Source organism: Lissotriton vulgaris, chromosome 6 (assembly GCF_964263255.1).
Source record: "Lissotriton vulgaris chromosome 6, aLisVul1.2, whole genome shotgun sequence".
In the NCBI taxonomy this organism is placed as follows: Eukaryota; Metazoa; Chordata; class Amphibia; order Caudata; family Salamandridae; genus Lissotriton; species Lissotriton vulgaris.
Genome location: NC_141694.1, coordinates 159,953,807 through 160,025,895, shown reverse-complemented (window position 1 = coordinate 160,025,895; position 72,089 = coordinate 159,953,807).

Below are 72,089 nucleotides of genomic sequence, written 5' to 3'. Positions count from 1 at the left end.
CACGACTATTGCAACTAGCAAAGTAGCAATACAACATAAATCCAAGGCTGACAGGCTGACAATGATTTCCTTCTAATGTGTAGGGGTGGGAGCTAAGGTGTGCCTCAGTGAGCAAAAGGTTGTGCACATTTCTTTCAAAGCTCATTTGATTTCTGTCTGAAGAAGTAAACTTAGTACTTGAAAGTGAGCAAATAAAGTACTATGGTAACCTCATAAAGATATTGTTTTTTTGCTTTCATCGGATGAATGATATTTATCCACTCTTTAGCTTACACTTGTCATAGAACCTGGACTCAGATTATGACACCTGCCCCATTCCACCGCATCCAAATGAAGCTGGAAGAGCTACTGAAAAAAACATGCACAACTTGGCAGCGACACCTTTTTCCTCAGCAAATGCAAAAGAGAACACTTGGTACCAAGAGGACTAGTAATCGAAAACCCACAAACGTTTCCCTACAACTCAAGATATTGACAACAGTTGTGCATCTGGACCTCTGGCAGTTTAAACAATTACCGAATATGTGTCTGCTGCAATCATAGAAGGTTGATACAAGAAGCAGTCAGCAGAGTTGCAGGCACGGAAGGATGCACACAATGGACCTATGAGAAGGACAACAACCATTTGCAGGTGGAATCCTGAAGTCTCGTACGTGTAGCCGGAGAAAAAAGGCATGCTTCTATGAAAAAAGGCAAGTGGTACTCTGGCATTCCACTGTAAACATCCATTTGGGGAACAGAAAGCCCAAACAATAAAAGGAAAGGACTGCATTGTTACATTTTCAGACCGTCCCCCAACACAGACGGAAGTATAATACTGTCCTAAGCAGTTCCCACATTTTGTTCATCTAAACCAGTGGACAAAACAGACCTGAGGAATGATCTAAATGCCTTTTCAAGACGCCTTTGCTTCAAAGAATGTTTCGAAAACTAACCAGAACATCACTAAATCTGTAGGAGTCAATGAAAGTAAAAAGAAACAAAAATTCACCTGAACCCCAGAAACAGGGTGTTGACTGAAACACGACCCACACATCGAAGGTTTCAGCTACAAGGTCACATCTGTCATTTAGACAAACAAGTCATACAGTGATGTAGCCTAAAAAACAAGGGATAGAAGAACCATCATGTCATGAATAACAACGGCAGGATAAACAAAACAGCAGACAATAAAGGAGCAGTTGTCACAGTGAATATATCCAGAAAGAACACAGCCACAAGAAGATTTGAGATACTATACCATCTTGCAGGAAGACCGACTTAAGCAATACAAAAGAGAACTTAAAAGCAGTATAAAAAGACTGCTGAATGACAGGTTTTACATGCTCCCGAAGAAGACACACATATAAAACAACCCTGGCCACTCAATCATCTCTTGATCCTGTACACCAAGAACACTTCTGTCTAAGTACAAAACATTTTGAATAGATTTGTACTACTGTGGTGTTCTACTTCGAGAACACCACAGATCTACAAAACAAACTCAACTCTATTGGCCCTCTTCCAACTGGAGCATTAAAGGCGACCGTGGATGGAGTCACTGTACACCAATATTCCACAATAGGATGGGACAAAGGTTTGCAAAAATTAATATGTTGCTGATTCATCGTGACCCACAAGAATTTCACTTTTGGAAATTACATTAGCTCCTATCAGTATGGCTAAGAGGGCCAGGTGGATCCTCAATATGCAAACCTGTTCCAGATATAATTGGAGAATGGCTTCCTTGCTACCTATTATTACAGACTGTGAGAAATTGGGTGGTTGGTTCAGGGGGATGTGAGCCCTTCTCAGACAACTGTCACGATTCTTGTCCGGGTGAACCACCAATGTCAGTAAATTAATCTGTGCTTAACCGTCTGGTAGCTTTGCAGAAAAGCAGTCAGACTTAACTTAAAGGCAATGGTCAAAGAATGTATGCAGTATACAAATAGCTTTTAAGTGAAAACACAACACAAGAAATTTCCCACACCAATTTAGGCAAGAATAGAGTAAAATTAAATACATTATTTCACACCAAAACAACAAAAATCTAATCAGTAGAACCAGAGATATGTAATTTCAAAAATGTAAGGTAAGTATAGTACATAAAAGCACAACACGCCACTTGTGATCATCTGTTCATGCGAGACTGGGTGAAAGCCACACGTTGAGGCTGATTGTAATGGAGCAAGGGCTGGATGCAGGGACCAGGTTTGCTCAACTGAAAAAGTTAGCATCTCAAAGTCTGGCATGGAGAGATCCATTTGCGGTGGAGGAGACTGTAAGGTGCAGGGAGAGCATTGCAGATGGACATTGCTGTAGAACAAAGAGCAGGATAGTCATCGTTTTAGTGCGAATGTCCTGTCAGACGTCATGGACGGTCATTGCTAGAGCGTCGCGTTGGCGTTCACTGCGGGCTGTTCATGCTGTAGCATAAATTGCAGATCTTGCATTGCCGGTCATCTCAAGTGGTTGATGTAGTGCAAAGCATGGTTTCACTGGTGCATCGAGTAGGTGGTCAGTGCAGGTTGCAAGATCTTGGTGTTAACAGGGCCGTTTGAGTCTGCAAAGAGGCCAAAACATCAGTATTTCTTCTTTTGTTCCAGTGGGAGCTCTCACCTCTTGAGGATCAGGAACTCACTCCAGCAGAGACCATCATGGCTCAGACAGGTCCAGACAGGTCCAGTAGAGAAGGTCAGATGAGCAGTTGCAGACATGCCTCTGGAGCCTGTTGTGTGCCTGTAGCTCAGAAGAGGAGGCCAGATGGCTAACCCTTGAAGTCACTCATGTGGCCTGGAATAAAGGAAGCAGGTCCAGACTTCCTTCCCAGACAGCTGATGCAAGCCTCAAGCAGCAAGGCAGTCCTCTGACAGCAGAGCAGTCCTTCTTCTGTAGTGTCCACTTAACCAGAAGTGTACTGAAGAGCAGGTGGAATAGTCCTAGTTTTATTCCTGGTGTTTCTGGATTTTCCTGCCTCCCTGCCCTGGTTCCAGGATGTCTGAAGTCACAATGGCCTAGTTAAAGGTATGTGTGTGCTGAGGCAGGTCTCTTTGAAGTGCAAGGGTGACAGGGGCAGCTCCACCCATCTCATCAAGTCAGAATGGCCCATCCAGCCAACACTCAGTCCTTCTATTGTGGGGCTGCCTGGGAAGAATACACAAAAGCCAACTGCCAACTACACCTAGTCATACAACCCAGAAAACATGCTGCAGGCACTAATATAAATCTGACTTTACCACCAAGTAGGTTTTTAAATTATGATTAATTTGAGTGTAAACATCATACTTCTACCTGCTCCCAATCAAAAGTTATCACTTATTAAATGTAATAATGTAACCCAATGTTATCCTATCGGAGACATAGGGCTTACAGGAGTGTAAAACTGTTTTTTCCACTACAAGGACATGTAAAACCTAAAAGTACATGTCCAACTTTTTAAATACATAGCACCATTCCCTATGGGTTGTGTAGGGCCTACCCTAGAGGTGATATATGTATTAAAAAGGAAGGCTTAGGCCTCGCAAGAGGTTTATTTTGCCAGGTTGAAATGACAGGTTAAAAAATGTTAAATGTTATATACTTGTAAAGCGCACAGCTGCCCCAGCAAAGGGGCGTCCCGGCGCTGTATACCGCTGGGGAACCCATCCTGGCTTTCCCTGTGAGATGGTCCCTCCTGGGCATCTCCAAGGTGAAGACAAGCATCCCCGGCGCTGATGGGGCCGTTAGTAGAGATTAAGCAAGCTATTGCCCAGAGTTGCTGAGTAGGAACGAGGCGAGAATTATCGAGTCCGCTGACCATGGCCCAAGACCCTGCCGCGTCGGGAATCGAACCCTGGTCCCGGGCCGACCTCTGCTTCCGGGTCCGCTGCCTCTAACCAGTGAGCCACACCACTCTACAAAACACCACTCTGCATACAGGCTGCAATTGCAGACTTAAGACATATATAAAAAGGGCTAACTAAGTGGATGGAGCAATTAATGCTGCAGGACTACTAGTAGTATCTAATGTACAGGCCCTGGGTACATGCAGTACCACTTTAGTAGGATCATATAAGAGTATTAAATATGCCAATTAAGTTGATTTTACCATAATTTAGGGAGAGTCCACACAAACGTTTGCACTGATTAGCACTGCAAAGAGTCCTACATCCAACAAAAATGAATTCAGAAAGCAGGAGGGGTGAAGACAAAAAGTCTGTTGGTGAGCCTGCATAGAGTGCCACGTTCAACACAGACCATTGAGATACCTGAGCTATATAGATGAATTTCTTTTGATTTGGGCCTTTGGAGATCAGGACCTCTCATAGTAATACAGAAGACTTCATCAATTTCAGACAACCATCAATTTGAACCCTGTTTACACTTCAGAAAGAGGATATTTCTTGGACACCACAATCACAATAAAGACCACTAGCTTCCTAACACAGAATACCACAAACCAACAGAGAGAGACAGCTATCCGAAGTGTGACAGTTTCACCCAAAACATTAAACATGTCACAATATTCATCCAGTTTTATGATACAACTGGATATGCTCTGATACATTACAGTAGAGTGAAACCATAAAGGATCTGAGATCTGACATTCATACACCATGGGTACAACCTGTGAGGAATGAGGCATAATTGGGCTAACATCACAAAAATATATTTTATGAACCATCGTTTGAGAACACAGGTGATTTATGGAAAGAGACATGCCTAAACTACAGCTCCCAGAGACATCTGTACTGAACAGAATAAGGGTCTATATTGTTGACTGGAAGTGGTGAGGAATAGACCATTCTAATAGGAGCAAGAACAAGATCACTAACTTGCTTGTGCACTCAAAGCTACTAGTCCCAGGGCAGGCATGTACAGGTGGTATGGAAAAGTGTCAAATTGGAATGGAAATGGCAGGGAAACAGACAGGCTGGAAAAGACTGGAGTCTGAAGTGCTACACCCTCATCGAAATGGTCTGCATCACATATGATGTTTCTGTTGTTTTGCACAAAATGTGCCATGCATGCATTTGGATGCAGACTTCTGTAAAGGAAATAAAGCAAATTTGACTCAGGCTTAGACAAAAGCCAGTTTGGTCAATGGAAAATGAGTTGGTTTCTTCCATGAAACTGGGATAATTCATGAAGGCTGCTCAGTTCTCCAAAGGAATGACTATTGAATATCATTGGTACTTTGTTATGTTGGGTCAAGGTTTTTTATCTTGATGATCTGATTGATTTATGAGATCTTATCTTGATGATTTGCTTGATTTAATGGGTCTCAGTAGATGTTTAAGGTTATAGACTATATTGAGGTTCATTTTTGCTGGGACTGGAACATATGTGCAAGGCAGAACTTCCATGAAGGCTTCAGGTTGGCAGTGGTTCTTCAGGGAACCTGTTGGGATTCTGGTCCTGACCAATTTAATAATTGGGAATTGTTGATTTGTATAAAGGGGCCACATTCAGCACATATTGTTGTTCATGTTCTGTGGGGAGGGTTTTTGGACATCTTGCTTCTAAGGGAGTGTTCTTGAGTTGTAGCATTAGAGATATGGTGGTTTGTGATAGCATCACAGATTGCCAAAGCATAAGGGATTTTAGTGCTGGTAAGATAACAAATGCAGCACTGCCTAATATAATATAGCTTAGAAAAAGACACAGATCATGTGATAGGACACCATAAAATACATACAACATATGCGTTAGACCTGCCAGGTTTAGGATGGTCTTCCCCCAAACATTTTACCTTCAAACCTACTATTTTGCTGAATTCATTTTTGTTGGCAATAAGACTCTGTGCACTTTACCACAATTAACCAGTGCTAAAGTGCTTGCGCTCATTCCCTAAAACATGATACAATCGGCTTCCACCTGATTGGCATATTTAATTTACTTATGAGACCCTAGTAAAGTGGTATACCATACACCCAGGGCTGATAAATTGAAACCTACTAGTGGGACAGCAACACTTATTGTGCCTCCCACTTAAATAGCCCCTTAAAACATGTCTCGGGCCTGCCATTACAGACTGTTAGCAGTTTTAAACTGCCAATTCGCCTTTGCAAAACAAACCCCTCTGCCAACCCTAAAAGTCCCTTTTTAATGCTTATAAGTGAACCCGAAGGAGCAAAGTGTTGATTTTGGAGAGTGTTCTTGTTCATTATGTCCGGATGATCCAATCAGGTCTATATGCCCAGGTGTTGAAGGTCCTTTGGTTTCAAATGTAGGCCTGTGTTTCCGGTACACAAAGTAAAGCACAATGAGTTTAGAGGTACATCTTCATTTTCCTCCTTTTGGACTATAGCCAGAGAAGCTGTAGAATGTATAAATGATTTCCATCAAAGCTGGATTAGCCATTTCTGCTTCTTTGGTAAATATCAAGAGTCTGCAGCATTTGCTGCTGTTTTAAGCATGCCAAAATTAAATGTAAAGGCTTTGATGCTTTGATAGGTAATAGCGAGAAAGAAAAGTAGGGGTGAGAAAAGGCATTCTTGTCGAGTACCATGTTGTAGCTCAACAAGGTCTGACAGGCTTTCCTTACTTCTGAATATTGCTGTTAGGCAAGCGCATAAATCCATAGTCCACTTAGTATATTGGTGCAGTAGATCATATTGGTGAAGCAGTGCCCAAAGTTAAGGCCATGATACCTTATCAAAGGTCTTCGCAGCATTAAGGACAATGGCCGCTGATGGTGAATCAGAGTGATGTGGCAGAAGTTGTGGGTGTTGTCACTGGCAGGTTTGCCTTTGATAAACTCTAATTGTGAGGTGTGGATTAATTTTGTTATTTTCTCTAATTTCCCAGCATTATTGTATATGTTTTTGCTTCCATATTGATTAACAATATCGGTCTGTAACTTTTTTTAGGTCTTAGTGCTCTTTCCCCTGTTTAGGTATGACAACGATTGTCACTTCTGCGGCAGTACTGGTGACCTTGAAGATGAAATGTTTGAGGGTAGCTTCAAGTGGCTTAATGATCATTTTAGAGAAGCTGATTGGGAATGAGTCTGGACCTAAAACACCACCAGGCAGGGGAAAGGATGAAAGGAGAAAGCTGTCTGTTCCTCTTCTAGACACCCAGCTCTAAAAGTCATTCGATAGCTGCGGAGTCACAAGGGGCATGTTATCTCCTGTGACCTGTGATGCATATAATTCAGTTCCTTCCTTGCCATACTTTGCTTCAGAATCTGTCTCTACTGAGGATGTCCCAGATCTCCCCATGAGGGACACAGCCTCCAACGTTGCAGCTCTCTCCATTACCGTTCTGAATGGTCTCGGCTTCTTGAATTCTGTTTTCTTCCGCCGTTTCTGCAGCCTCCTCCCCGGACTTTCCATTCCAGGCGGCCGCCTCTCCGGTCGAGGCCGTGAAGGATCCCCCGAGTGGTTAGACTCAATTCAGTCCCAGGCTGTTTTCGGGTCCTCGCAGAAGTGGGTTGTCCCATAAAACATGATCTTGAGCCGAGACCGGGAACATCAGGGAGTATTGTATCCCTTCTGTCCACAGAGCTTTTTTAACTTCTAGGGAAGAGGAGCGACGCCTCTGAATCTCCAACGTATAATCGGGGAACAATGTCACTCTACTCTTGTCTACTAGAAAAGGACTAGCTTCCTGGGCTTTCCTGAGAATCAAATCTCGGATATGGAACAGCCTGGCCTCCACAGCACGAGGCGGCTTGCCCAGCGCCGGGGTCGGGCAGGCACACGGTGAGTTCTTTCCAAAGTGTAGAAGGAAGAAAGGCCCTGAGGTGCTACAACGTCCCTCAAACAGGTTTCCAAGAAGCCAACCATGTCCTGCCCCTCCACTTCCTCCGGAAGGCCCACCACCCAGACGTTGTTTTGCGTGTTGCGCCCTTCAGCATCCTCTGCCCGCTTCTCCAAGTGACTGACCTTAGAGGCCAGCTCTCCCACCTGGGCCGATAGCGCCTGTTGGACTGGTTCGAGAGCCTCCAGTGATGATTCCATCCGTTTTACCCTCTCTGACAGCCTAGTATGTTCAGCGCGCAACAATCCAAGGCCAACCGCCACCGTGCTAATGTCCTGGTGTAGGGTCGCCTTGTTATCCGCTATGGCCTCGAGGATTTTGGCCGGTTGTTGATGAACCGGCACCTCCGCCTGTTCCTCCCCAGCATCTATTGAGGCAGAGTACACCTTGCCGTCCTCCAGGTCGGGGGACCGATCTGCTTCCCCCACGGCTTCCCCTTAGCTGAAGTCTCTCCTTCCTCTGCCCCCATCCTGGTGCTGTGGGCCTTAGGTGCGCATCCACTATCCCCTGCCCAGCTGGAACCCACCAGTCCATGGTTGCACACTGTCGGGTAGGACTTGCTAATACCCCTCCGCAGTCCGCTGCCGAGGCCAGAGCCCAGTAAAGTCTGCTCCACACCACAATCAGAGCCAACAACAGCAGGCCACATGCAGATCCTGCTGTGGAGCTCACAGGGGCTCCGCGGCCAGGCCCCTATCTGCTTCCCCGGCACCAAGCTCCAGTAGCCAAGGGGGCGCATCCGCACCAGTCCTGGATCATCCTAGCCGGCACCTCCTATTCAGGCAGTACGGGTAGTACACCGGAGTCCCAGGACCTCCCCGGAGTCCATTGCCTGCGTATTCCGTTCTCTAGGGGGGTGCCCTCCATAAGCCCTTTCACCTCAAGGCCAGGCCACCACAAGGGCCACCATGTCCCGTCCGATGGCGGTGTAGCTCCACAGAGGATCAATCTCTGATCCGCCTGACAACGCACTGACCTTCAGCTCCCGCTTGGCCTCCTCCGGCAGTCACAGAGTCTCGCCACAATGTACGAAGCAGCACAGCCCCACTCATCCAGGTGGGGGGCCACCACAATCAGGCAGCCAAATTATAGTGTGCAAAGGAAACAAACTGCCTCATAAAGTGCGCACCTCATCAAGCCTGTGTGCCCCTATTCACTGCCTGCTACCACCACTCCATTTCTTCCTGTTCTCGGGGCAGGCCTCCATCCAACTACCATGCCTCTGCTCAGGGGTGGGAGGGAGAACCTATCCGATGCACCGCTTCCACTGCTGTGTTGTCAATAGGAGGTTGCGCGGCCGAGCAAGCCAGCGCATACAGGCAGGACTTGGGCGCCCCACCGCACCTACGGTCCTCTCCTATACCACCACCTGCTCACAACCAGTGCAGGGGGCGGCTGCCAGGCTCTGCAGGATCGAATCTCTGCCACAAAGTGCCCCGCGCCACCTGTATGGAACCAAGCGCCCAGACCGCCGTAATTACCCTTCGCGGTAAGACCAAGCAGTGATGGTGGCCATCGCCGTCCGCAGTGGATACGGCCTCTCTTCCACTCAGATATCTTCCAGTAAGCATCTCCCCCAGGCCCACTGCATCCAAGTCCGTCCCCCAAGCCTGCTTCTCAAACCTCCTCCTAAGTTCCCTGCTGCACACTTGAGGGTCTGGCAGCAGCTCTGTTCAGTGTATTGACCAGGAACAGACCCCAGTCCCCGTTGTCCCAGGGAGAGATCTCAAGCCTGCAGTTGGAGGCCGGGTCTCCGGGAGCCCCCTACGTCTGTCTCAGTGCTGCAGATCAGTCGCGCCCCGCCGTGACACAGCTCTCCGCTCCTCCTCCGGCCACCTTTGTCTTACAGCCTCGCCTGGCCGTCTCATCTCCGCCTCAGAACCAGACGTGCAGGCTCCACAAGGGTGTCGTAGACGCTTCAGGCGTTCCCTCAACTGAGGCCCCAGGAGAGCACCCCCGGGTCCGAGCCGAAGCACCTCTTCATCAGGATAAATTACCTGGCTGGCGCGGAGCTCTCGGCTCACCCGTCCGCCATCGGTGGCTTTGTAGCCACGTCCCATGAAAGTATCTATCCATTATAGAGAAGCAAGGGGTGGTTAGGAACTATTCGGGGGAGTTTATGGATCCTGGGTGATATTCTTTGGCTTCATTTCAGTCATAAGCAACCTGGAACACTGGATTACTTTTGTTTTTCAGCTCGTCTTAAAGTGCATGAAGTTCAGACGGGAAACAGTGGGAACACCGTGGCCTCAGCCACATATGTTCCGACATCGCAAGCGTAACCATGCTTGCCTTAACCACGCACATGCCTTACCCACGTATATGCGTGGTTAAGGCATATGTCCGGTCTAGTTGCTGGCTGGCTGGCTGGCAGAAGCAGGGAGAAGAATGTTTTGGGAGAGGACATGACACGATGCTGTGAGGTTCTGGGGGTAGGATTAGTTTGTGTGAGTTGGGTGGCAGTTTTGAGAGATGGGGTTGGGGTCGTTTTTAGGGCTTGGGGGTGGCTGGAGTTTTAGGGCCCAGGATAAGGGATAGGAAAGGTGCACTTTTCAGACTGAGGGGGCAGTTGGACTGGGGCAGGGGGGTAGTGGGGGTAGGTTTAAGGGAGTAGGCCTAGTTTTAGGGCTCAGGGAGGTGGGCTGGGGTCATATTAGTTTTTAAGGGGCTTAGTTTTAGGGCACAGGGCAGGGGACAGGAAAAGGCCAGGTTTAAGGCCTAGGGGGCAGATGGGCAGGGGCAGAGGGGAGGTGGGGTAGGTTTTAGGGGTAGGGCTGCTGGTTTTACAACTCAGGGAGGGGGGCTGGGGTCAGAGTAGTTTGTTTTTTTAGGGCTGGGGGTCAGGATTTAAGGATCAGAATAGAGGTCGGGTAGTTTATAGGGCGGAGGGCCACATTTTAGGGTTCAGGTCAGACCGGCAGGAGTGTGATCTTTACCACACATGTCCCTTTACCAATCATGTCTAAACAGGAACAGCCCCAGTGCTATGCACCAAACACATATAGATTAGAGTGAAAACCCCTACATACACTTGGGTACACTATTGGTTAGGGTACTCCAATGATTGGCCTGACCTCCCCTATAAGGCCGTAGTACATAATAGGACAGGGGAGAAAAACTACCTTTAAGTTCCTAGAATATTCTAGGGCACGTCAGTTTAGAGGCCAGCAGTCCTTTCTGCACTTGTACATGCGTGCACTGCTGAGGCCTGAGGTCAGTTTAAAGGGTTCTGCTACATAGGAATGCCGGAGCAGGGCGTAGGGGGTGGTAAACCATGAGCTTCAAAGGGCCAGGGGGACAGACAGATAAAGCCAGGTCCATCTATACCACCCCCTCTGAACCTAGCTCGATGGCAGGTGTAAGGAAGGAATGTGCAGATGCCAAGTGGAGGGAGACTATGGAGATGAGCCATCCTGGAGGTTAGTTTCACCAGTTCTTGCCTCTCTGTTAAGACTTCAGCTGTATTGACTTTTGGAGAAACAGTGCTTTCAGGGAGACCATTGTGCCATACTTTGGAGGAAAATGTCATGCTCTGGGGTATTGTCATGCTCTGGGGTGTTGCCCTGCACCTCATTGGACAGGAGTGCCCTCCTGTGTGACTCAGAGAACATTGAATAAGTATCTGAGAGGGGCAGCACCTCTAAGATCTGCTGCTTGAGACTACAGAGGAAGAAGGGTCCATTGGTAGTTTGATTTGCCCCAACGAGGCCCTGCACTCTGACGGACTGCGCCTGATGCACAATCTGGAACTACAGCCCTGTAGATCACACCTGCTTCAAATGGACTAAAGTGTAAAGTGCCTGTAAGCTACAGGCTAACAGAGCTCACCTGGACCATCACCACCAGGAATCCCCAGCCTAGAGTGACTTCAGTGGATTTGTATGGGTTTTGTTAAAGTGCATTGTGGGAATTGAAGTCCCAAACTTTCAAGGACCATATTGGAGCTTCCAGACCCATGTAGTAAGTTTTGAACACTTTGGGACCCTCGAAGGAACTTCAGGAAGATGATCCAGAATTTTTGAGAACGTTGGAGCAACTTTGAAAAAAAGCTCCATAAGTGGACCTACTCAACCAGGCCAGCCAAGTCGCCGATCCTCAACCGTGACCCAGCCTACCGTCCAGGTTTGTCCCAGTAAAAAGCTCCTGAGGTCCAACTTCCAGAGTTTGAGCAGGAGCTGGTAGAAACCCAAGCCGATGAACCCTCACCAAATCTGGCCAGGTGAAGAACATCAAGGGATCCCAGGAGAAAAAGCTCCATAAAAGTTTCTAAATCCAAATGTAGAAATGGTGACCGGGGCAAACCATGAGAATCAAGCCGCCCACCTTCAACCACGAGCCAGCCTGGATCTCTGGTTCATCATGCTGGAAAGCTCCAGAGGTCTGACTTCCACAGGTTTGACCGGCAGCTCGTCACAAGGCAAGCCAGCGAACCCTCACCGAATCCGGACTGGTAGCGAGCCTCGAGGGACCCCAGGAGGAAAAGCTCCAGTAAAGTTTTTAAGTCAGAAGGTAAAAACTTTGACCGAGGCCTACCACGAGAAGTAGCCATGCAGGGCTCCATTGCTGTCGGCCTGAAACTTTGACTTTGTCCCTGTCTGCGTGATCAGATGTCTCAATAGCCAATATGGGTTTCTAAGTGCTATATAGTGCTAAATCTTTAAAAAATCCTATATCTGGTTCTCTAAGTTGGATTTCTTTCGGTCTGGTGTCATTTTAAGTTTAAAGTATTTTATTCAGCACAACATACAAGGATAAACATACATCAGCATGAAGCCTCTTGTTAGGGCGGGCAGAGCCGCATCCACCGCGAAGATCTATCAGGTGCAGTTCGTTTGCGCTAGTCCATCACAGCAGTGAGTGATATGCATTGTTGCAGTATGAAATGACATTTCCATTGCAAACACCCCCCCAAAACACCAACTTCCCAACTCCCAGGTCCCGTCTCCCCCTCCCCCCTCCCCACCTTTCGTCCAGTGCACAGACCCTGTCCAAGTTATTCACCAAAGTCGCCCCCTACAGGGGGAGTGAGTCTCCCATCAAGTCAAGAAGTGAAATGGTTGCCAAATCTCATTAAATTGCTCTATATCCCCCGCCACTGTGAGCGACAATTTCTCCATGCCCAACACGTGCCATAATCTATGGAGCTAGCCTGTGATAGAGGGTGTCGTGGTAGTGCGCCAATGTATCAGGATGTTTTGGACCGCTGATCCTAGTGCGATGGCTATCTGCCTACCCCAGCGAGATCTGAGTGGGTACATCAGTCCATTCGGGAGCCCTAGCAGGGTGTACGCGGGAAAGCGTGGTAGTTCGATGCCAAAATGGTAATCGATTTCATCTAGCACTCCCCTCCAATAGGTTTCTAGGAGTGGACAATCCCATAGAATGTGTGTCAGTGTACCCCTGTGCCCGCACCCTCGCCAACATGTGTCCTCCCTGCTACGGTCCAGTTTGTGAACCCGCTACGGCATATAGTACCAATAGGTGGAGACCTTAGTTAGTGTGTCAGTGAGGCCCATGTGGTATACCGAGTGCCTTGCTCTATAGGATATGTGCTCCCATTCTTTAGGGCTCAGTGTCCTACCCAACTCCCGTTCCCAGCGTTCTCTCCCTGGGTTACAGAGGTGTGTAGAAGGCGGTTGTAGTAGCCTATAGAGATCCGTAATAAATTTCGAGTCAGACGTGCGCGACAGAAGCCATTTTTCGTATGGAAGGAGTTGCCTAACGGCCGTCTCCCGCACCTGTGATTGAAGAGCCCAGTGGCGAGCCTGCATATAGCGGTGCCTCTCGGTTTCAGGGAGTGAAAACTCCTGGCGAAATTGCTGGAAGGGGACGACCCCCTCTGGGCTATACATGTGACACAGGGCTCTACACCCCGCCTGCCTCCAGTGTGTGAATGCTCCCCTTTCCATTCCCGGGGTAAAATCTGGGTTGTCCACCAACGGTGTGAGTGGCGATGGGAACGACGTGAGGCTGTACGCGATGTTGGTAGCGTCCCAGACCCGCAAGGGCACCCTTGTAACAAAGGAGGAGTACAAATTCTTGGGCCGGTAAGTCCGGCGCAGAAATGGGATTTCCTGCAGGGGTCGGCCCGCCACCGCCTGATCCTGGAAGAGCCAGTGCTTATCTGACTCCCACCTACTCCATTCCACTAGATAGCGCAACTGTGCTGCTTGGAAATACTTACGGAGGTCTGGTATTCCCAGTTCCCGCCTCTGGGGCCAACAGTGAGAGGGCCCTGCGCATTCTGGGTTTTTTCCCTTGCCAGATAAAACGCAAGAGGTCTGCCTGTAGTTGCGGGATCCACCCGACTGGTGGCTGGAGCGGTAGGGCCCGGAACAGGTAAAGCACCTGGGGCAGGACCGTCATTTTGACGGCGGCTATCCTGCCCAACCAGGAGAGAGTGCCGCGGTTCCATCGTCCCAATTCCTCTTTGATCTTTGTGCCCATGGCTGTGCAGTTGGCCGATACCATGGCTGGTAAGGTGGGAGCTATCTGGATCCCCAGGTAGGGCATCGCCACTGATGACCAAAGCATGGGGAATTGGTTTTGTAAGTAGGTCCTAGTGGCTGGCTCAAGGGAGATATCTAGAGCCACCGACTTTCCCATGTTCATTTTAAAACCTGCAACGGCACCAAAGGAGGCCAGCTCCTCGATGCAGGCCGGCAGGGCCGTCCGGGGTTCAACAAGCGATAAAATGACATCGCCCGCGTAGAGGCTTATCGCATGCGTGAAACCTCCCATCCGCACCCCCGTCACCGCCGGATTGTCACGGACCCGTTGAGCGAACGGTTCCATATAAAGGGCGAAGAGCAGGGGCGAAAGTGGGCATCCCTGCCTAGTACCTCTCTCGATGTTGAAGTTCCTTGAATTATACCCATTCACACGAACCACAGCAGTTGGCAGTCTGTAGCAGTTAAGGATCATGGAGCGAAACTTATCCCCTATGCCCGCCTTCACCAGAACTCGTTCTAAGTAAGGCCAGTGCACCCGGTCGAACGCCTTCTCCGCGTCCACCGCCAGCATCATTCTTTCCCACGGAATCCGGGAGGCCTTCTCTAACAGGTGGACGATCCTTTTTGTGTTGTCAACCGTCTGCCTCCCTGGGACAAAACTGGCCTGATCAGGATCTATAAGACCGGGTAGGTGAGGAGCTAGTCGGGCGGCTAGGATCCCCGTGTATAATTTTAAGTCGACATTCAGAAGGGATATTGGTCTGTAAGATCCGCAATGCTTCCGGTCCTTCCCAGGTTTGGGGATAACCATAATGGAAGCCCGTACAAGATCAGGCGGAATGGCTCCCGGTTCGGCAAACGAGTTAAAAAGACAAGTAAGGATAGTTGCTAGTGACGTGCAGAATGTTTTGTAAAAGAGCGAGGTGTATCCATCCGGGCCATGGTGCTTTGCCATGTTTAAGCCTGGCGATGGCAGAAATCACCTCCTCTATCCGGATGTCCCGATTTAAGTGCTCCGCCTGCAAGGGATCCAGGGAGGGCAGGGTGACCGAGTCCAGATATGCGGCCATGGCCGTCTCGTCCGGTGGCTCACTAGCATAGAGATCTGCATAGAACCTGCGGAATACGTCTGCTATGTGGGCGTCTTCCGTCACCACCGCCCCTGAAGGGTCAGAGATCTCCTTCACCAGCTGACTCTGGCGCGCTACTCGGAGCCTGTTGGCCAGCAGTCTGCCACAACGGTCCTCCCCTGTGTAATAGGTATGGCGCAGCCGGAGTGCAGCATATTCCGCGCGGTCCAAGTCCAGGGCCGCCAAGAGTTTCCTCGCCTCCTTAAGCTGCCGCCAAATTCTGGGGGCTCCTGTCCTGCGATGTATCTGTTCAAGCTCGCAGACCCGGTTGGTGAGTTCTTCCCTCTTGGCCTGTCGCTCTTTATTTTCAGCAGAGGAGATCGCCAAAAATTCCCCCCAGAGGACTGCTTTCAAGGCCGCGCACTGCGTTGCCCGGGTGGTGTCAGAGTTGTGGTTGTGGGTCAGATACTCCCGGATCGCATCCTCGACGCGTTCCACCACCACCTTCCTGTGCAGCAGGGTGTCGCGGAGGCGCCATGTTCTGGGAGGACTAGCTGCCGGCGGCAGACACAAAGTGGCACAGACCGGGGCGTGATCCGATAAAGATAACACTTCCATGTCCGACCCCGAGACCAGTGCCTGCACCGGAGACGTGACCAGAAGGTGATCTAGCCTCACATACGTTTTGTGTGCGTGGGAATATTATGAATATCCCCTGTCTCTGGGATGCATGTGTCACCAAAGATCGAGTAAGTCTACCTCCGACAGCCGTGCCCTACATCCGGCGGAAAACTCCCCGACCTGCGGGGAGCATTGCGCCGACCTGTCCATAGCTGAGTCAAAAACCATGTGAAAATCTCCACCGAGAATAATGTGTCTATCTTGCGAGGCGGTAATATCTACAATCCCTGATTGCAGGAAACGTTCCTGCCATTCATTAGGGCTATACAAGGACCCGATCGTGAAAGTAAGACCTCCAATCCTAAACCGGTATGCTAACAGTCGGCCTTTCTGTTCAGTGAGTTTGTGGAGGATGTCCCCTTTAAAGTGTCTGGCCAACAGTATCGCTACCCCCGCCGTCTTAGTGGTACAGGAAGAGAAGAACTGTGACGGGAACTTATGTGAGCGCAGCCTGTGTGTGTCCTGTGGCAGCAGGTGTGTCTCCTGAAGGAGACATATGTCCGCACGTGTGTTCTCCAGGAGAGAAAGCACTGCCCGCCGTTTGACCGGATTGTTCAAACCCCTGACATTCAGAGTCACCACCTTAAAAGTGTCAGGAGGCATAGAGGAAGATGTAGAAGAAAGCGTTAAGGCCCCGTTTGGATGAGGCAAGGTGTATGAGCACCCATAAAGCTACCAGAAGCTGCAAGGCATAGAAGAAAGTGTAAGCGATCGCGTAGCTTCCCCGCCTGGGCAAACTAGGGTGTATGAATGTTGCCAAAGTATCTAGTAACCGCGCAGTGCACTGGACGACCCTCCCCTCCTTCCCAACTCCTGGATCCCCATCCCCAACCGAGCCCCTCCAACTCCCCGTGAACATCCCCCAAACTGCCCACCCCTCCCCACTCCTTCCCCGTCCCCCCTAAACCCCCTCCCTCCATCCCAACTGTCCCCAGAACTCCATTGTCCAAGTCCGGTCCTCAGAGGACAAGTCTGTGGAAAGTTATAGAAGTGGACGTCCAGCCACTGCACTCCCACCTGCCGCCCTCCCTTTCCCGGACCCCCAAACCTGCAGTGTTGAAAAGCTGTTTCGATCTCCCCCCGGAGTTCTCTCAAGCCGCCAGTGCAAGAGCACCGGCTGCTAGATCTATGGCCGTCTCCGGCGCCGCCATCTTAGGCCGTAAGTGCAACCTTGCTCGGGGCTGCGTCCCCGGCTGCCTCTCGCAGTGCCCCTTCCATGCCAGCTCTGATAGTGGGCGAGTCCGGTCTAGCCGAAGAGGCCGACGATCGATGATCAGGGACTCTCTGCCAGCCTTCTCTGGTAGCCCGCCTACGGCGTGGTGTATGCGCTTCTTCATCTGACGCGGTGATCCCCAGTACCTCATACTTGTCCTGAAGGGACCGAAGTTGATGCAGGACACCATTCCACCTAAAGATGAGTCGAAAAGGGTGACCCCAGGAGTACTGCTTCCCATGTGACCCCAAAAAGTCTGTTGCGATTTTGAATGTTCTTCATTTTTGAAGTGTGATCGTCGACAAGTCCTGATAGAGGGCCACCGGGTGCCCCCAGAATTGCAGTGACTGCTGTTTCCGTGCCTCACGAAGGATTCGTTCCTTGAGTGGAAAGTCCGGTAGGAAGGCCAGTATATCAGGCGGGGGCGCTGAGGTCCGGTGTGTCGCACCCACTCTGTGTGCTTTGTCTATTTGTATAGGGAAGTCCTCCGGTTCACCCAGTATCTCCCTGAATAAGCCTTGCAGATATCCAGCCACATCTTCCCCTTCCTCCCTGGATGGCACACCCCGGACTCGGATGTTGTTCCGGCGGGACCGGTTCTCAAGGTCCTCATTGTGCGCTTGGAGGTCTAGCTGTTGTTCCCTCAGGCGTAGCACCTCTTGCTGCAATTGTCCAATCTCTTCGTCCCTGGAATGCCCTGAGCCTTCCATGGTGGCAACCCGTTCACCAAGGCTATCGACCTCTCTCCGCATTTCCCGAACTTCTCCGGCCACTTCCTGTTTTAGCGTCTGAAAATCGTCCCGTAAGGAACTGAAGAGCGATTCTAGGAAGGACCTAGTGACCAGTGGCTCTCTGTCTCCTGCTTCTGATGAGCTTCTCGAAGGGCCGCCTGCTCATCATCTCCGGCAAGGTCCGGTCCCCTTTCTTGTTCCCTCTGTTGTTGGCCATCTCAAACGTGGACACCTCACAGGCCCGTTCCGCCCGTACTCTGGACGTTTTCCGGCAGCCAAGAGTGCGTAGGGGTAATGCCTAACTTTGGCGACCCCCAGTCAATCGGTCAACGGCCCGTTCCTGGTGCACGAGGGGGGGGGGAAGCGGGCCCCGTCGCCCCTTCCTGGCGCCTCGACCACTCGGTCGCCGATGCCCTGGCGCGAGGAGTCTGCAGACAGCCGCACCCGCAGCTTCCGGAGTCCAGCCAAGCCTGCTGAGGTGTGCTATGGCTCGTCGTTGAGCATGGTGCATGCAGGCCGCCCACGTGGTCTCTCACCGGACTCTCTCTTCTCGTAGCGATCCCGAGCACAGGGCGACCGCACCCTGTGGCGCTGTGCAACTATGCCCCTGAGCTCCCTCGCTGATGGCGACCTCTCAACTGCCCTCCTCTAGCAGCCGTGACCGCGTGTGCTCAATAGCCTGCCCGCTTCATCTATAGGCCGAGTCCCCGGCCTGGCATATCCGTATCTCGTTGGCCGTTGCCCTCCAGTGCCGCCGCGGGGTCTCTTCAGCCACACCCAGGGTTTAGGAACCCGTCCGGGGCCTCACCAGCACTTCTCCTGTGGCGTCGGGATGAGCGCCGCACTTCGGCCCACTGCGCCCGGGGTCCCCAGTTTTCCCCAGTCCGCACGAAGGCATCCGCCTCCGGCCTCTCCTCCGCCCCACTCCTTGCTTCGTTCAGCCGTTAACACACCGTGTGCTGTCGTCGGGGCCTCACCTCCATACCTCCCTGAGGCCAAGCCATCCGCGTGGGGTCTCTAAAGACGCTGCCGGCCATCGGTGTTTTGACCAGCCTCCCCCTCGGCCGTGTCTCAGTGGGGCCGAACGCCCATGTCGGGGCCTGATTGGGGCCTTCACTCCTTTCAGCGCTCTTCAGGCCTTCGCTGTCCCAGGGTGTTCGGGTCCTTCCCGCCGCCCTGCCGCCACCAGCCCGGCACCGCTATGGTGGCTATGACTGGCGCCACGATCTCACGGCCCAGTACGATGAATTCGGCCGCTCTCCCTCTAGGCCGCGTCCCCGACCTCGCGTACCAGCTCTACGCCTGCGGGAGAGTACCTGCGATGCCGCCGGGCCCTTCCAGCCGCTTCGTTATTTTGGTGCTCTCCGCCTCTTCCCGTGGCTCCGCGGAGGCCTCCAAGCTCAGTCCGCCGGACCGCTATTCGATTCTTATCGCGGAACTGCTGCCTAGTGTCCCGGCAGGCTACGGGTCTCGGCCTCCCTCGCCCTCAGTGTCGGCACCGGCCTGTGCCGCGGAGCTCTTCTGTGGCGTTCGCCCAGGTTGCTGTGGACTCACAGTGGATCACCAGGATTACCGCAGCCCCTGCTGACCGAATGAGGGCGCTCGGGGGAGATCGGCGTCAGGACAGGGCTCAGGGGCCCAGGTTTTATGGGAACTCGCAGAGAGTGCGAGCGCTCACAGCGCCATCTTGGCCACGCTGCCCTGGTTTCATTTTAAAGATAAAAATATTTCCTAATTTTATACATTTTTGGGGATTTTTATTGTATGCGGTGCCTTAATTATTTACTGAATTAGTGATTTTAGGTGGGGCATAGCCAACCACCGAGAAAGATGGCCCCACACTATATCCGTCACCTCATCCGACATGTGACAAGTTGTCCTTGAGGCTACTAGTATCAGCAATTATGGGGAAAGTCCCTGGCAACTCACGCAGTGGTAATCGGGCGTTGCAAACCAAAGATACGCCCCTGGCATGTAATAATGCTGTGTAACAATGGAGCTGTGACGGCCCAGTGGCGTGGTTGTGGAGGAACGATATAAACAGCAAGAGGAGGTGATTTTGGGGGGTGCAAAGCAGCACTTAGCCTAAGGGTGTGTGGCAGACGGAACGGATTTGGAAGAGTGCTGGACCCGGGGGCAGCCGGGGCCCCAAGACATAGTTGTGTGTGAGAGTTGCTGACCGGCAAGAAAGGCGGCGAAGCGGGCTGTGGCTGGGCAGGGTGACGTAGTGCTGAGCCTCCAGACTGTGCCGGCGGCACTCTGGACTGCTGAAATCCGCACCCCAGCCCTGGCCTGATCTCTACGACTTGTGTGGCAGCTGTGGAATGGGGTGAGGGTGAATGCGGAGTAGACCGTCCCCCTTCTCAGCAGGAGGTGCGGCGGGGTGTGGGAGGTTATTCCTGTAGCAAAGAATACCCGGTGAGAGGCATATACTGTACAAGTGACGATAGTGGGATTGACTGTGTGGATACAGAGTTTGTGGCCGGTGTTCGAGGAGCATCCCCATTGCGCCTGAAAGCTGCAAGATAAGGAGGCCCCCAGAGGAGTACTGCTGATCAGGTGCCATAACTGGTGAACGCTGCCTGGGATGCGGTGGGGACTCTGAGACGGCCACGCAAAGGTGCCTATGGATTGAAAGAGGGCCCTGACACCCCGCCCCCCTTAATTGAAGGAAGGTGCACCAGCAATTGGCTTGGGTAAAGTGCAGGGTGTGGTGGGCAAAACCTTACAGGACGGAAAGAGCATTTTTCCTGTAGTAGGTGGTGGTGAGTAGCCTGTTGGACCCTGGTGCCCGGGCACATATTGATGGCGTGATGGCTAGCAGGAAAGGAGGCAGTACGGCGACGCACATGAAGCTTGACAAATACACCCTGCATAAGGGAGTGGATGCAAAGGACAGGTGGATGAAGGCTGTGGTGCATCAGGTCGAGGACCAGCCTGAGCTGACCAAAATGACATCATGATAGCTATCACTATGGTCCAGACGTCCTTAAATGCCAGGATGGATAGCGTATCTTCCAGGGTATCCCTGATCAGGGCGGACATTCAGAACATGAATGTGCGAATCAAGGAAGCAGAGGCCACATCGCTCGAGTTGACCAATGATTCCGCCCTGCTCAAAAAACAGGTTCAAGAACTTCAGGCCAGCACTAGTAGGATGGAAACGCAGCTGGATGATTATGAGCTGAGGGCCAGACACAATAACGTGAGAATTCTTGGTGTACCTGAAAGTGCGGAAGGGCAGACGTTGGACTTGTTTATTAAAGACCTCATAAAACAGCACTTACAGCCCAAAGGCCGGTCCCAACTATTTTCTGTCGAGCGTGCGCATAGGGTCCCGGGTGGTAGGCCAAGACCTGGAGCGAAACCTAGACACACTGTAGCACGAATATGTAATTTTCGGGACAGGGATGTCATTTTACAAATGGCGCGCTGTGCGCCCGCGGTTCACCGCGGTTCACCGCGGTTCACCTTGACAACATTTTTCCCATTTTTTCCATATTTTACATTGAAAGTGCAAAAACAACGCCAAAGTTATTGAAGTTAAACATGCACAGCACGAAAAAGAACTCAAGTATGCACTGTTGTTTCCAGCCAAGCTACACGTCGAAGCAGAGAGCAAGGCATGGTTTTTCAATAGCCCGGAGGAAACATGGGACTAGTTGGATGGTCGGTGAGTGGCTGTCAACCGTCCCCACCGGGAGCTCCGTGGTCCAACAAGTAAACTTAAGCCTGGAAACGGAAGTGTGGATAAATCAGGTAGTGGCATGGATCAGAGCATTCAAGGAGGCAATGCTTGTGAGTAGAGAACTGCAACCACTAGAGGATTGGTATGGGTCGGGGGGTCACTCTATTAAGGACATGACACAGGCAGCAGCTGTCAATGGTACCTTAACCTGGGGTGTGTAAGACAAACTTGAACAGGCTGGAGACGCTGACGACTCCTATGTATGTATCCTGAGGGGACTTCCTTATATGTAACTTTACCTGGTCTAAGCACAACGGGTGGTCGGTGTGTGGGCGGTTGGAGTAGGTGCCCCATGTTAGTTTAAATGAGTCATTATGGGTGATAGGCGCTCTGCAAATTGGGGGGGTGGGTAGTTGTAGGCCCACTGTGTAGTGCTGCAGGGAGTGGGGCATTTATAAGGGGTTTTTGTTATGGTTTCTGTAAGATGTTTGCAATGTTTGTTTATGTTCCAGCTGAAGATTCACGACTTTGGGTAGGCAGTTGGGATTTGTCCTGGGATGCGGGGGCTGGGGCGGCCAGTGTATGCATGTGAGCGGCAAATTGATCACCAACCGGTAATATGGCCAACTCTGTGACGACATTGAACATCATGTTGTGGAATGTTAATGGGCTTGGGGAAAAGATTAAGTGGACCACTGTCCTTCAGTACCTACGTAGACATGCCCCCAATCTTGTTTTCCTTCAGGAGACGCACCTACGCAGACACCATTATCTGGCACTAAATTGGTGCAGGTACACACTACGGGCACATGCGGGTTTTATATCAGGCTCTAGGAGGGCTGCAATCCTGGTTAAAATACAGTTCTGTTCGCCCGTGGCTGAATATGGCAGGACCCACTTGGGAGATTTGTAGCCCTCACAGGGACTTAGGAGGGACGTCATCTTAATGTGTATTTTGTAGACCTCCCCCCTATCTTACACTCTGACACTTTCCAGAACTAATCACTACACTCTTTGACACGCCAGACGGGTGTTAGTACTGGGCGGGGACATGAATGATGTGATGTCACAGGAGTGGGATAGGTCTGCAAAACACAGTAGGGCTGCTGTGACAGGGCCATTGCGATCATTTGCTTCTTTGTTGGGCTTGTCGGATTTGTGGAAAAGAAATAATCCTTCCTGTAGGCAATATACACATATATCTGTTGCTCAGGGTAGTGGTCTCGATTAGATTATATTTTTACACAGTGCACCAAAGCGGGACACCTTTGATGTTGCCCAGTGCCCACCATATGGTTAGAGGTATATCTGATCATTCCCCGGTGGAGTTCCTGCTTCATGGACCTATTAGGAATTCCACCCCCCACCCCGAATTGCACACTGGCACCTCCAGGATAAGGACTTTCAAGATAAAATCAGGACACGCACTCAACAGTACTTCGATGAGAGCACAGGGTCTTTTGGCTCTCAATTAGCACTTTGGGAAGCTTATGAAGTGGTGATTAGGGGCTACATTTAAGAGGAGGTGGGTATTAAAAGAAAACAAAGTCTTGTTCAATGAGATGAACTGGAACGGGAAATAGAGATGCTGGAGCTGGAACAGATAGGGAGGTGCCAGATACTCAGGAGCTGCTCCTGCGACTCTACCTTAAGCAGAAGGAGCTGAGGGATTTAGGGGAGGAGGCGGAGTGCCAGCATGCACTGGCCGCGCCAGAGGATTATACGACATTGTTCGAAAGCGAGTAAGTTAATTGTGTGGCTAGAGAGGCAAGATTGGGACAGGGACTGTGTCACGGAGCTCACCACAAGCACAGGTGGGTCTGTCTGCTCCGGCGCAGGCATCGCAGAGGAGTTTGCTACATACTATGAGAAGATTTATCAATCAGTATTCGCCAGGTCTCTCGATGAGTCTGCAGAATTTTTGGCAGAACTATCCTTGCCGACTGTAACATCGGAGGACACGGACGACATAGAGCGAGACTTAACGGTAGAGGAGGTAGAAGGGGCCATTAAGTACTTCCAATCGGGGAAGGCGGCCAGCCCCGATGGGCTGCCCGCTGAAGTTTCTAAGTGCACGGCTTCTGTAGTGGCAAAGGACCCCCAGCCTTTGAAAACAGAACTGTCCGTAATAACCCCACAACCCACCACTTGTCTTGAGAAAGACCCGTCGTGACCACCGATTGGGGCACCTCAGGGTCGAAACGTCAACCGTTGTCTTAGGTCCAGCATCACCAGGATTCCATCAAGAAAAATAGGGATCCTTGGCTATAAATCAGTAGCTGGCCGTTAAAACATATGTATATATTTTTGTATAAATGTAATTGAGTCTACTGTATATATCTTGCACTTTGAGCACTTCACACAAATGTCACTGAATTGCACTATAACACACATCCAGACAGTCTTCTCATGTATTGTATGAAATCATTGAATGACATAATTCAGATAAAGAAGAAACAATACTACTACTTGATCGTATGACGTATTTGTTAAAACATTGTTTTCTGTTAGTTGTGTATTTCAGAGAGCCTTCACCCTAGAGTGCGTTAATAGCAATGTCAAAGCAATTTTGTCTTACGCAACAGAACCACCTTTTTCTTTAACCATTACTTACCAAGGTTCTGAGGGACACAGGGTCACCCCTTTTCTTTATCTGCTCATAGTCAGCCATATTTTAATAGTTCATTCTTCAAATATAATTCATCAGTTATTTTCGTTTATTGCATTAGTATTACACAGTGTTAAAACTTAGGGGCCTATTTGGATATCGGTCGGAAAGCTTTCCGACCAACATCAACGGTTTCAATTCCGACTGCCTAAATTCAACGTAGGTGATCGGAATTGAAACCAGGCGGACATTCCGGCTGGCATCCGATAGGCTCAAAAAGCCCATCGGCCAGTCGGAACAGACACGTAATCCCAATGCAATGGCGTTTCTGCCGTTGAGATTATGATGCTCGGTTTCCAACAGGCTTTCCATGCTGGGCTTTCTGACATGGGGAAACTGTCTGAAAGTGAGTTTGGGGGCTCTAGCAGGGCCCCATTCTCCTGGTGGCCTCTGGTTAGACACCTTGGGGTGCCTGCCACGCAGTGCAGGGATGAACAGAATCTCCCATTTCTCTTTGCGAGCTTGTGCTACAGCCAGTTTACGGCCGCAGCACAAGCTCCCATAGAGAAATGGGAGTATGCCACCGCGCCATGTGTGGTTGCATTGTGTAATTGCAGTCTCGAGATCGCTAACTACACATTAAGATGACGTCCCTCCCAAGTCCCTGTGAGGGCTACAAATCTCCCAAGTGGGTCCTGCCAGATCCAGCCACGGGCGAACGGAACTGTATTTTAACCAGGATTGCAGCCCCCCTAGAGCCTGATATAAAACCTGCATGTGCCCGTAGTGTGTACCTGCACCGATTTAGTGCCAGATAAAGGTGTCCGCGTAGGTGCGTCTCCTGAAGGAAAACAAGATTGGGGGCATGTCTACGTAGGTACTGAAGGGCAGTGGTCCAATTCATCTTTTCCCCAAGCCCATTAACATTCCACAACAAGATTTTAAATGTCGTCACAGATTGGCTGGGCATATTAACGGTTGGTGATCAATTTGCCGTCGTTCGGTCTGGAGACCGCGACAGTGTCAGTCTGAAGCAACCCCGACCAACAGCTTAATCGAAACCTTAGCTATTACGGTGCAGCGTGGACATTGTTGAATGGTGTAGATATCTAGGAGAATTACATTGTCAGCCCTGATATGGGCATTTAATTTGAGAGTGAGAATAGCTGCTTGATTAGTGCTGTGACAATGTTTGTTTAATAAGGATGGGTGATCAGTTTTAAGGATAGATCGTTGTTTTTGAAGTTGGTCCGAGAAGACAAACATTGGAGCCAAACAAAAACAGTGGTAGAAACATTTCAAGTTAGAATGGGATTGAAGAGCGAAATCCAACGTAAATTGGTGGGAACTCTTGATCTGCCCAACTCTTAGGTCTTCCACCTCATTTAAGATTTATAGGGACTAGGGGGCAGATGTATCAAGCCTTTTGCGACTTGCAAAAGGCATTTTAGCATGTTTTGGAATGTATTAAAAAATCGCAATTTAAGGAATCGCAAAAAATTGCGATTCCTTATTTTGCCAGAGCATTTAAGGAATCGCAATATTTGCGATTCCTTAAATGCTATGTATGTATCAATTTCAATTTGCGAATTTTGGTTAAGAAATCGCAAATTACCACCAGCATGTTGTTGATGGTAATTTGCGAATTCTTTTAAAAAAGCACAAATTGTCATTTGTTAAGGTAGCATGTGACGCACACACATGCCCATAGGGCATGTATGTGCGCCATATGCACACACATGTACATTTCAGGGGTGAAGCAGGGTGTCTTTGAGACCCCCCCTGCACCCTTGAAATAATTCTCAAATTCCGATTAGCAAATTGCGAATTCGCAATTTGAGAATTACTTCACAATCATACCTATGGGTTTCCTGGCCCATAGGAATGCATTGGATATTATTCCTTATTTGCGAATTTGCAAAATGCGAATTCGCAAATATGGAATATTAAGGAATCGCTAAAAAATAGCTAATTTGTACATGCATTCCATTTAGCGAATTCTAAATAGCGATTCGCAAAAAATCGCTATTTAGGATTCGCTAAATGGAATATTGATACGTCTGCCCCCAGGTTTGCTGCTAATGAGCCTTCCAAGTTTCTTTCCCGGTAATAAGTAGGAAGTTGTGGGCAGGGAAAAAACTATGAACTTCATTAGGAACATCTGTCTAAAAAACTTTCAGCATGCTGGGATCATTGAATATTATCTGTGTGGTTTTATTTATTTATTTTTTAAACTTATATGGCGCAAACAGCTACCCAAAAAGGGTTTCCCGGCGCCGAGACACATGTTGGCTGTATGTATGTTCTTTATGCTTCCACATTTGCCTGTAATATTATCAAGGAAAGACAGAACTATTGCCTTCTGTAGGTGCTTCATAAACTGGCCCTTAACAAAGACAAAGTTACCTCTGTAGCTGCTAATTCTAATGAAAATATGTTAGCAAGACTCCAGCATTTCTTTTTATACCTTTAGAGTTTAAAACGCAACTTTGAGGGTGCAAGGGTAGAATACACATTGAAATATCACAATAAAGCACAAATCCCATGGTGAAAATTGAAACGGGTTGCATCAATGTGTAGCCTCGCAAATTAGCAAAACAAAGACTTCCAGGCACATTTCAAGTCCCTTATATTTACTTCTATAAATTAGCAGCAGTCTAGACTATATATAGACAGAAATGTGGTAAAATTATGTCATTTGTACATTTTACCTTTTTTCTGTATACATAAAACATTTTACCATGTGAAGAATACCCTTCCACCGCCCCCCCCCTGTAATTCTCGAGGTTTTCGCAGCACTCCCTTATCTTAACTTGCACACTTTTTCCCAACATTTTGGGGGACTAAAGTAATTAGAAACTTTTTGAGTAGCTACAAAGTGACCACTTTTGGATTTTCCGTATATTCCCACTTGCTACTCACCTAAGAACAAATGTATTCGCACGCCCATAAATTTCACTTTTTGCAATCAAGACTGATAAAAACGTGTATCTAGCAGTTTGTCCTTCCTCTGTTTCCTTGACTGCCCCTGAAATGGAGAATGAATTTTTTAGTGCACGTCACAACAGTGTATTGTACTTTGGAGTACCACAGATACTCGCTGCTAAAAGTTAAGAAGAATACCTAGTTTATAGCAGTGCAAAGCGCATGAGGTTTGAGGCATTTTACAAGAAAGAAAGTTGTGAGTTTCTTTCAATCTGAACAAAGGTCATTGCACTCAACCCTTTAGTCGAATGCATGGCTGGCTATTTTGTGGTGAATTTTCTAGTAAGCAAAATCAATTCTAAGATATCTTCCTATGCACATGCATCCATCGGCCATTTTTAATTTACCATTTTAACATGATGGTAAATAAAGGTTGAAAATGACAAAAAAAGCATTCAAGAAAAAAAAGCAGCCCATTAGTACTTTGCAGCTCCAGAGCAATTGTTTAAAAAAAATGTTGTGATACATGGGCACACATGCAAAGTGAGAAATGGCGGTCATTTTCTAATTTTCAAATCTAACATGGTGGACTGGACAGCCATGTTCTCCAATGCTCCCCACCCCATGGTGGAAGTAGGGAAAGGGGAGAGTTCAAACGAAGTGCGTGGTGAACAGAAAGAAGTGGGGGAAAGAGCCAAGTAAGACATGCACTTCAATGGAGTGCCAAAGACAATCTATAATAAACAAGCACAAAGAAAGCACACAGGTGTTGTCTGTAACAGGGTTACTGGCCTTGTCAATGATTTTTTAGCCATGTTGTACAGCAGACAGGCGTCTGTGCAGCAAGGCAGAAATAGAAAAGAAATCCCTATGACGCGACCAGTGCAGGTCACGCCATAGCATTGATTTTGTTGCTGGAGGGGCAGGTGAGCGGGGATGGAGGATAACTCCGAGGGAGGGCTTAGGGTGGACAACACTGACAACGGAGGGGTTGGGTAAAAAAACACTATGACGCGGACAGATCTGTCCCCAAGATACACTCTTTTTTGTTTGTTATGGAGGGAGGGCAGGCCAGCACGCAACAAGGAGGGATGGAGGGTGAATTGGGTAATACAGGCAATGGAGGGTGGGTGGGAGGAGCTGGGGGCAACAAGGACAACAGAGGGTAGTAGGGAGGGATGTGAGCAAACACACAAACTGCAGAGAGTGGAAGGGAGTGACTGGGGCATGGAACAACATGGACATTATGTGAAGGAGGGAGGGCAGGTAGGGGGTAAGCAACAAGAGACATCAATGGAGGGAGGCCGGGTGGGGGCAACTAACAACACAGACATCAATGGAAGGAGGGAAAGAGGGGGGCAAGCAACAGGACAAGGGAGGTACACAGAGGGGGCAGAAGTACATGAGGGGGCAGCAGAACTGCCTCACTCTGATAGAGTGCTTAAGCCCAAAGAAAAAAGTAGCACCTACAAAAATGAGCAGGGGAAGGTCACAAACAGTGCATCCATGCTCCAGGCGAGGGACACACACACGAAGAGAAAGAATGCCAATGGCAGGTGACCCGTAAGAAACAAGCCAATGAGAGTGAAAATAAAGCCAAGCTTGCTTCTTTGAAAAAACAATGAGTTCATTGCAAGATAGATGACAGAGTGAAGGTTGTTGCACGCAGGGTGTGACCATGTACTTTCAAGCCCCTCGCCAAATTTATGTAGCAATTGAGCTGGACACTGGATCCGGATGTGTTGAGTTTAATGGTAACCGCTTGGTCGTGGAGCCAGTAGGCAGTGACTTCACCAGGCTCAGCAGCCCAAGACCAACAGAAAAGCGTAAACATTCGACAGCACTAAGCAACAGGCAAAGTTCTGGAGATGACATATAAAACATTCCATAGGAAGTCAAAATCACAGTACTACACAATGTTAAGTAATGGCTGGCCTCCAGCCCTCTGATGGAAAACAAAATGATACCAAAAAATGCTCCACTTGGGAACAACAGAAGAATAGGGAGGAAAGCCATTGAATCAAGAGCAGACAACAGAGTTAGACTTCAAAATCATCCAATAATGATGAAGGGGCTGACCTAAAACCCACTCGAACTGTATTTTATGTATTGGAAACAAAAGGTCTAACTACAGAAAGTGGGCTGTAGCCGAGTTTTGTAAAAAAGGCTAAAACTGTATCAATAAGAAATGTGAACATATATATCACATGTATTTATTTAAAAGCAGTAATGCAACTGAAATTATGTTATCAAAAGGAAACAAGCATTAGAGGAGTTAACAGGTCTGACTTTCAGATGCTTCATGACTAGACCACCAACACTGCAGAAGGTATTCATGCATTGAGAACATACACAGAGCAAACACGAATAGTCACACAACTGTTATATTTTATATGCAGAGACTGGTGCTAAAATTAAGGAATGCAGCATTACAGTACAATGCTACTACACCTCATATATCTTGCTTCATGTGCAAAACACATGTGGGAAAGAAAGAAGTGGGGCAAAAAGTATGATGTTTGATAACAATTTTCAGGTGTAAAATAGGCCGTCATTTATTGCAATAGAAGCACTCCTTGGAGGCGGAATGATATGCCGAACAGCCAATAACAGCAAGGAGAGATAAATACTTCTCTGGGCAGAGGCAAAATGGGATTGACAATCTTCGTAAGCAATGGGTGACGAGGGCTTTCACAAAGAAGTCAATGGCTGAAGGACACTGGGTCAACACCGGCTATGTATGTTAGAGACAAGACTCCTTGCAGACAGCTGCACTGTGAGCCAGACCTAAAAGGTAAATACCTAATTACAGTGAACCCAATAAAAATATATAGTATGATTAGCTATTAAAGGAAAAACAAAGCTGTTTCCTTAGACTAATGAGACTTAGATTGTATGATCAGTAAAGTGTAAATGTGAGACTCAACTGAAACTAGACAGTGAAACTGGATTGTCTAACACGTGGTAAAAAGAACAACAAATTTGGCATTCTGTAAACATTTATATTTGAAGAGTTGCTTTAATCAAGTTGTTACAAGGCTTATTGCTTGGACATACTCTGAACATTGTCTGCAGGCGGTGTGTACCATAACTTGAGGGGTGCAAACCAACGCTAGTGGTCAAACATTGGATGCACAGTACGAATCTAGGGCAGCCATGTTCTCAGAGAGGACAACCAGCGGCGTTCTCCAAGAGAACGCCGGAACTTCACTGCTGACATTGCTTTTTATTTTTTTCTTTCCTTTCATGTGATGGGAAATGAAGGTTCATGGAGGTAATGAGGTTAACTAGCTCTTGTGATGCTTTTAGGTTATGTGGTGAGAGGCAGGTCATTTTTTTGTAGTATTCTAAATTTAAATATCTCGTTGGGAGTTTATCGGTAAATGGATCCGTGCAATGACTGCATGTGACTTTGCGTGAGCCTTGTGTGGGAGGACACCTGGCTCTTATAAGAGGCCGTGCAGTCAGGTCTGCAATATCCCTGTGTCCTCCTCACAAGAGAAATACTTTGCCAAGAGGAGCACCACAAGAAAACGACCAACCATGAGGTTTCAGAGGAGAACGCTGATGGTGAGTTACAAGGCTCGGGAGTCATTAAGAGGGTATTAGCAGGGTCAGACATTCTATAGTCTCAGAATGCATTATGGTTGATGGAAGAGAACAAGTCTTTGTACATTGTGTGTAGTTTATTGATATGATGAACTTTCTAATGGAGAGGTATGAGGGCCAGAAATGATGATTGGGGTAGACATGGGGAGGGAGTCATGGTAGCCATGCTAAAGAATCGTAATCACTGTATGTTTGAGCTTAGTCGCAGTAAGGCATAGAGGGGTCTACATCTACTTCGGATGCAAAGGCAGTGCACAGGTTATAGGTAACATTTGTATGAAGGAAGGGAGACACAAAATGCCCAAAAAGAAGCATTTAGAAATATTTTTAGAAATCTGAACACATCGACTGATCTTTTGGGAGTTAATGCCTTTGAAGACAAAATAGGAAATAAATAGTTGGGTGAAGTGGCAGTTCAGACCTTCATGGTGTTGAGGCAAACAGGAAGCTGGGCCGTCAATTGGCTTTGGAAAACATTTTGGGATGGAAAGAAGCCATTAAAGTAACTCCTATAAGGCATTGCCTTGCTTTGCAACACAGCAAAAAGGGGCATAGCACTGCTGATATTTGAGTGTTATCAAGCTACAACTCACAGCTTGCCATGCAAAGCCCTATTTACTCAATTTGTTAGACAGGATTCTGTGCCAACACTTCCTTCAGGCAGGAGCTAAGTAGGAGAAATCTTTTAATTTCTCCTAACTTTCCAGACATTGCATGTGATCTGCAATGTAAAGAATGTATCCAATAAGTGAAAGGTTTTAAAGTTTGTCCAGGCTTAGTATTTTGTAGCGGTAGAGTCCCTTTCTAGTACAAATCCTATGCTAGACATTATGTTTGTGCATGAGTGCTGAAGAAGAGAGCAGTAGCACCATATCTTACTGGATATAGCTCTGTGCTGCTCTCATTCCCCCAGCGCAATGAAGCGCAACAACATTTGTTGCTATGGTGTCTTACACTCCCTTGTAGTAAATCTACCCCTTTATGTAGGTTTTTAATGGTCTAGCTTGACAGCGCAATCCGACAATAATGTTAGCATCACTAGAGAGGGGCTTTGGCTCCACCCACTTGTGAAGAGCCAGGAGTACATTTTAATTGGGTATTAATTGGGTATAAGTTGTGTATTTCTACAGAAAATCAGGGACAAATTTACAAGGGCTTATCGTCACATGGACATCATTTATTGTGACATTCCAGTGGCGAAAATCCTTTGCCTTATTGATAAGTCAGCCTTAAGCCACATAAGGTGGCTTACCGCCGCCTTGTCAATAAAGCCCCCTTCACGTTACACTTAGCGTGAAAGGGGGAGCAATGGGTGTTGCGGTGGGCATTCTGCCTCAACACCCATTGATTTTGATGCTGCCTCCTAGTTACAAGGGTGCCGCAAATATGTGGCTGTGCCAAAATTAAGGCCAAAAATCCCTGGTCTTTACATGGCGAAACGAGGAGAAATGTTTAATTTCTCCTCGTTTCTGCTGTTTCTGTGTGTGTTGTATTGTGCAGCACACATTGAAACAGCAAATCACCATGAATGATTGTTTGTGTGCAGGAAAGTGACTCTTCCTGCACATAAACAATCATTAAAAAAATGACAACTTGCAACTTCTATGTGTGGTGCACAAGGGAAAGGGTGATGACGGACTCTTGAGAAGATCCTCATATGTGGAACTCTGTGGCCATTCATGAAGGTTTTCCATCCCGTCTTCCATTTGGCAGGGTCCTGGAATACTACTCCTGCAAAAAGTACGGATAGGTGCTTGCTAAGGTGGGAAAGGGACAAAAACACACCTGTATTAAATGGGAGTGTAAGGTAAAGAGGGTTCTATGAAGGAAAATGAGTTTAGCCATTGAGAAAAAGAAGTTACATCTGCACCAGCACATTTCCTGTAATGGAAGTGTAATGGGATGCAGTAAGAGCACCCACAGAAACCTGTTGCTTTTCATGGTTTCTTTGTCTGCTTCAAAGATTAGAGGAATGTTACAAGGAGCAGATTCACGACCTTTAAAGAGATGTTTGTAAATCAGTCTTGTGCTCGCTTCTCAAATAAGAAAGTGGTAACATTCTCAACCCCGAAGCCACTTAGACCCTCATTCCTCTTGCTACCTTTTTTAACCACTGTAACCCCCTTCTCTGCCTCTGGTTGACATTGAACTGCAAAAAATCTGTTTCTCTGCACAATTGTATTCACTCGTTCTGCCTTTTCAATGTCATTGCCTCCCTACATCTGTATTTTATTAGTACAACATTATAGAATACATGATTATTTGTTAATATGAAATATAAATGTATGCATTCAAGCACATCTACTGCATACTTGTGAGTTTCTTTTCTAAAACAATGCAAAAATTACCAATTATACAGTGAGTCTTAAGGTATATACTAGTAGAATGAGTGGTTATTAGTGTTTCAGAAGTCTGAGGATGTGCAGTGTTACCAGTTGTGCTTCCACTCTCTGACCACAATGCATATAGTACATGGAGACACTAAGTAATGACATTAAGTTTTCATTGCTTGCTAGAACCGTGCTGTATATGTCTACAACTCCTTAACTTTTGTTTTCAAATCTTAATTTCTTTCTCAAGACATTGGCCCTCCTGGTCGTGGTGTTGGTGGCCCTTGTGGCAGCGGCAGAAACCAGAAGAGGACGCCTGAGGAAGGGCAGAAGTACCACCATTAATTCTGACGTGCACTTCCCGGTGAGGATCAACTTAACAAACCCTAATCCTGAGGAGGGTTACAGAGGGGATATCAAAGACCGCTCCGTCTGTCCATGGACCGTCAGGTGAGTTCACTCCTCAACGTATTTATTTTAACAAATGATCCCTCGTTTCTGTTGCATGAATTGGGCATTATATGAAAAATCCCTGCCCATCACCTACACACCATAATACATTACCAAGAGAACAATAATCATGAATTTTGGGGGTGGGAGATAAGGTGAACCAGATGCGACCTACAAAGTGTTTATGGGCGAGACTTAAAACCCTCCATCCGAAATGGACAAGGATCCAAGGTGACAGAGATAATAAAAGAAAACTTGTGATGATTGTTTCTTGGAAATGGGGAATCGATAATGCATTTCTTCAGTTTTACATAGATACCTGAAGCGAATGTCAATTCATGACATGGACAATGTACTTCTTCTAGGTGGTTTGGGGTTCTAGTTCATTGCAAACTTATTTCAGATTTCATATATATTATTATTTAAACATGAATATTATTTTCTTCAGCATTATTTTGTTATGTGTATTTTTATTTCCTCCACCACTGTAAAATTATATCAAAGCCCTACTTTGTGAACTCTGCATACAAATTTGCAATTCCTCTTTACATATCTACCCTCTCCTCAAATCAGGTTCTTAAATTATTCTTTCCTTTATGATAGATCTAACATTACTACAGTGGGGGACAATGTCCCAAGTGCATACTGACTATCCCGCCCATTATATACTAGAGAGGAGAGGCCTCTGGTTGGTCATTCTCTTATTATTAACTATCGAGGTAGCTCTTCGGACAGGTCAGTTTCTCTGCTTGTAAAATAGAAAGGAAGCGCACTAATTGGTCAAAGGATTAATATAAGAAGAGCATCATCTGTTAAGGTAGGACAGCTGCCCTGGCTTCCAGTCTTGCAGCCCTTAAAAATATTTAACACTACTTATGCAATTGAACTTTCAAATTAAAGTGGGATGGGGTTCACGCATATCATGGTAATGCAGTCTCCACTGGGGTCTATAAAGGTAGTGGTTCTGTTAGCAAAGGTCAATGAAGTGTGAGCTGTAATGATTTGTCAAAGTTATAGTCCACGTCATGAAAAACAATTGCTAAAATAGTTTTATGCAATTTCATCATTCCGCTGTAATTTCACCGGTGGGAGCGCATTTGTTTGCTTTTAAGAATATTATGTATAAAGGTAAAGTTTTGTCCATTTTGAGGTACTGTCCCTCCTCCCTGTAAATGATGCATAATAGCACACTTTTACAGTGAGATGGCCCATGGCATCATGTCTTGCGGGTGCTCATAATTTTGCAGTTGAGTTGAGACTACAGATATGCTAATTCTCATTCAGGATTGGGTTGGTGTGTCCTCAAATCACCCTCAAATTCTGAGACAATGTAATAAGCTTTTTAAAGAACGTGAAAGCTTTGAACAGAATGTTCACACGATAACAGTATTGAACTGAATGGCTGCAATGCCTTTAAAGGGACAATGCCCCTTCATAGGTAACTGCACATTAGCTATCTTTTAGAATGTTGTTAGAGAGTGGGCTAAAGTTTCATTCTAAGGTGATGCTAGGGGAGAAGCCAGTGCACTCTAGTCTCTTTTTAACACTGTTTCAAGCACTCCATCCAAAAACTGCATTCAACCTAGTTCGCTTAGAGTTTTGGTTCGCCTTTGGCATTGCAGGGGAAGGTTCACAAACTCACTTATTGTCTTCTCAGTTTGATTTGTGACCTGCGTAGCCCTGGAATCAGATAGGGTAGAATGCATGGATATCTCACAGTGCATGGCCATGGGTCTGAAGAACCAGCCTTCTTCCTGTGGGTGCCTGTGAAAGTGTGGTGCGCAACTGCAGAACACCAGAAATGATGCACGGGAGTCAAGCATAAATGGTTGGGGGCTTCTTTCTTTGACTCGTAAAATGATGATAAATTGTTTAACGAGTAGTCTTCAGGGGTCTCAAACCTACTTCATCAAGAACAACCAATCCAATCCATTTCATGGATCCTTCCTAATGGTCCAAATACCCTCATCTTTCTTCTCCACCTCCTTGTCCACCATGACTATCACCACCACCCTCTGCCTTTTCTGCAACCGCCCTGTTGTAAGCCTAAAAAATGTGCCCTATGCAAAGCATATTTGGTTAGGTACTGGTAGGTCCTCAGTGGTTACCCTTTGCTATCAGTCTTTTTAGATAGAAGCATGTTCGTAGAGATAGTTTAGCCCCCCGCTTCTTGCTTCATTTCAGTCAGGGGTCCTGTGGTATTTTCTTCTTTGAATTTGGTAACAGGTGTTGATGAAGGATGGTCCACAAACTGCACTAATGCCTTGAATGTTTGGTTACAGGACAGACAACGAGAAGTACGTACCGCCTATTCCTAATGTCGAATGCGAAGATTACTGCAAAATCCCCGTGTATAACCCAGTCGCAATAAAGCAGCTGGTTTGGGTCCTGCGGAGAGAAAAGAAGGAAAATAACAGCTCCACTTTCATGCTGGAAAAAAAGTTAGTCGTGGTGGGCTGCACCTGCGTCACGGCCGATACAATGATGGTCCGCTAAGTGGTCAGCGTCAGGAAAACAATATTCTCGTAAGTGTAGGAAGTGGGCAAAGAACAATGGCCAATAAAAGCTGCGGAAATAGTGCACGGATCGGGTGAGCGAGGGTGGGAGGCGGAATTCCAATAAGCTTCATAAAAATTGGAAACACATAAAAATAGATTTTTGTTATATCAGCTTTAATGTGCAGGTCGATTAGGAGGCCAGACGGAAATTCATTATCCCTTAAATGAAAGGAGATTGACACAAATAATAATGTAAAAACAGCAACACCAAATCTTGAAGCAGGAAGCAACACACACGTGAATCTGTTTTTTTTATTTATGTCAAGCACTTCTAACAAGCCAGTAAACAATCTATACCAATGCTGTCATATCTGGGGACTGAAATCCCTTGCTTTGGGTGTGTCACCAGAATCTCTAGATGGCGTGACAGGACTTTAAATACACATAGGCCAGTTGTGTATCTTCTCCACAATGAACTTTGTTTCGGTGGGCAATTATGGGTCATTTGATTTCTTGTCCATGTAACTTTCAAACATCCAGGTCATGTACCCACGCTATCAATCAACCTTGTGCTTTCTGTCGATTTCCTGCAGTAATGTGTCAATATGATGGCAAAATGTAATATAAGACAACAGTATGACTAACTCTATGTGAAATGTTTCTTTGGAAAAAAGGTGCTTTTGTATGTGAGCACACAGTAGTGTGATGCAAAAGTAGGGCAAATGTTCAGCCAAAGTTTTTTATGTGTCAATTTCAAGCATGGAACTGTACTCCTCACTGATACTGCAGTTGTTTGAAAATAGTTCAACAGTTTATTTTATTTAATGTATTCTCGTATTTATTCTATAATTTGTTTTCTATTCATAATTAATTTAATTTCATACTTAAGAACAATACTTGATTAAAAAATGTAGATGTAACCTATTTTGCCTAAGGTGTTAAACCATTTTAAGAGTTGTAAATTATTATTTTATGGGATCCTATTTATGTCAGGAGATGAAATAAATGAATGAGATTATGTCTCATTGCAGCAACAAAAAATAAACAAAAAGTGATGCAGAGTAATGTCTCTTAATCATTTGCAAGAAGTTACTGTTTCTTATCTGTTGTCCTAAAATGAAGTTAATTTGAATTGCTGTTACATGAGAACTTTTTACATCTGTGTATATAATCCAGATATTAGAGTCAATTTAATCTAGATAGTCCTCACCTGCCAAAAGCCCCTGTGCTTTTCACATTATTTTCCCACTGTCCATCAAGACTCTCATCTGTCCTTCCTAAGTTGGTCCCTCTAGAACTCCACCTCCTGCGGTTCTCCACACTCTCCCACTATCACATGTCCTTCTGATTGATTGCCCGCTCTGCACGGCCACTCCCTAATCCGAGCCTTGTTCTATGAGCACCTCAAAATGATTTAAAAGGGTTTAAAACATTTCTTTCCAATGGAACTCGCTTTAAAGTGCACCGATCAGATTGCGCACTTCACCGCCTTTAAGTTCACCTGGGATGTCCACGACCTGTCCCCCCTTAATCACACTATTTAGCATTAGAACAATCATGCTGATCTCACAATCACCTTAGGAAAAGATGGAACCCCCTTTCTAATGGGAATGATCTATAAACAAATGCAACCTTTCCAAATATCCAGCCCACTCAGACTCATCACAAAACCACCACCACCCCCCATCCATCACTCATCCCTCCAGACCCCTAACCCAGAACTCTACCCATTATTCTGCCCACTCCAGCTCATGACCCGTTGCCACCACCTGTTTATATTTTCATTTCCACAGTATTTTCCCAGTGGGTTGGCATGTGTTTGGGACGAAGCATGGGATGTGAAAAGTTTAAAGTGTTGTCCACTTGGATGTATAGCCTCATGTATTGCCACTTTCCTACAGAAATGATCAAGGAATTTTTCACACACTTCAAAAGAGAGGTCACCCAGATTATCACTTTGGCTAATCTTCATAATGCAGCAGTTGATTTGGGGTTCTGTGTGCCTTCACTTTGCTTGACAAAGCTACCCACCGTGCACAGTTTCTGCAACAACTCAGATCCACCACCCACTAATCCGATCTCTGATCCATCACTCATAAACGTGCCTCATTTACGTACTCTTTGTAACCCATGACCCTTTTCCCACCTCCCCTAACCATTTTCAGATATCCCATTGTTTGTGCTCTACTCCCCCTTCAGCCGCTGAAGTAGCCACTACCTGGCCCACCCAGGGCCATCAAATGACCCACACTGCCCATACGTAATTCTTCAGCCCTATCCCTCTTACTCAACATCCTGTGATGCTCTCCAGCTAACTAATCCATTCGGACCAACCAGACTACTCTGAAACCCATCACCAACCCTCCCCGGCAAACACCTACCTTCCCTAATCACACAAGGCCTATCTGTCCTGTCTGACTCTATCCTGTCCGACTATCCAACCTTCTCAACTATATCACGCACCACAGTTCTTAGGATGCCCTATCAGCCCTTTCTAATCACATCCACTTAAGCCAGTTAACCTACTCAGACACTGCCTTTAACAACCACTGTCCCTAACACCCACTACCCTCCCAAGCGTGCCCCCATTCACCACCCTACACCATCAACCAGCATTGTCTAATCACTATGCTATTATGCCCATGTTGCCCTTTCTGCTCAGCCACACACTGACCTGGCCCCTCTATTAACAATCACCCTCTCCAGTGTGTTCTATCAGACCTTTCTTGCTTCATTTCCAGTTGCTCCACCTTCTAAGATACAACAAAGAGCCCCACACTACCCAGCAGTCTTTGACCATCAAGTCCTCCTTTCCCCATCTCAGCCTGGGATACCCCATCGGATCTGCCTGCTCCCATCATGTTTCACCTCAGTCTCCGAGCTCCATCAGATAAAAGGTGAAGATGAGCAGAGAGGGCTGTAGGAGGATGCAGCTGCTGGAAGTATCACTAGCGCCTGGATGTAGTGCTTAGAATCTGCTGACACCATCCAACAACACTATGGGACAAAGGCAGAGGAAGTGACAGAGGATGTGATTTCTAGAAGGGGATCTGACAGGAGTCCGAAGCCCTGGAAGTAGAGAGCAGCCGGCAGAGGACCCATGTACTTCTCGCTGATAGTTAAAGCCCCTCAACTCTGATGTAGGCAAATAAGGACAGACAAAAGTGAGGGCGGGAGTTAGAGCTGGGCAAGCCACCAAACTAATAGGGAGAGCCAAGCCAGGACCGAGCCAAGGCTCAGGATTGGCTGTAAGAGCCACAGCGCGAGCGGAGCCATCAAATTATTTACCTCGTAATTCGGGCAACAAATGTCCTCTAGAAAGATGATACATCTAAAAAAATGTAAAAACTTTATCCCCGTACCATGTAGATGCATTTCACTTTAGTATAATAGATTAAAGCTTTGCATAGAATATTATTTATTAGACGTTAGAGGTTGCAAACATGGGCCCTGACAAATATGTTCTCAGTGAACCAAGAGACAAGTCTGTTGTTTGGTTGTCCTGTGCCCTCTACTTACGCTTATAATAATATAGATGGTGTAGCCTTGTAGTCTATTTAAGCATACTCAAGAGATATCTAGTTATAAGGGGGAGGGAGGCACAGTGAGGTAAATTAGGTGGTTAGGATAACACAATTTAGTCAAGTGGGAAGCCGTTTTTGAACTGGTGTTTCACAATGCGCAACTCATCCTGTGGATGGATAGCTCCTCTTTTCCCTCACTAACTGCAAAAGGACAAGGATCCTTGTTTAATTTTTGCAGAGCTAGAACAGAACACAGTGCTAATAAAGTATTTATACATTAAATCAATCTAGACCGAGAGCACTTTATTTTTATGCAGAGAACATGGCTGCCTCCAGCTGAGGATGACTCCTGGAGAGATCTCAACACCTCTGTAAAAGCAATTACACGAATTAGTAAAAGAATGTGGCCTCAGAGATCTTGAATTTCTGAGCTCTTTCACAGCACTCCATAGCGTCTCTACAGTCGCGTCTCGCACAGGTAAGCGCTGTGGGGCAGTGAGGCTGGGCGGGTGGGGGGAGGGCTAAAGAGGGGGATAGTGGGATTCGGAATACGACAGGATAGTCAAAAGTAAATAAATAAAAACACTTCCCTTGCACTCGCCACATCGACAATTTGGCAATGCAGTGAGCGCAAGGTAAGTGATTTTATGTATTTATTTACTTCTCATTATCTTATCGTATTTATATGTTATGTGTTTCATCACTTTATCATTACTCACATCTTTCACTCATTAGAATGTTGCTTTCTTATGATGCCTTAGATGGTTCTAAGATGATGTCATGCCTGTGGCATCAGTGAGCAGTTTGTTCAGGTCTTCCTTTGAAGAATAAACTCACTTGGAAATATTACCAGATCTACTTGGTTCATTTATCATAACAGTTATATTCCACCACCCTCCAAACCCGCCCGCCCCGCCTCACTGCCCCACCGCGTTTACCTGAGCGAGCAGCCACTGCGTCTCTATGGTCAGCCTGTCTAAACCTCCCTCCCCTCCTCTCAGATTAGAGCACTGGGAAGATGCCACATTAAGGCTCGACTCGTTCTCAGCTTGAGCGTCCAAAAGGTCATTGAGCAGAACCACAGCCAGGCATCTGGCTCGAGCCGGGCCCTAGACATCAGTGGCTCACGCCGGGCTCTAGACTTCAGGGCTCGAGCCGGGTTCTAGACATCAGTGGCTCGAGCCGGGCTCTAGACATCAGTGGCTCTAGCCGGGCTCTAGACATCAGTGGCTCGCCCATCTCTAGCGGGAGAGAGTGCGGGACGGGAGCTGAGGGGTGCGGCAGTCAGTGCCTGGAAGTACAAGGAAGAGGATCAGAAGGGAACAGGACATCTAAAAGGCAAATCTCGAGGACCTAGAATCTGTGGTTGGGAGTGCCATGATCGAAAAAGGTGAGGGAGGACAGACAATGTCGGTGGAGAAGCTTAAATAGTTTGCACCAACTGATTAAAATAATCAAGAGTCTTTTGGTTGCCTCTCCCTACAGGGAAACAATAATAACACTCATTGACAGAGCCAATAGGTTTCGCCTATGCAATCCATTGCCTTTGTCAATGTTTTAGCCATGACGGCCCAAAATCCTGTGATTCTGGGCAAATCACTTAATCTCCTCATGTCTAGAAAAAACAAAAAAAATCACACAATTTCAGCAGTGAAGGTATGATTTATTCAAGCTTCACATTTTAAAAATCAGCTAGTAAATGAGTATCCATATGTCTTTCCTAATATTAAGACTGTTTTTACGTGTGTACATTTTTCTGTAGTTTTTAGAGAATGCAAACATGGAGCACTTTACATGAGCACCAGTTACATTAACACAAGGTCACATTTATGTTTATAGTCATGGGGAGGTAAGGTGATATGACCAGAATCACAGGATATTGAGCTGACTCTGAGAGTCAAACCAGGTTCCCTAGTTGCAGAGTCGGTATTCCTGGAGCTATCACGGAGGAAGGGATGCAGAATCCACATTAAAGATCGTCTCGTTATGGGCTCGAGGGTCCAACAGGACCTTGAGCTGAACCGGAGTCAGGCATCAGACTCGCGTCTTGCTCGAACTTTCATTGGCTCGCACACATCTACTTGCCAGGCATGATGGAATCACAGCACAGTAGCAGGTTCAGTACTGTGAGAGCAGCACGGGGAGTAGTACCCCAGTCCATGAACAAAGCAATACAGGGAGGGACTATGCATCAAAGATTTAAATACCGAGATGATGTAACACAGAGTGTTTAGGCAGTGATAAGTTTGAGCTGCGCAGGGCGTCCGGCAGAGATGGTAGCAATATGAGAACTTACCCAGCAATACAGCCATTGAGTTATGGGAGTAATTTAAAGATGTATGAAGCACTGCTGTGTGTACGGATGAATTGGCGGGGCACAGTCATGCAGGAGGTAGAGACCACAGACAGTGCAATACGCCAGCGCCGTCGAGAGAAAACTGCGGCTTCTTACTGTTTACAGAGAGAAGAAACCGAATCCGCTGTCAAGTATTTAACACACAAGTCTTTGTACAATAGGAAGTGGTGTAAATGAAGGAAACAATGTCACGTGTTTGACATCTACTGTAGCTTCATTGCCAGAGGTCTGTATCTGATATTTTGTTGTAAATGTAATGACCATATTAACTTTGTATGACAGTGAATGTACCTAACCTTTGTGCGACATGGCACCGTTGTGGAGCACTACACGTAATGTGATTAACATAAAAGAAAGGGGGATTTGGGGGGCAGCCGAGCCTCGAGGGGGAAGTGGGAAACATGGGCGTGGCCATTTTGCCGCTGTTTGGGCTGCCTGGGAATAGCCCAAAGGCAGCCCGATGATACTAACATAGCCCAATGAGGCTATATAGAGGGGTTCCACTTCCTCCCAGCCACCATTTTAGGTATTGTAACCTAGTGGCTGGGAGCGTAATTAGTAGCTTCTCCCACCCTTAAGATTGGGCTGGTGGGGGGGGGGGTGTTATGTGAGAGCATGGTTTTTGGGAGGCGGCGTTTGGGACAGGTGCACAGGGGGAATTCTGTATGATTTATCGCTTTGAGCAGGTGCAGGGCAGAGTTTGGGTTGATGTTGGCCAAGTTTGGCTGGAGTTCGGGTCTTTATCATTATGTTTGGGGATTTGGGGAACGGGAGCGGGGAAAGCGTAGACAGTTTTGGAGTTACATTAGAGGGGCTTAGTTACAGTTGCAAGAAGGCAGATAGGTCTGTAGGTAATGACAGGTTTTGGAGTTAGGATGTAGGGGAGAAAAGTGGATACTATGAGGATGTAATGGAATTGTATATTTGTATATGCAGGGTGGGGGGATTGTATCATGTGGGGATCGTAGGGGTGGGGGAGACAAAACCTAAGGGGTCAGGTAACTCGATGTTTAGAAAGGTGATAGTTTTGTGAGGCGGTTGCCAGTTTTTAATATATGTGATGTGCACCTGTATCAAATAAAGCGACCTTTTACACACACAACATGGTAGTCAGTCTTGATTGCCCCCTTCATCCCTCCCAAAGAGTGGATGCAGTCCCTGGGCCGCATCACAGCAGCCAGTCGGATTAATTGCATGGCAAGCTCGTGTTTGACGCAGCCACTTGAAGCCACAGGGTCTACAGTATTTGCTGCCCTACCTTACAGCTTCCATATTCTATTTTTAGACATGATCGAATCTGTGAAAAGGTGATTGTTGTGAGAACGTGACGTGTGGACATGAATTGAAAAAAAGCACGCCTGAAATGCGTACAGCCACGGGATATGATGTAAACAAGCACAGCACAAGCGCTGTGCATGCAAAACATAAACAAAAGTTCCACAAACGCAGATGAAAACAGTATTTGAGTGTATTGGATTCTGATAAAAGAAGCACACGAGATACAATAGGAAATAGTATACTACAGTCAATAGAGATGGAGGAAAACTAAGTGGCAAGCAGACGAATGAATGAAAAGGAAGGGCGGGATGTAAGCCCCTTTTAAGAAGATTTATATTAATTTAATTAAATGCAATAGAATAAGGGGCAATGCAGCACTTTTTACAAAATAGAAGTATAAAAATGCCTCAAAAAGCAACTGTTTTGCCAGAAGTTCCATAGAGAAGTCAGCTAATATTGTATTGTTTTATGAGCAAGCACCACCCTCTCTGGAGACATTTGTGTGTGGGATGATCCCTTGATAAGAATTTAGGAAAAGAAATTAAACGAATTTGAATTAAAAGAGAATTTACAGCTCCCAACATATTTAAACAGCTGCAGGTTACCAGCGGTTCAAATCATGCTGGTATGCTGTTTATACTACACTTTTTCAGAGAATGTATAGCATCTCCTTTCCTTTAACCTTCCTCTTCCCACTTTGAACCTTCTCAGTAGTTTCTTGGCCATATAACACAAGTGAGAATATGCTCAGATGAGGCAGGAAGAAAAGACAAACCGAAAACACAAATTTCCATTCTCATACCCTAGACTGCAGACCTGTTCTTCATATTGGACAGATCACCAGAGGAAGGCCTCTTCAGGTTTACAGACCATGGCCTCATACAGTAGTTCTGTCAAGGGATAAAGCAATAATGAACAATATAATCCTACACTACTGGGAGGGACTAACCTACCTGTCTATGCCCAGTGTTCTCCTCTACAGATTTAAATAGATTCAATGAGAATGACTTTGTCTGACCCTCAGTGGTTTGGGCTGAGCAGCGCTCCTCAGAGTGCTGTTCATAACTCACTAATCATTACAATAATGCAGAGCAATTAACAACGTCCATAGGCTCACAAAATAAAATATCAAATAAAATAAATAAGGAAAACAAAATAAACATTGAGGATTCTGGGAAGGAGTTTGAAAGTTATGCAAACAATGTGAATGATAGAAAAGAGGAAAATTGGGAATAAAAAGCTTATTAGAAAAGAAAAAATGCTTTTGAGTAGATCTTTGTATCAGTATTCATTAGCGTAATTGGTCTGTACGAGCCCGGGTCTGTGGGTGCCTTTCCTTTCTTTAAAATAACAACTATTTCTGCACCGGACCAAGAGTTTGGTACTGATAAACCCCTCTGTGCCTGTTGCATAGTGCATACCATGTCCTTCCCTAACTCTTCCCAAAACACCTTATTGAATTCTAGCGGGATCTTGTCCGGCCCAGCTGCTTTGCCAGATGGAAGATACTTCAGAGCACTTCCTATCTCCTGTTGATCTAGTGGATTATCTAGCCTCTTTCTCTCTGATTCATCCAGCTCTGACCCTACGTAATCATTCAAATAGGCCGCTATCTCTCCAGGATCTTTTACATCACTTTCTTGATATAGATTTGTATGGAATTTCCTAAAGACTTCTCTAATTTGGTGCACACTCGTTACCACCTTTCCCGAGCTGTCTTTTATTGCCTTTATCTCCCCAAGCGATACTTTTTGTCTTGCTCTAACTGCTAACATTCTACCTACTCGGTCACTCAACTCATAGCATTTTTCCCTATTAGTCACATATTGTTTTGCTGCCTTTGCTGTTATATATTCTTCTGCTTCCATTCTCAATTTCGCTAACTTAATTATGGCAGGATTTGGTACACATCCATTACTATTGGATGAGTCTACACTCTTACTCACTTATTCCTCTGCTAATAGTATCTCCCTTTTTAAGGCCTCACTTCTCTCTTGTTCCTGCTTCCTTCTCCTTACTCCAAAACTTATAGTCTCTCCCCTCACCCCAGCCTTAAAGCTATCCCAGACCCTACCTACAGTTGCTGTGTCTCTATTTATTGTCAGGAATTCTGCTATCCAAATTTTCATATGTTGGATATATGCCTCATCTTCCAGCAGTGCTCTTTCAAAAGTCCACACCGAGCCCCCCCTTGCCACTGCTAATCCCTTTAAGGTAATAATCAGGGGGTTATGATCCGACAATAATCTTGACAATCTCTCAATATGTGCACCGTCAAGACCCTGACTACTGACCAAAAAATAGTCTAATCTTGCACTTACTTTATGCGGTGCAGAATAATATGTGTATCCATCCTTTCCTGGTTTGAGAGTATCCCAAACGTCCAGTAACCCGTTATTCCTGGCTAGGGAGCAAACTGCTTGAAACACTCTTCTTTTCCTTCCTTTGTATTTAACTGGGGGTCCTAACCCCAATCCCAGGCCTCCTACGCCATTGATGTTAAAATCCCCTCCTAGCACTACATATGGGGCCCAAGTTGCCAACTCTATATCGACCTGTTCAAAGATTTCCGCATCGTCCCCTGTAGATCCGTATATAGAACCAAGAGTTATTCATTGTTCTCCTACCAGGCATTCTATCAGAGCCCATCTCCCCCAAACATCCTCCCATTTTTTCCTAGTAGTGATGTCTCTCTGTCTTGATAGTACTGCCACTCCCCTATTCCTAGACCCCTGTCTTGAATACGCTAATACAGTAAGTCCCAATTGTTCAAGCAGATGAATTTCAGACACCTGGATATGTGTTTCTTGCAATATTAGGAAGTCTAGTCTAAGACTCTTAATTAAAATAGCCACCTTCTGCCTCTTTAGTCTGTCATTTAACCCACAGACATTCCATGTCATTATTCGAGTATTCATTCTGGGTTATTAAGTAGGTCGACATTTCTTATACCAATACACAGCTCAATCCTTATACATGACGAACTAACAGCCATATAAAAATCATACAGTTTTCTTTTATTAGTCATTATCTTCTGACTTGCTTCCTTTGTTCCTCTACAATATGTTCCTCACCCCCCCACACTCCCCCCCCTGAGTTCCCACCCTGACTATCCCACCCCCCCTACTGGCAAATCGGTCCATGGGACCTATATGTGGCAGGTGTGACTGTCTGGGAACACCGTGTCCCCCACTCCCCCTTTCTTAATACCAGCCTATGCAAACAAGATGAAAATATCCTATATATATACAACTTCTTAACTTACTTTACTCTAATCATTTGTACTTCTTATCCATTTTGTGTGCTTTTACGGCTTCTTGCTTCCTTGCGCCACCAAAGCTACTGCTCGCTCTTTATCAGCCTGTGTCTGGGACTGTGGGCTATTCTCTTTCAACCATATCAGAAACTCCTGTGCTTTAATTTCAGAATAAAAAATGTTAAACTGTCCATCCCTTACCACTTTTAGCCTGCTAGGGAACATCAGGTACGCCTCACATCCCATTTTCTGAAAAGGCACAATCAGCTCCCGCAATCTCCACCTCCTTTCTACAGTTGTATGGCAGAAGTCAGGCCTAGCAAAAAACTCAACATCTTTATATCTGCACTTGGCCTGTGGTTTTGCCTTTGCCATTATCTCCTCTCTAAGCAGATAATTTCCAACATATATAAGTATTGCTCTAGGTTTGCTTGATACATCCCCCTTTCTCTGTGTAAATGGAAATCTATGTGCACGCTGTATCTCCGATTCCCAATCCCAGCCTTCTATGTCAGGAAGTGCACCCTTGAGTAGCTCTATAACGTATGATCTCACATCCTGCCCCTCTTTTCCCTCCGCAATACCCAAAAGTCTGATATTATTTTTGCGCTGCCTATTTTCAAATTCTTCCAATTTCCATAAGACGTCTGATGTAGTCTTCTCTTGCTCCTGCCTGAATTCCTGCCATTTCTTCATTTCATCCTCCAACATACCGGTTCTTTCTTCTACCTCTGTAACTCTCCCTGACAAATCTGCGTATAATTTGTTTACTTTGCGGAGAGATCCTTGTATCTTTTTACTTTCCTGCCTAGCTCTACGGCTTTCCACTCTCGCCTCGGTCTGTATCTGCTTCAACATTGAAAACATCATTTCAAACCCTTTAGGTGATGATTGCCCTTGAGACTGACTCTGACTCTGCCTCGGACTTTGTTCTAAACCTTGCTCTGTTATTTCTATAGTACCCATATTTTTATCTCCTGTCACCCCAGCAGTCTCTTGGTACATCTGTGATGTTGCAGAGTAATCCCAATCCAGTCGCTTTGCAATATCAGCATTTATAGGACTTACAATATTTTTTTATTTCCTTCGTTTTTTTGTCAAAATTTTGGACTTACGCTTAGCAGATATCTTTTGAACCGAACCCTCTCCAGATTCTGATGTGGCTACTGTCTCTGTCGCTAATCCCGACATTGTTTGATCATTCTCTGTCTCCACAGAGCTTGAGGAGGCTACAGAGGTGCTCCCCCCCCCCCAACTCCTCTTCTCCGTCCACCTCCTCCTCTTCCTCTTTCTCATCCTCCTCACCCTCATTTACAGAAAAAAAACATTCATCAGAAGGAGAGCCTGGAATTGTCAAAGGGTGACTGCTGGAATGGCCTCCTTTTTTTGAATAAGGACCATCGGAATCTACAATAGCCATGTCATTAACTATTATCATAGGTCCAGATTTAGTAAGTCCTTGAGTAAACCCCTCCCCCGTAGTATCTTCTGGTGTATGGACCGTGACTTCAGTCCGTATTTCTGCTCTCTCTTTCCCTGTTAATGCCCCTATTGATGCGATATCCTTGTCCATACACACAGACATAGTCCCCTCCCCGTCCTGACAATTGCCATTATTGCCATTATTTACCGCCCTTTGCTCCTGCTGAGTCAGTGTTGCTTCCATTCGGGCTATACTGTCCACTTGCACTTGATTCATAGCCTGTTTCTCCCCTTCCAGTGAATCATTCTCTTTCCCATTCTTCCCCCGCTCCGCACCATCCGCCTGCAGCGTTACTCCTCCCGGCTGCTTTGAAACCCCTTGCCCCGCCCCTTGCTCGTTCGCTGTGACGGTTGCCTCCACGCTTACCGGTACTGTCAGAGCTGGGTCCGTAGCGCCGTCTTGATCCAAATGTTGTGGAGCAGGGGCGGTGGTTGACTCAACCACAGCGAGGTCTGCGGAAGCCGACGTGGTTGCTGATATCCCGCGAGTGCCGACACTTACACTGACAGGTGAAAAAGCCTCGTAAACCGTGGGTTGCTTCATGGTTGCCTGCTCAGATACTTTGCCGCCTGCATTGCATTTCTTGCTAGATGCCGCCTTACTTTTTTCCTTTTTCTTCTTCCTTTCAGTCATGCTGCTAGCTACATCATTTCTAACAACACTCCTTTCTTGTTCACCATTAGCAATATATGGTTTATTGATGGGGGAAGAGGTAAAAAATATATTCTTGAAACACTTTGACACAGCTTACTTCAAAAGGACACGATTTAAGACCATTTTGGGAGCTCATAATATTTGGAAAGCTTTTACCAAGAAATATGGTTTGGGGAAAATTAATAAATACACGAGAATAAAAGATAATTCCGTATTCCCTGAGGATATCTTTTCTGATTTAGTGTATATAGAATGGTATAGGAAGGGTATTATAAAAGTGGGGGACTTGATAGGTACACAGGGGATGAAACAATTTGTACAAATACAGGAGAAATATGATTTGGCAACAAGGCATTTTTTTAAATATCTTCAAGTAGGAAGTTTTTTGATGAACAAAAGGGGGGCTCGAGAGGATTTGAGAAAAATCCTATACTTGAGGCGATACACAATGGAGTAAACTGCACTATTAAAAGGTTTTATGCAGAGTTAATTGAAACAAAACCGGACGACATGGTTAAGTGGGGGGAAAGTTGGTCGACTAAGTTGGATATAGAATTGGAATGTTTTAATATGTCAGTAGAACTGGGACAAAATATTCTGTGCTCTGCAACATTACAGGGTCAGCACTATAAAGCTATATACCGGCTGTATTATACTCCGGCAAAACTCGCACAATGGGGGGCGATTACTGGGATAAATTGTCCTAGATGTGGAAGTCTACAGGCCGATATAATTCATATTTTTGCAACATGTCCATGTCTATCAACAATACTGAATGAAATACACAATTATTTACAAAGAGCATTGAAAATAGCCGTCAACTTAACCCCTACGATTGTGTTATTGGGAGTAAACTTAGGCAACGCACATGGAGAGGGTTGCTACTTTATTTTCGTTGCTATGGCTGTCTTTGGATTATGTATTGCCTCAGCTTGGCTCGATCAGTCAGCACCAGTATTGGTTAGCTAAGGTTTTAAACATTTACAGTCTGGAAAAAGCAATATACTCTAGAAAAGGAAAGAATGGGAGGAAATTAGGATTGAAAATATGGGAGCCGATAACAAAATGGAAGGAAGAAGTATAATGTATAGGTTTGTAACGATTATTGTGTTAGGAGGGAGGGCTCATAAGTGTTTAGCAAGAAACAATGTGTCGTATGGTTTCTGTTCATTTGGATAGAAGAAGTATAATGTATATAATGTATATAATGTATAGGTTTGCAAAGTTTATTATGGTAGGAGGGAGGACTCACAGGTGTTTAGCAAGAAATAATGTGTTGTATGTTTTTTTGTTAAATTCAGGTGCCCCACATGATCGGATTGATCAATTACTAAATCTAAGTTCTCCATGATGTATATGTTCCTCTATGTGTATTGTAGCATAAGCTGTTTTTTTTTCTTTTTTTCTTTGTGGAAATATGATTGAATATATATAGTAATATGTTCCTCACCCCCGGTGTAGGGGGGAAAAAATAATATGTAAAAAGTTGTCAATAAAAAGAATTTAAAAAAAAGTATTTGAATATATGCCTAATCTATACCGAGTCTAGTTTCATGTGGAAAGTAATAAAAAAAAACAAAATTAGAAGAATACTTTGTGATCCAAAATCTCCAAACACCAATTTAGAAAATGAAGTGAGGTGTTGGTAATGAGAAGCAAAAATATTTATCATAAATAGGTGCTATAGGGCAGGGGAACACCAGAAATGTCCACTAGTGCAATTCGTCCCACTGTTGATTAGAGGCCACAAGCGCTGAAGCAGGGTTAAGTACCTTGATGAATGCACACTACCAATCCTGCAAGCTTGCTTCCAGTATCCCAGTGACCCAGCCCTGTGGTGAAAAGGTTGGCTTAGTTTATAAGGCTCTTCGTTTATAAGGCACCTCCAGGGGCATAGCTTGGTCAGTAAGATTGGGAGGGCGAGCTTCAGTTTTTCTAATAATCACGCTGGCATTTAATGTAAAAATACATTATACAACAAGCAGGAGGCAAGAGAGGGGCTAAAGGGGCAGTGAAAAGGGAGTTGAACGAGGATTGGTAGGGTTACCAAGTAAGAGAAAACACAATATTTTGAAAAAAACAATATTTTTTGAAGACTTTCAAAACAGAGGGAGAGCTGCGTTTTTTGTCTGTCTGTATTTAAATACATTCCCTGTGAAATTCGACAGACACTTCACCAAACCTGACTGAAAGCACTTGCGCCCAACTATTTACCAGAAAATACATTTATTGGGCAAGAACCCAACCCTTCCCCTCCCCCAAAGCAATGCTCTAGGGCACCTCTTCATCTTTTATCTTCTCCAGGGTCCTGACCCCTAGATCTTCATGCTTAGGAAACAGTCTGTCACATCAGTCGCGGGAAGAGTCCGCAAATAACCGGTTCCACTCAGAATTCCAGTCCTTCTACTTAATAAGGATTCACAGGATCCTCGTTGCCAGTAAGCAAGCACATTTTCCGCAGTGTATGCAGACTTCAATATCCCTGAATGTCAATTTGTGGGAGGCTACTGGTTGCAGCAGCTACCTATAATATTTCAGAGGGTTTCTGTTCTGATTTTATTTTTTACACACAGTGCATGCCAGGGGCTTGGCTGAGTTTACTTTTTGAGGGAAAAGTACAGAGGAAAGTAGAGGACAAGGGAACAATGAAGAAAAAGGATGAAAGAAAAGCAGAGGGTGAAAGAACAGGGAGAAAGGTAGGAAAGATGACAGCATAGGAGAAGAAATAAAGGTTGACCGAGAAAGAGAAAGGAGAAAAGGAGGAGCAAAGTGGGTCAGGAAAATGGAAAGGAAGCAGCCAGAAACAAGGAGAGAAGGAAGAAAGGAGGTGAGGATAGTGGGAGACAGAATCGGGTAAGAGAGGGACTGAGGAAGGGGAGAGAGCAGAGCAATAAATGAATGTAGGGATTAGAGGAATATGGGATGGAGATAGAGAGGTGACAACGCAAGACCAGTAGAATGAGGAACTTGGAGACCCATAAATTGCGTTAGTGTAGCAGGTGCAGTGTTACCTGGGTACGGGAGTGTCAGGGGAGCTGCACTTCTTTTAAAGCAGTATTTTAATACCAGCAGGGGGCCAAGTTTCATTGCTCCCCTTGGAGTAGGCCCATAGCCTCCAGGTTATACCAATAGGCAAATATGTTAATATTATCACAATCATGAATTATTGTAATTGTTAGGTTATTATGAGTTCACATGCAAAGAGGAAGAAGGGTCGAGGCACTAATGTCTCGCACTTCCCAACACATTATTAGGAATGGTTCAGATGTTACTGGTGCAACGAACCCGGAGTACAACCCTTCTATACTCCCAAATGGAAAACACATTCCAAAACAAACTATGAAATTAGTGGTTCAGCACTCAAAATTAGTTGTAAGGTTTGGCGAAAGGTATTTGCTTTATGCATGGATTCCTAGACAGAGTATAGCAACAGTATTCATGACAATTTAGTACTGCATCACAAAAGATGCATATGAAGAGGGTTTCTTCTTTCAATGCGTCTTTTTTCATCTTTTTCTTCTAAAAAAACACATTGGCAAACAGTAGCCAACGCATTTCGTCCAACAAGTACTTCTTCAGGGCTCTGAATTATACGTTAATGTCACTAATGCATCTGAGTCCGATGAATTGAAAACGGTAGTAAAGATATCAGCTTGGCAAGTATCAAAATTTGGAGTACGTTTGCCCCTCTAAAATACCAGCATGGCGTCTGCTTATTGTGAGTTTATGCTATACTAATATGGTGTTGCAGTTACCACCAACGTGAAATAGACATGAAAAATATCAGTCAAAGCACAGTTGGGTACTAATTTATTCTTAGAATAGTAAAATGTTTTTGACTTTACTAACATATTAAATATACATAAACACAGCAATAACTAAGTATTTAGTTAATTCCACAAATATATCAATTAAAATCCTTGACAAAATTCCAGCAAATACTTATAATCCACAAATATCCTATAGCTGTATTCCGGTATTGTGCTCTACAGCGAGGACATGACCTAGGCGAAGAAAGAACATTTGACACATCAATTGTTGGGTGTTAGCTTGTTAATTGACCTGTTGGCGTGCAAACTTAGCCTAAATTTCAGCTCACAGGCCACACCAACGGCTAAGACTGGGAGTGATGTAGTCCCTATACAGACGTTGGTGCGCCCCGATTGGACCGGTCACTATTACCAATAAGTCAAGTCCATTAATTCACAATGCCACGTTGTCTTAAGAATGACAGACAAGGGTTGCCATTTCAAAGCTTTATGTAAGGAAATTGTAGGCAGTTACATTAAACAGACCATGAGTAAAATTAGCAGCAAGGTTTACAAATCATAAGTACAGAGACCCACTACGGTTCTAAGTGAAATCCAGCATAGATTTGCCTTCCAAAGGTGGGAAAAAGGGCCTTCCCATAAAGAAATCTTCACATCCTTTCATTGGACATCAGACAAAGACACTTCTACGTTCTACACAACTACATGGCTCTTAGGATATGCACCAATAGAGAACAAGCAAGAAGAAACATGTCACTACAGAATACATTGTAGGTTTCTCTCATGGTAGTAATACATTTAATTTGCAGACGTTCTCACAGTTGATTCGAGTATCTAAATGTATACATTGTATGGTGATGGCCTGAGACAGTTGCAATATCATTGGTCAGGGACAGTAAAGGAAAGTCTCTGGAAACAATCTCTGTTTATTGGTGTGAGTCTTACAATTTATTTTTTTAGAACAAGAGGAACAGCAATAGTCATCACGTGATATACTGTGACGACAGTGCAGGATGGAGGACACTGTAAACATGACCTAGGTTAGCATACGTTTAGCTCATCTACATTGAATACGAGATAAGGAAAACAACTCCAACAACACCCTCCCCTACCATAATATTTTCTAAATTATCACTGCATTTCTTTATTACAAAACATTAATCAACTTTGGATTCGCCCTCCTTAATTCTCCCAAATTCTTCAGATTGTTGTGGAGTTTTCTCTGCATGTCCTCAACCTTTACTTCAAGCCTCTTTCTCTTCCTTCCTCTCATTACTGACAGTTTCTTACACCCACAATCTATACCATTCTGTGATGAAATTCCTTGGCAAACTTTTAAAAAGATAAGCTCACATGCAATGACAATCAATATAATCAAAAGAGGGATTAGAAGCAATTTTCGAATTACTTCACCTACACTACCAAGCCATTCTCCTATCTTAGCAAATCCCTCGCCACTGGACCCAAACATAGATCCTTACCCTTCTCAGGCACCCGACTCTTCCAGCTTAGTTAACTCATAAATTATGTTTGTGATGTTGGAGATTGCACATGTTTTACCAATCCAGACAGGAGAGAATCAGGAAGAACTGGCTTTCCATTGCTGGACACTCAAATGTCAGTGGCATCTGTTTTACATCAAATCTTTTCTCATTTGGCTTGCTCCACCTCTGGGGCAGCAATAATTCCCTCAGCTCATTGAAGGTGTGTACAGTATTCAGCAGCATGTTAGATACAGTTTCTCCTTCTGCGTTACATGGTTCATCCAAATGGAAAGATGTTGGACTCAAGAGCTCAGTATTGGGCAATTTCATCTGCGTAATGGTTGCCTCTGATAACAAAATCCTTCCCACTCTTGTGTGTATCACACATCATTATAGCAGTTTCCTTTGGCATTTGCAAAGCATCCAACAAATTTGAAACGTACAACCTGTTCCGAATGGGGATACCAGCAGAAGTTAGGAATCCTCTCTATGTCTGTAGCTGCCCAAAGTTATTTACAACTCTAAATCCATGCTGGCTGTCAATGTAAATGGTAACTCATGAGCCTTCTGAGGTGCAGCATTCTATGCTAAAGGCAATCAGTTCAGTTAATTGCTCAGACATTACATGATGCAAATAAGTTACTTTCACTACTCCGCTCAGTGTACATACAGCAAACGCAGTTCTTAAATTAATGTGTCAGTCTCTTAAAAAGGTGCCATCAACAAAAAGGGTATGTTCGGATTCAGGAAGACGTAGATCTAATATGTTGGGTCTCGGTTTTGTGCACAACTCAGAAACGCTAACACAATCATTGTTGAATTTGCCCTCATCCTCTCCCTCTGGATTTGGCAATAGGGATGAAGGGTTTACTGTGTTACATCTTCAAATGTAAACATTCTCTGCTGCCAAAATGAGTGTCTCATAGTGGGCTAAGCAGCTTATTGTCAGGTGTTGGATTCTGGTACAGGTCTTGAGGATCTCAATAGAGTAGGGTTTATTTATGATTAAGGGGTAAATCATCACAATTCCCTCAGTCTGTTGGATGCTAAGGCTCACCGCTGTAACTGCTTTCAGACAAATAGGCAATGCTGCTGCCACCAGTTCAAGAGTAGCTGAAAAGTACCCAATGGGTCACTTAGTCTCCCTTGTGTTGGTACAGACTGAGTACACCAGTCTTTTTCATGACAAAACTGTATGAATTCTTTAATATAATCTGTAATTCACTGACATCAGTGTGCGTCAGTCTCAGGAAAGGCTTTGCCACAAAGGAGAAGTTCATGATCCATTGTCGGCAGTTGCCAACCATGCCAAAAAAGCATTTGCACTTCTCCCTGGATAGCTGGGAACTTGATCTTAAGGACTATCTCTATATGTTCGTTGGAGACTTGCCTCATTCCCTTCTCTATCTGATGTCCCAGGTACATGACCTGATAGTTCTGCAATTTCTTTGGAGAGACTTAATGCCCATTCTCATGCCAAATGGATGAGCAGAGCGATCATGTTTTGCTTGCAAGGTTCCTTCGTCATCGAGGCAATCAAGAGATCATTGATGTATTGTATTAAGGTTGAACTGCAGGGTAACTGCAGAGATACTACGTTCTTTTTGAGAATCTGATCGAAATAAGATGGACTTTCACCATAGCCTTGATGGGGCATGACACCATATGAGCGTCTTCTCTTGAAACTGGAACGCAAAGAGATATTAATTGGTTCTCTTCCAGTAATGGAACCGAGTAGAAGGCCTGACAAAGGTTAATGACCGTAAACCACTCCGGCTCTGGGGTAATTTGGAACAAGATCACGGCAGGGTTTTGTACCACTAGATAACATAGAATGACTATGGTTAATATTTTGGAGGTCTTGGATGATCTTCCACTTTTTGTTATCTTTCTGTAAGGCCATGATTTGGTAGTTACACATGAGGTTCCGTGACAATTGTAAGTGGTGTTTTCGACTCGCACGAATATGGTCGAGTCTGGTATCTATGAACCGCAAATGACGAGTTTAGTAAGTGTGCGCAGTTTCGCTGTGCTAACTTAAACCGTTCGTTTGTTATGTGGGTTTCTCATCTGTACCCACGGGTTCCATCTTAGATACGGCATCCATTTTGTCTCTTGCCCTCAAGTAGCCAGCGAACGGACGCTGTCCGCTTCGCGACCCTGGGACTCCCAAGATATCTGCGGAAGACACGTGTTCTTTGAAAGTGTCTTTATGACAAGGGGGTTGCCGCTGTAAGGCAGATGGCGCCGCTTGAAGCTCATCTTGCCGCACGGGCTTATTGTCTCAGCCGTGCATCTCATTAGGCACGTCCCTTTGATGCCTGTATCTCGTGCTTCCCGATACCTCCCCTTTTACACCCTTTCCGATCTCCCCACTGTCTCCGTCTTCCTCTGCACCTGTCTTCGTTCCTATTTCGATCTACTTTACTGCTGATTGGAATTTGCTAGTGGTGGGAAGATGGGTTTTTACAGTTGGGAACCGCCAAATGTTTCCGCACTTATGTTCCGGACTTTGTGTGTTTCAAAGTGACCAAAGCGACCCCTCTGAGAGCTAAATGTGGGAACCGGGTTGTAAACTATTGTGTATCATGTTAGCCTATGGGTAAAAACTGTATAAAAGGAGCGATCCACATAACCAATTTGAAGCAGTCTCCCCGAACTACACTCGATGTACTTCCTGTGACTTCTGTGTTCCCTGCAGTAAATAAACCTTGACTCTTTGACGCCGAAGGAAGTGTCCCGTGTCTCTGTGACTTGTACGCCGGAGCAGGTTACCCACGAAGGTTTCAGGTGTTGTGCCCTGGCACCGCTGGGTCCAAAAGAACCCAGTCCTTCAGTTGGCGCCCAACGTGGGGCTGCATCAGTGGTACCGGTCCAAGCCCGACGATCGTGAGGAACTTCGTGTGAAATCTCCGAGGGAAGGTGCACCCCGCTTCATCGATCCTGTTGTCGAAATAAGTGGCCCGAAGACTTTTCCCGCGAAGATTCCCGCCTCCTGACGGCTGCGACGGACTGCTGCCCTGACTGTAGACCTGTTTTGGCGCCTGGCGTAGACCTTGGTATAGCGAGACGATTGACGGGCCTTCCTGAGGACGCCATTGTTCTTTGAGTTAAGTATTTGTGGGTCGCTCCCAGAGTTCTTGGTTGTAAACACTTTAGCGAGTGTTTTTGTTGTAGACACTTTAGCGAGTGTCTTTGTTGTAAACACTTTAGCGAGTGTTTTTGTTGTACACGCTGTGTGAGTGTTTTTGTCGGTGACACTTTGCTAGCGTACTTTGTTGTTGTATTTGTTTGACGACTGCAGCCGCCAAAGACCGAGGGTTTTGTTCTTGCTGGGACTTGGTAAATCCCGTAACCCTTGAAGTTTGTGAAACTCGGCTAGTGTGCAAGATGCCTGGTCGCAGTACTTTGTTCAGTTGCTTTAGACCTTGTGGTGCGGATTCCCTGCTGGAGGACTCGTGTCCGATACCTCCGGTTGGAACTCCTACTTATGACTTATATAGCAAACATGGGTTAGGCCCGATTGCTTTTAACGATTATTGGATAAAATATACAAAGAAAGACGGCGATCTTCGTTGGCCACCTCACGGTAGCTTCGAAGCGTCGATCTTAGATAATTTGGAAATAAAGTTGTTCGAACGTAAATCTAGGCCGGCCATGTTTGATGCCTTTCGGTTGTGGCGCAAAGAAGCCCGACAGAAAGAAATCAGACAGAATAAACGTAGTGAGCGAGATAATGTTGCTACCATAGTGAAGAAAGCTGAGCAGTTTCAGCGTGATAAGGAGGATAAGGATAAGGAAGTGTTTGAGAGGCTACAGCGTATGTCCATAGATAAATGCTATCCTGCTTTGCCTACGGAGTCGGATAAGAAGGAAGAGGCAGTTGAGGATTCCTTAATGTCCTATCTTATGAAGTCGCCACCTCCGTACGTACAGGGTATCGCAGCTCCTGTGGTCCCTGCCGTCCCTGTTCTTCCACCTGTTATTCCTCCACCAGTTCCTCAACCTGCACCCGCTCTTCCGACTGTTCCTGCTCCTTTGCCTGTTTCTATTCCTACTGCTCCTCCGCTTCCACATACTCCTGTTCCCGCTGCTGCTCACGCTACTGCTCCTGTGTTGTTAACCCCTGTTGTTGCTAATGTCTCTACTCCTTCTCTTGTTAGTCCTGTGTCTTATTCTTGTCCCTCTACTCGTAACCGTAATTCTCCCAGTGTGACAAACTTCTTTCAGTCGCTCGGACCTGTTTTTGGCTCTGCTGGTTCTGATGGTCCTCAGAGACGTAGCCAGCTTCCTGCTAATAGAGAACGTGTTGCGCTATACAATATGGCGATGGGTTGGATGATAAACCCTGTTAGAAATCCACCTCGTGTTGTTCTCGAAACGTTTGATCAATTCAACATACCAACTCAGAGATATGTGTTTGATGAAATGTGCAAGTTCTTACATGATCAGATAGCGGCCAATGCGCCTGACGAGGTGCTGACCGCCCTGTCTGAACTTCGACTTCAGTTCGCCACTGGACTGATAGTAGATACTAATGTCCGACGTGCTATTGAGCGGTTACTATCTCTTCGTCCCGCTCCTATTCCTCATGCATTGTTTGTTGAGGACATTGAGCAACGAGACGAGTCTGGCCAATACCCTATGCGTGAAGTTCCGCCGGTTTGGATACCAGCTGATAATACTAATGCTGCCCAGCCAGTTCCGGCACATTTCCAGAGGGTGTGGATACACCTCCCATGGAAACGATCGGAAGTGCTTCAGGTGAAACAAACCTTGCCCGATCCTCGCAAAAATCCTGCAGGGTATTATAAGGAATTATCGCAGCTCGTAGACGCTACGATAATGAATCTTGCCGATATCGACATGTTGTTTGGCAATGTCGTACCGCAACCGGTATGGGCTAAGATTCGTCACCAAGATCACGCAAATGAATTAGGTGGTGATTGGAATGCCATTACAGCGGCAGATGCTGGACAAGTGGCTGCTACTAAACCCGATCAGTTGATTGAACTTCTTCCCCAGCGAATCATTACATTAATGAAAACGCTTATGCCAGCTATGAGGGTAAATTGGGACAAGTTGTCAGCTTGTAAGCAGAAGAAAGATGAGAGTGTTTCAGACTTCTTCACGAGGTTTGAGGAAACATTCGTTGATCATAGTGGACAGGATATGGGTACTGAGGGTGGACAACGGTTGTTTGTGGATAAATTCGTATCGAACTTATTGCCCGACTTGTGCAATAAATTGAAGAATTCAGAAAGTGCGTGGGCCGTTTCTACCTCAGCTCAAATATTGGCTACGGCACAATATTATGAGAATAGAGAAAAAGAGGAAACTGACCGTGCTGATAAAAAGACGAAAGAGCTGAAAACTAAAGTGTTGTTGCAACAAGCATATCCGCCGCGTTCTAATCAGAATGCGCCTCAACAGCATAGATCACAGTCGCAATCGAATCGATCGCAGTCGCGTAATGATTCCTCTTTCCAAAGATCTTCGTTAGGGTACAATCAATGTGCTTATTGTAGACAAGAGGGACACATTAAATTCAATTGTCCTGCTTTAAATGACCGTAATAGTGGTAATTCGTCTAGAGGAGGCCGTGGTGGTTCACAGAATGCGTCACGTGGTAGAGGTCGTGGTGCTCAGAACGACCGTTCTGACAATTCATCAAATTCTAATAACTGTTTTGATCAACGTGGATCATCGCAAGGACGATCTGCGCAGTACAATGTAGATGATTATTACGTCGATCAGGGAACTGACGACAGTAATTACTAGGACAGCCAAAGACAAGGAGAGGGAGTGGTATCAGTTCCGGTTGATCAGAGAGGGCCTTACGTCGCAGTTGCTACATCGGGCGTCGTTGAGCCTTTTCTGTTGGACACTGGTGCAGCGAAAAGTTCTATCATGCATTCGAAACTCCCTGGCGCACCTTTGTCTGGCTTAACAAATGTTTCCGTTGGATTCTCTGGCGCCCCCGTTAGCAATCCAGTTTCACGCCCTTTGCCCCTTAAAATTGGGCCTCGTGAGCTCGAAGCTCCGTTGATTTTAACCACTGGCTGTGGCGAAAATCTTTTGGGTCTGGATTTGCTTAAACGTTTGTATGCAACTTTGTATTGTTCTCCTGCGGGTGTAAAGCTTACGTTAGGAGAGAGAGTAGTCTCTCCCATGTATTTGTCCCTCGATAAGCTTCCACCGGAATTGGATTCTCTTCCTGCGTCTTTGTGGGCGACGGGTCCAAATGATGTGGGCCTACTTGATATCTCCCCTTATGTTGTTCAGTTGAAATCCAATGTGCGATTGCCACGTATTCCCCAATACCGTATCTCCCTTGATGGTGAACGAGCTTTGTTAGCGATCATCTATGATTTGATCGAGAAAGATGTTATTGAGGAGACTCGGGGAAACGTGTGCAATAGCCCTGTACTGCCCATTCTTAAACGTACTGATCCTACCAAACCGCCTGTTTATCGTTTTGTTATCGATTTACGGGAGGTAAATAAAATTGTGGTTCCTCAATTCCCTGTTGTGCCTGACATCACGGCGCTACTGACTCTGATTCCAGCTACTGCTTCATGGTTTTCGGTGATTGATTTGAAAAATGCGTTTTTCAGCATCCCGATTGCCGAAGAGAGCAGGGACCTTTTCGGTTTCTCTCTTGGTGGACGTAGCTTCCGCTTCAAACGCGCTCCTCAGGGCTACTGTGAAAGTCCATCGATTTACAGTCAAGCTTTGAAGGGTCAACTAGATGCGTTTAGGTTGCCGGTTGGTGCGGCTTTAATCCAATACGTCGACGACTTATTGGTGGCTGCTGATACTCAGGACATTTGCAAAACTGCTACGGTATTGTTGCTGCAACATCTCTGTGAGTTAAATCACAAGGTGTCACCTTCTAAACTCCAATATTGTTGTCAAGAAGTAACCTATCTAGGTCACTTATTGTCAAAGGAGGGAAGGAGATTGACCCCAGAGAGAATTGCAGCGATCGCGCGAATGGCTGTGCCACAAACCCAAAGAGATGTGCGTGCCTTTCTAGGTATCACGTCGTACTGCAGGCAGTGGATTCCTAATTTTTCATTGCTAGCGAAACCATTGGTGGCTCTTACGTGCAAGGATGTTTCAACTCCTTTACCATGGACGGAAGAATGTCAGAAAGGTTTTTCTGAATTACGTGATTCATTGTGTTCGGCTCCTGTGTTAGGTACTCCTGATTACAGCAAACCGTTCACGTTATATGTTCACGAGAGGGAAGGTTGTGCTTTGAGTGTCTTAACGCAACCTTTTGGTGGTAAGCAACGTCCATGTGCATATTTTTCCTCGACCTTAGACCCAGTAGCTAGAGCATTGCCGAGTTGTTTGAGAGCAACTGCGGCAGCTGCGGTCTCCATCCGACAATCAGCAGGATTGGTCATGGATAATATGCTTACGGTGATGGTTCCGCATGCAGTCGATACTCTTTTGAATCGAACGAAGACTCAGCACTTGACGAGTGCGAGGTTATCTGGGTACGAATTGACGCTCTTGGCAAGCCACATTCAAATAAAACGTTGTAATGTCCTAAATCCGGCAACTTTGTTACCCATTAGTGCAGAGTCAGATGAAGTAGCAGAACATGACTGTTACTTGCGGACAGAGGAGGAAACGAAAGGTCGAGTGGACCTTAAAAACACCCCATTGGAAGACCCTGACGGCACCCTGTATGTGGATGGGTCATGTTTTAAGTTGCCGAATGGCGATGTGACTACTGCTTATGCTGTTGTGACGTTGAATACTGTTGTTGAGTCTGCAAGATTGAATCAGAATTCTGCCCAGGCTGCAGAACTGATTGCTCTCACTAGAGCATGTGTATTAGCAAAAGGTAAACGTGTGAATGTGTACACCGATAGCCAGTATGCTTTTGGTGTAGCGCATAGTTTTGGACGATTGTGGCGAGAGCGTGGTTTCTTCACGTCACATGGCACGAAAATACAGCATGGCCAGCTTGTGAACGATCTTTTGGATGCATTGACTTTACCTGCTCAAGTTGCAATTGTTAAGTGTAGTGCGCATCGTAAAGTGACGGATGATGTTGGTCGTGGTAATGCGTTTGCAGATGAGATTGCTAAGGAGACTGCCCGGAACCTTAGCACTCGAATGTATGTGACGAGTTCGGTTAGGTGGCCTGCAGAATCAAGTATGTGTGAAAATACCATAGAGAGTGTGAAAGCAATACAGAATGAGGCCACCGAGACTGAAAAGACAAAGTGGAAAGAAAGTACGGGAAGGTTGGATGCGAATGGTTGCTGGATTGATTTGTCAGATCAGAAAAGATGGATGTTGCCTGATGCGTATGTACTGGCCGTTGTGACAATGGCACATGGGTTAGCACATATTAGCGCGAAAGGTATTTGCAAGTTGTTGGCTGATGTGTGGAAGAATGATGGTATTACGAAGTGTGCTGAACGTTTGGTGAAGAATTGTATGGTGTGTATAATGTACAATCCTGGCAAAGGAACCCCAACTCCCCCTGGCAGTTTTGCTCCTCCTTCGTATCCCTTTGAGGTGATCCAATTGGACTTCATCCATATGGAGCGATGCAATAACCTGAAATACGTTTTGGTTGTGGTTTGCGCGTTCTCCCGATGGATCGAGGCCTATCCCCTCAAAGACAATACTGCTTTGTCTACTGCGAAAATCCTACTGAAGGAATACTTTCCTCGGTACGGAATGCCTAGAGTCGTGTGGTCAGATAACGGAAGTGAGTTTGTTGGAAGTGTGATGAAGAGTGTGTGTAAGGGCCTTGGAATTAATCAAAAATTCCATAGCGCCAATCATCCCCAGTCAGCTGGATTGGTTGAAGGTTACAATGGCACCCTTAAACTAAAACTAGCGAAGATTCAGGCTACGACTGGACTTTCGTGGCCCGACGCTTTGCCTCTAGCATTACTGTCAACTAGGGCGACTGTACACTCCCGAATAGGGCTTAGTCCCTATGAAATAGTGTTCGGCCGTCCTGCGAATGTGTGGGGGGTTCCTAGGCCAGGAATATTCACTGATCTTGAGTATCCGATGTTGATTGACTACTTGCATGACTTGACTGCTAAACTGAGGTTAATTCATCAACAGGTTTACGACGCCTTGCCGACGCAGACGGAGGGTCCAGGCCACCAGCTCCAGCCCGGAGATTGGGTAGTTACCCGTAACTTCTCACGCAAAAAGAATCTGGACCCCCGCTTTGTTGGACCTTACCAGGTGCTCCTGGCCACGAGGACTGCCGTTCGTCTTGAGGGGCGGAAGAATTGGGTACATGCTACCCATTGTAAGCGAGTCCCTATTCCTTTGCCGGCAGACCCGTGGGTAAGGAAAGGCATTGCGTCAATAGAAACAGAAACATTGCCGGCGTTTGTACCTTTTAGCGACGCACAGCTTGTTGGAGAACCCTCAGCGCAGCAGAAAGCCACTGTTGAACACTTGTCAGCAAACGACTCAAGACCAGCTCAACCAATTGATCAGCAGGACGTTGTCTCTTCAACGGATCCTTTGTTCGACGAGCAGACACGTCCCGGGAAACATCGATATTCTTTGCGTTCTCACACTAAGGACAAATAAAAATTTTCTTGTTTTGCTGAAATTGATAACTGCAATATCCTCGTTTCCCCTGATCAACTTTGAACATTCGTATCATTGAAACTTGTTTTGTACATATATCAAGCTACTTTTTGTATCTTTTTCCTTCCACAGCTGAGAAATATTGTGCTAAATATATATACATATTGTGTATTGAGGGCCGTAGGGCCGCGCGCGTACTTCCTTCTGGACAGTAGGTCTTGACGCTAGGTTAAAGGCCGTCGGTTCCTAGGAACTCCTGGGGATTGACTATTGCTGCACAGAACGAAGTGCGTCAAGAAACGTTGCGGACGGTCGTAGGGAAATGGCATTTTCGAAGCTGAATGATTTGGAAGGAGCTCAGGCATACAGAGTCAAGCTGCAGAAACTCAGTCGTACTAAATGTTTTGTATTTCAATTGTTCGTATTGTTTTTGACTGCTTCTGCATTTTTGGCGGGTGGGGTGTACTACACTATGTCTTACTTCTTACTTGCTACCCCTACTCCTACTCCTTACCCTAACCTTACTTCTACTACTACTGCTTCTCCTCATTCCTTTCATATGTTACCGGAACACGAGCAGGCTAGACGTGTAGAATTCCGCAACAATTCCTTTATTCAGCTCCTCCATCAGCATCAGTTAGTGGTTAACACTACTAATTGTTGGGTGTGTGGGTTGATGCCACATACTACGGGTAAGGGAATTCCATATCTGGTGTTACCGTATAGTTCCCAAGGGTCAGCTCGAGCATTCCAAACAATGTTTCGAAGCGCACTGGGTTTCCACCCCACTCAAGAACAACGTTCCCCCAACTCTGGTCCTACCTCGTATCAGAGGCTGCTATCGATGGCAATAGAGGATATGGGAAGATGAGATCCATGATCCTTTTCTTATCCCTAAAGAAGAAGTACAAGCCTATAGGGTCCTAAGTAGAGGGGAATATAGTATGTTCACTAATGAAAAGCAGCTTAAAAGCTCGCTTCCAATATGGGTCGTACCCCACACTGGTAATCTTTGTCTTGTGGGTCGTGGTTCGCAAGCCTCACTTGGAGCAAGTGCTTGCATTGAAAGTTACGTTCTGCCAATGTCCCCGTCCCCTGTGTTTCTGGCTGCCAAGGGTACGTACTTTATCTGTCATGATCGTGCATATACATGGTTGCCCGCAGACTTCATGGGCTCATGTTTTATTGCAAATTTGTTGCCCCCGACGTTTACTGTAGATGCCGATTATCATAAGACTAGAGTTGTACGAGGCGTAATTAGCGAAGAGGATACTGCCGGTCAAGAGGCAGGAGACTTTTTCAAGGGTTTCCTCCCGTTTTGGGGACCTATGGTTAATAGTAGGAACCTGAGACATTTGACTCGAGTGGTAGAATCGACAGCTAATGTTACTGCCAGTGCCCTTGGTAATATCACCACAGAACTTCAGGCGGAGAGACTTATGACGTTACAAAACCGTATGGTTTTAGATGTCGTCTTGGCAGATCGCGGTGGGGTATGTAAAGTGATCCATTCGAGCTGTTGCATTTTCATTCCTGATAATGCTCCTACTGTCTATCAAGCCATCTCGAAGTTGCATAAGATCTCCGAATCCATACACGTGGATGTAGGGGATTGGACGCTACTTGGATGGTTTTGGGGCCTGATGTCGACTTGGGGTTGGAAGATTCTGATGATCATCGGGGTTGTGGTAGTGTTCCTGTTCACGTGTTGCCTTTGCGTACAGTGTGGTCCTGCCTTATGTGGCCTCTGTGCTACAACGTGTATGAGACAACCATCTGTTACCAAGGGGACTCGGTTGGACAGAGCTATGCTACAACGACATCTTGATGGTCTGATGAATATCGAATATGATTCCGACTAGTGCTTGCCTACATGAGGGCAAAAGGAGCGTCTGAGGTTCCGTGACAATTGTAAGTGGTGTTTTCGACTCGCACGAATATGGTCGAGTCTGGTATCTATGAACCGCAAATGACGAGTTTAGTAAGTGTGCGCAGTTTCGCTGTGCTAACTTAAACCGTTCGTTTGTTATGTGGGTTTCTCATCTGTACCCACGGGTTCCATCTTAGATACGGCATCCATTTTGTCTCTTGCCCTCAAGTAGCCAGCGAACGGACGCTGTCCGCTTCGCGACCCTGGGACTCCCAAGATATCTGCGGAAGACACGTGTTCTTTGAAAGTGTCTTTATGACAAGGGGGTTGCCGCTGTAAGGCAGATGGCGCCGCTTGAAGCTCATCTTGCCGCACGGGCTTATTGTCTCAGCCGTGCATCTCATTAGGCACGTCCCTTTGATGCCTGTATCTCGTGCTTCCCGATACCTCCCCTTTTACACCCTTTCCGATCTCCCCACTGTCTCCGTCTTCCTCTGCACCTGTCTTCGTTCCTATTTCGATCTACTTTACTGCTGATTGGAATTTGCTAGTGGTGGGAAGATGGGTTTTTACAGTTGGGAACCGCCAAATGTTTCCGCACTTATGTTCCGGACTTTGTGTGTTTCAAAGTGACCAAAGCGACCCCTCTGAGAGCTAAATGTGGGAACCGGGTTGTAAACTATTGTGTATCATGTTAGCCTATGGGTAAAAACTGTATAAAAGGAGCGATCCACATAACCAATTTGAAGCAGTCTCCCCGAACTACACTCGATGTACTTCCTGTGACTTCTGTGTTCCCTGCAGTAAATAAACCTTGACTCTTTGACGCCGAAGGAAGTGTCCCGTGTCTCTGTGACTTGTACGCCGGAGCAGGTTACCCACGAAGGTTTCAGGTGTTGTGCCCTGGCACCGCTGGGTCCAAAAGAACCCAGTCCTTCACACAGACTCCATATAACTCCTTTCATGATACCTAATTCTATCATGCTCTCAATGACAGAGATGATCCCTGCAATAACTTCTGGGGTCATTTTATAAGAGGGAATCAGTGGGAAAGGGGCATTGGGTCAGAGGGGTTTGTTTAGGAACTTAGCATCTTTAACCCCTTCCATGCTGATGACGAACCCAGCCGTCATGCACTACGGTGCTCTTGTGCTGATGACAGCTGGGGTTCGTCACGGCCCGGCCCTGTTCGTGTTGTTTACAGCACACCAGGGGTATCGCGGCCGCATGGAAGGGGTTAAGCAACCCAATCTCTCTCCCTGGGAAATCCCAGACATCCTCCTTAACTGTCTCTCTCAAAACCACTGGCAAGTCCTCCTCTGTAATGACCAGGTATAACCTGAAAACATGTTCCGGGACGTTTAATCTATATTTGGCATCAGCTGCATGGTTTCAATTCCGACCCCATCATGCGTGCATAGATCAATCAATCAATCGGGAAACTGTAAGTGTGCTGCTCATCCGTTAGGGTCTTAAGGCATTGAGGGGGGGTCCGCAGATCTGTTTAGCTGAAGACCCAGGTCTTGAGGGTCTTGCTGAAGGTGTTCAGGGAGGGGGTGCGTCTGATGTCTGCCGGTAGCTCGTTCCAGGTCTTGGCTGCAATGTGAGAGAAGGATCTTCGGCCTGCTCTGGCTCTGTGAATGCGCAGAGTGTCGGCCAGTGCAAGGTTGGAAGATCGGAGGTTTCTTTTGGGTATGTGGAAGTTGATTCTATTGTGTAGGTATTTGGGTCCGTTGTTGTGTAGGCATTTGTAGGAGTGAGTGAGGATTTTGAAAGTGACTCTTTTTCCCATGGGGAGCCAGTGGAGACTTCGTAGATGTTGGCTGATGTGTTCATGTTCGGGGATGCCGAGGACGAGTCTGGCGGCGGTGTTCTGTACTGTCTAAAGTTTGCGGAGTAGGGACTTGTTGATGCCGGCATTGAGTGCGATTCCATAGTCCAGTCTGCTGGTGATGAGTGCGTGGGTGACTGTCTTCCTTGACTCAGGGGGATCCATTTGAAGGTCTTGCGGAAGATGCGGGGGCGTTGAGCAGCTGGAGTTGACGGCGTTGACCTGTCGGTTCATGATGAGTGATGAGTCGAGTACGATGCCAAGGTTCTTGGCGTGGCCTGAGTGGGTAGGTGGGCTTCCGAGTGCGGTCAGCCACCAGGTGCGGTCCCATGCAGAAGGGGTGGTACCCAGGACGAGGACTTCTGTCTTCTCGGTGTTCAGCTTCAGGCACCTGTTGGTCATCCAGACTGCGACGTCTTGCCTTCCTTTCTGGATGTTGACTTTGGCAGTGGTGGGGTCTTTGGTGAGGGGGAGGATGAGCTGGGTGTCGTCGGCGATGGATACGATGTTGAGGCCGTGTTGTCGGACAATGGCTGCGAGGGGGGCCATGTAGATGTTGACGAGGATGGGACTCAGTGATGAACCCTGTGGGACTCCACAGGTTATTTTCGTGGGGTCTGAGAGGAAGGGTGGGAGTCTGATCCTTTGGCTTCTTCTGGTGAGGAATGACCGGATCCAGTCCAGAGCTGTTCCTTGTATGCATGTGTCACGTAGTCTGGCGACTAGTGTGCGGTGGGAGATGGTAATGAAGGATGCTGATAGGCCAAGTAGGATGAGGGCTGTGGAGTGGCCTTGGACCAGGAGGGTGCAGATGTCATCTGCCGCAGCGAGTATGGTGGTCTCTGTGCTGTAGTTGCTTTGGAATGCGGATTGGGACGGGTCAATGATGGCGTTCTCTTCAATGAATCGTGTCAGTTTCCTGTTGACTGTTTTCTCTGCAACTTTGGCTATGAAGGGGAGGAGCAATATGGGCGGATAGTTCTTGAGGTCAGTGGGGTCAGCTATTTATTTATTTATTTATGTTCTTGTATAGCGCATGAATTCTACCCCCGAAGGGGTATCTCCGCGCTTCCGCTTTACCAAAGGAGCTTAGACCTAGTTCTGAGCTGTGAGGGAGCTTGAGTGAATATCGTAGCAGGCAGTAAATAGAAAAGTTGTTAAGGTCTTCTTGAAAGATTGAAAGTTGGTGGTATTTTTAAGGGTTGGGGGTAGTCAATTCCATAGAATGGGGCCTTTGTAGGACAGGGCACGCCCTCCCTGCCTAGCTTTTTTTATCCTAGGAACCTGGAGCTGTTGCTGACTGCTAGAGCGCAGGGTACGAACAGGTTTATAGGGAGTGAATTTTTCTTTTAGGCATTTAGGTCCATTGACAAACAGACATTTGTGAATTGTGCAGCAGATTTTGAATTTTATACGCTGCCTAATTGGCAACCATTGAAGTTTGACCAAGAGGGGGCGTGAAGCCGACCTTGGCTGTGCATTGAGGACTAGTCTCGCTGCGGTGTTCTGGACCACCTGTAGTCTCTGTAGTTGTTCCTCATTGGCCGAGATGAACAAGCCATTACAATAGTCCAGTCTACTGACTACCAAGGCCTGGACGAGTTTTTTCCTGTAGGAGTCTGATAGGAACGGGAAGACGCATCGTAGCAGTCCAATGACCCAGAAGCAGGATCCTGCTACTTGATTTGTGTGCTCTTTAAGCAAAATTGTCTTGTCTAGCCGCACACCAAGGTTTTTTACTGTCTGTTTGGGACTTGGTGTTGGTTCCAAATCCAGGGGCCACCATTCAGGGGACCACAGAAGTGTGGCCTCCCCAAACAGCATGACCTCTGTCTTGCCTACATTACACTGGAGGCAATTTATGGCCATCCAGTCCGATATTGCCCTCATTCTGTCCGCAAAAGATTTTTGTATTGCGGGCATTAGGTTTTTAAAGGGGAACAGAAGCTGAGTGTCGTCAGCGTACGACACAGGAGTGAACCCATGAGCTCTTACAATGTCTGCCAAGGGGGCCACATACACGTTGAAAAGTGTGGGGCTTAGGCATGAGCCCTGTGGCACTCCCTTGGTGAGCTCCCTTAAGATGGAATGATGGGAGCCCAGTCTGACCCCTTGTAGTCGATCCGAAAGGAAGCTTTCCAACCAGGACAGAGCCATACCTTCTATGCCCATCTCCCTCAAACGACCGAGAAGTATCTCATGAGACACTGTGTCGAAGGCAGTGGATAAATCTAACAGCACCAGAATCATGGAGCCCCCTCCATCCAGTGACATCCTGATGTTATCGGTCACTGAGAGGAGGGCAGATTCCGTGCTGTGATTGGGCCTAAATCCAGATTGAGAAAAATCTAGGCCCTCCGCTGCCTCGATGTACTTGGACAAATGAGTGTTTACGTGTCTCTCGGTCATTTTGCTGAGGTAAGGCAGGAGGGAGATGGGTCGGAGGTTCGAAAGGTCAGTCCATGGAAGTGCTGCATTCTTTCGGATGGGGTTCACCACCGCTTTTTTCCACTCTGTGGGTACAGATCCTTCCCTGAGAGAATGGTTGATTAGTGCTTGGATATGGGGTCTAAGCAGAGTTTGCAGGGAGGCAGCTATTTTGGCTGACAGAAAATCATCTGGAGACCCTGTTTTTTTGTGGCTCATGAGGGAGGAGAGATCTGACTCATTGACTGCTGGAAATGCCATAAGTGTGGTATTTCTCCGTGTGGGCAGAGTAGAGGGAGAGAGAATGTTGTTACTCTTTTGACTGGAGGCCTTTATGATTTTTTCGTAAATCAAGTTGATTTTATTTTCGAAGAACAGAGAGATTTCATCACATAATTTTTGGGGAAAATCGTTAGGGCTTTCGCATGCAGTAGGTTTTACAAACTCCTGAAGAATTTTAAATAATTCCTTAGAGCCGTTACCCACTCCTGCAAGTTGTTGAGAGAGGCTGTTCCTCCGTGCAAGTTTGATATTTTTATAATATTTAGTCTGGGCCTCATGATGTGCTTTCTTGTTTTCTTCTGTTCGCGTTTTCCTCCATTTCTTTTCTATCTTCCTCCATTTTTGTTTCTCTATTCTGAGTGCCTCAGTATACCATGTTTCCTGTTTGGAAGCAGGGTATTGTTTATGTAGCTTCAGAGGGGCTATTTTATCAATTGCTTCTGTAAGAGAGTTGTTAAATTTGGTCAGTGCGGTCTCCACACTATCCTATGGGCTTCTTGAGCAGGGGCCTGACTTCTGCACGCTTCCAGTCATATGGGAAGTTGCCTGTTTAGAAGGTGGTGTTGATTGTGCATTGTAGTTCGGGAGTAATGGCGGCCGCGGCTCTGTGGTAGATGTGAGGGGGGCAGGGGTCAGTGGGGGCCCCAAAGTGGATGCTTTTCATGGTCGAGGCGGTGTCTTCAGCCGTGATCGGTGTTCAGTTAGAGATGGTGGGCTGGCTGGTGTTTCTGGGGGGCAGGGTGCCATCTGTGGCGCCTGGTGGATGGTCGATGAAGTTGTCAAAAAGGTTTTTGATCTTGAGGTGGAAATAGGTTCCAAGCTTGTTGCAGAGGTCTTGGGATGGGGTGATGTCTGTGGCTTTGCTGCGTGGGTTGGTGAATTCTTGAATGACACTGAAATGTTTCTTGGAGTTGATCAGGATTTTGTTGTGGATGAAGTTCCTCTTGGTGGCTCTGGTCTGGTTGTGGTAGTCCATCATGGCATCCTTGTAGGTGGTGTGGTTTCCGGTTGTCTTGGTGTTTCTTCAGTTCTTCTCCAGGCATCTGCAGGTGTGTCTGGCTTCTTGCAGAGCAGTGGTGAACCAGCCAGCTTTCCTGGGGCGTTGTCTGTTGGGGTTGCATAGCGGGCGAGCTTGTCTGCGTAGTTGTAGATCCAGGAGTGGAGTACTCTAGCTGCGTCATTTGCATCGTTTGTGTCGGGTGCCCAGGTGTGGTTGTCTCGGGTGAGGGTGGAGTTAATTGATTGTCGGTAACCTTGCTCCAGTTCCTTCGTGATGAGCGTGGGTTTGGTTTGGGTGCCTTGGGTTTGTTGATGGCGAAGTGTACGCAGTGGTGGTCGGTCCATGGTGTCTGCGTTGTGTGGCAGTGGAGCTTCCAAAGAAGGCCCCAATACAACATGTACATTGGGCTACAGTCACAAATCACAAACTGATATTTCTCTCTGATGTCTCCTATTTTTACTGGAACAGGGGCAATAATTTGGTTGGTACGTTGTTGGTTTGTAATACCTACAAGTTGGACTACTTTTCCGAAGAGGGGTATGTAAGAGACCTCAACAGTTCTAACCATTGAACGAGGGCTCCTGGGTCTAATAGGAAAGCTACAGGATGTCCATTCACTTCTCCATCCACATACGGTCCACTATGATCCACTTCCATGACTGCACCAGGTGCGCACTCCCCCTCTCCCCTCAGGCACGGTCTTTGGTCCTGATTGAAATCTATGGGAATCTCGAACAACATGGAGATTGGGCCACCTTGTGACATCGTATTTTGAGGACCCCTATGGTTCAGTTGAGGATGTATAGTGCCTCCTTGCATTTGCATTGAATTGAAAGAATTTGGCAATACACCATATTTAGGAACCTTTAAGGTGGCCATAGAGGGTCTAGGTATTGAGGGAATCTCTCCCTGCCCTGCTGGACTTACGTTGGGGACCTGTTATGATTCGGTCTGGGTTGTAGCGACACTCTTGTTTCCAATGCCCCACCTTGTTGCAAATGTTACACGGGTTAACCTTCTTTAGGGAACTTAGACTGGTCCCTGACATACTACCTTGACCTCTCTCCATTCCAGCAACATTGCCACTGTAGTCAGGGAGACATCTTGCATTGCCATTCAATAGCTGGGATCTAACTCAGAGCCTTGGCGTGGACATTTGTCCCCTTAGAGCCACCATCCCGCACCAACTGAGTTTGGAATATCATTTACTTCTCTTTGAGCCCTTTCTGCTTTGCCTAAAGCATGTCACTGAAGCATTTTACATGCTGTAGGATCTTGTCAACTGGTTTGTTCTGCCAAC